Raw genomic sequence first — 72,089 nt, forward strand, 5'->3', positions numbered from 1 at the left:
AACCACAAGGAAGAAGACGTCGATATACGATCATTTAGAGGACATAAACGCGTGTGTATCAGCGGGGAAAAATTTGATAGTGATGGGGGATTGGAATGCGACGGTAGGAGAAGGAAGAGATGGTGATGAAGTCGGGGACTAGGGTTTAGGCACGAGGAATGACCGCGGGGAGAAAGCAGTTGAGTACTGAAGGAGACAAATGTTAGTCATCACCAACACTTAGTTTAGGCACCACAAAAGACGCAGATATCCATGGAAAATGCCAGGTGACTCAGAAAGGTATCAGCTAGATTATATCATGGATAGACACAGGTTTATGAACAGTGTGATAAATTCGCACAGCTTCCCGGGAGCGGATGCGGACTCTGACCACAATTTAGTTGTTATGAAATGTAGCGCCCGTTTCAAAAAGATAAGGCAGGGGCGGCGAGTTAGAAAATGGAATGTAGAAGCATTAAATGGTTTGAAAAATAAGGAATACAAACAGGCGGTAGAGGATACCATGAAGGATGGTAAAGAGCCAAGCGCTATCGAAGAAAAATGGGAAATTATCAAGAAAGGGTTGTCCAAAGCGTCGAAAAACACTATTGGAACCGTTAACGCTAACAGGACTAGGAAACAATGGATCAAGGATGAGATGATTACAAAGATAGATGAGCGGCGAAAATGGAAGAATGTAACTATATAACTAGGCAAAATGAAGTACAAAGAATTAAACAATAAATTGAGGCGGGCAACAAATAAAGCAAAAGAAGCATGGTGGAAGACGCAGTGCGAGGATATGGAAAGTATGCAGAGGAAGGGGGAAATCGGTGCGCTGTACAGCAAAGTTAAATCTTTATCGGGAAGTAAGAACGGGAGATCAACGATATCAATTAGAGATAAGGCGGGTAAGCTATTAGTTGACGCAGGGAAGATCGAAGAGAGATGGAAGGAATATATAGAAGAACTGTATAGTAAAGACCTTAGACCAACAAAGTTAGACATAGAAAAGGAACATAACGTAGAGGAAGATAGCTTAGGTCCAGGCATACTAGACGAAGAGATAGAAAGGGCATTAAGGGAGATGAAACTAAATAAGGCCGTGGGGGTGGATAGCATTCCCGCGGAACTTTTAAAAGGCTTAGGAAAATGTGGGAGGAAGAGGCTATATGGGCTGATCCGTAGTATTTATGAGGAGGGAATCTGGCCGGACGACTTTGTGAGATCAGTTTTAGTTCCTATTCCGAAAAAGGTAAAGGCTACATCATGTGAGGACTAGAGGACGATAAGTTTGATATCCCACGCAGCTAAAGCTGTTCACAGGATCAGAAACAAAAGGATAGAGAGTAGGGCAAATGATTACTTTGGGGATGATCAGTTTGGGTTTAGGAAGGGGAGAGGTACGCGTGATGCCATTGCAGTAATGAGATTATAAATCGAGAGGAATATAGAACACAACCAGGAGGTATTTGCCTGTTTCGTAGATTTCGAAAAAGCGTTTGATAGGGTGAATTGGGAAAAACTAATGTGTATATTGCAGAAAATGGGAATAGATTGGAGGGAAAGGAGGCTAATCCGCAACCTCTACATGTCTCAGACTGCTCAGGTACGAGTGGGGAACGGGGAGTCCGGTTGGGGAGTGTTAGGAAGAGGTGTAAGAAAGGGGTGCCCCTTTATCACCGCTGCTTTTCAACCTGTATGCAGAGGAAATGATTAAAGAGGCATGGGAAGAGCTGGAGGTAGGAATGAAGGTGGGCCGGGAATTCGTAAAATCAGGTTTGCTGATGACCAAGCTTTAGCTTGCCAGTCAGCCAAGGGGTTACAAGCATTGCTTATTAAATTGGAAATTCAGTGCCACAGGTATGGGACGAGAATCAATATTAATAAAACAATGGTTAATTAAACAAGGGTTATGCGATTTTCTAGAAATAAAAAGGCTAAGCTTAACATTAAAATAGGAGGACAAAAACTAGAGCAGGTAGAACAGCTTACATATCTCGGTAGTGTTTTGGACCAACTCGGTCGTAGTCGTAGGGACGCAAGGAGAAGAATTGCGCTAGGCAAAGAGGCTTTCACAAGGAGGAGGGAGTTGCGTAAATTCATCTCGGGTCCTCCACCTGGTTATATCGTCCATATTGGCCGACGTTTCGATGTCCGACTCGATCATCGTCTTCAGGGCTTCTGAATGGCGTTCCCCTCTTTTTTGCTCTATATACGAGGGTCATCCGGAAAGTAGTACCCGTTCGTGCCGCATGAAGTGCTGACGACGCGAGTAGCCGCTGGACGAGGTCAGATAGCTTCAGTGGCTTGTCTGCCTTCTCTGAGCCAAGTTGCGTGACGCTAGCATTGCCTGTGTTGTTTCTGTGATTGTTTACAATGTTTAAAAAAATTGAGAACGCCGCCAGTTGTGAAGTGAGGGCAGTGATTAAATTCCTCAATGCAAGAAACGTTCGCCCATGTGATATTCATCTCCAATTAAAGGAGGTGTATGGAGACAATGTAATGGACGAGTCGTCTGTTCGGCGGTGGTGTCGCAACTTCAACATGGGGAGGGGGAACACACACGACGATGAGCGTTCGGGGAGACCGTCTGTCATTACAGACCAACTGGTGAGCTCAGTTGACGAATTCGTGAGGAACGATCGGCGCGTCACAATTGATGACATCTGTGAGCATTTTCCCAATGTTTCTCGAACAATTGTTCATGAAATTGTTAAACACCATCTGCATTATGCAAAAATTTGTGCAAGATGGGTCCCTCGCGTATCTCAATGAGCTGGCGGCGAAGGACTATGCAGCAGGAATACAGAAACTTGTCACACGTTATGACAAATGCCGTAATTTGCTTGGAGATTATGTTGAGAAGTAGTTTAAAGTATCCTCTTTCAAATAAAATTTTTTATGTTTGTTAATATTTACTTTTGTGTCTTTATTTCACGAACGGGTACTACTTTCCGGATGACCCTCGTATATTGTTTCCCCCAATCAGGTGTCATTTGATTGGTCCGTATCAGGGCGCCTTCCCATTGGCCGCCCATGGTTCCTGGTTTCACCCATTACTCTAAGGATCGGTTTCCACGTATTGATCAGGAAAAATCCCGAGTCCCTGTTGAAATTATGTTTTTGGAGGTGGATCTCGATGGCCTCCTTAGTGAGCCGGTCCCAGTGTCTGTTGGGTCGGCATAAGATTTTGGTCCCCTCCCACCTTATCTTATGGTCCTTAGTAAATCAATATTCCGCCACTGCTGATTTCTCCAGTTGCCCCAATCTATGATGTCTCTGATATTCTTTCAGCCTTTTTTCTATTGTGCGGCTCGTCTCACCCACGTAGACTTCACTGCACTCACAGGGGATCTGGTACACTCCTGAAGAGGGAGTTGATGAGAGGGACGTTGAGCAAGGATATTAAGAAAAGACTCGTAAAAACTTTGATATGGAGCGTAGCTATGTACGGCGCGGAAACGTGGTCATTGAAGCAGGAGGATAGACGTAGACTGGAGGGCTTTCAAATGTGGGTGTGGAGAAGAATGGAGAAGGTGAAATGGACAGAGAGGAATAAAAACGAGAAGGTACTTGGTATGGTAGGCGAAGAGGGGGTTTGTTGGGAGAAATCCCAAGGAGGCTGGAAAATGGATTAAGGGCGTATTGATCGGCAGTGGGATGCTGAAAATTGTAATAGAAAGGATTATTGCAGTCAAACGAGGAAAGGGTAAGAACAGGATAGGGATGCTTGACGGGATGAAGGGAGGAAGAAAGTACTCAGAGCTGAAGAGGGACCTGATGTAGAGTAGGATGTTGTGTTTTGCTAGGGGCCACAAATTATTGAATCAGTAATTACGTCCATCCAAAAACCTACCTTAACCGGTAGATTACCTAATAATAATAATATATATACAAATATATACATACATATATATATATATATATATATATATATATATATATATATATATATATAGTAGTTTCCCATTTTTTTAAAATTCCCACCATTAACCGCCATCTTTATTTCTCCTCCCAGCATTCCCTGCACCTTCCACCCCCCCCGTAGACCCCCTAGAAAAGAAAATTTTCAGTCTTACTTGCAGAAGGCCGCGGAGAAGGCCGAAAGCTCAAACAAAGGACAATGGGAGTGTCCTCTATGTGCTATGTGGTACCTGTATTATTATTAGGTAATCTACCGGTTAAGATAGGTTTTTCTTTTGCATAGAAATGGGGAGCCCCGCGGACGGGGAGGAGGGATTGCACGATTATATATATACATATATATGCATATATATATATATATATATATATATATATATATATATATATATATATATATATATATATATATATATATATATATATATATATGTGTGTGTGTGTGTGTGTGTGTGTGTGTGTATATACATATATAATAATGTTTAGGAAACATTAATAAAAGTGGAAGTAATTCACTTTAATATTTTGGTGATCCCAGCCACCTCCATTAGGTCAGCCACTCCTATTCTGATGATGGTTCTGGATCATTGAAATATTTAAGTGAGCTATTTTCAGTTTCATTAATCTTTTCCAAAAACATGTCAATGTATATATTTATATATATGTATATTCATATACTATCATATACATATCATACTATGTATATACATATATTTTCATACATACATATATTTATAGCTGCCAAAGCGTTATATAATTTGGGTCCTTATTGCTTGGCTTATTTCTTTATAAGAATTAATATTTATTTCTCTGTCACCGAATCCCACTGACAAAATTTACTCCCGGAAATTTTACCAATGCTTCGTGGCGTGCCGGTGTCAGGGTGGTCTGGGTGGGGGGGGTTGAACGGGTGACCGCATATGAAATTCGGCTTCATCCAACCTCTCCCCACGTCCGTTCGCCGCCCTGTCGCACCCGCTCCGCGGCAAACGACAGCGTCGACTATCGATGTGATCGGCTCTGTTTAGTGGAGATCCAGCGGGAGACCAATTGACTAATTGGTCCAGTCCCTAATTAGAGCCGCAGAGAGCCTTCTCCCGGTTCGGGCCGCGAGGGTGCGCATCACAAAGACCACCCGACGCGACGTGCCCTCCGCCGTGGAGCCACAGTCCCCCGATGACTTGCGGGGGGAGGGGTGCAGGGGTGTAGGGTGGGTGTCGAAGGTGTTTTTGCTGGGGGCCGCGGTGGGAGTCGGAGCGAGGAGATAGCAAATTCTTCGTAACTCTACCTTTGGAATCACTCTTCAAGCGGAGAAGTGACCGCGGGGGTTTATGGGCCTTTTTGATAGAGTCATTCGAGCTGGTTGGCCTCGTATGTTATTTGGAACTGTGGGTTGCGACCGAGACAGACGCAAGAAATTCCAACACATAAAATAAGCAGTGATGCTGGAAGGATTTAGTATTGGTGATTGGCATAATTTGCCCGCAATATCCATGGGGGTTGGCATCGCCCGAAAGGGGAAATATCAGAAGTGCAGGAAGGGTACAGAGTAAAATCATAACAAGCTCTCCTATTCGTATGGAGGAAAGGAAACCGGCCGGCCAAATTCCCCTCCCTTCAATCATCTCTTCTACCTCTTCATTGCCCATTATTGCTCTCCAAGGAAGCATTATTCCCTACTCACGTGCGCAGGAGGCCCCCTCCGAGTCGGCCGGCTTATCCTGAACACACTATAGTTAAGTCGCCTTCTTCGCCGAAGAAGTGAGACTTAAGTGACGGCGGACTTTATAGATAAATTCTGAACCCAAAATGGGCACCATGAGCAAATCTTCTCGTACAGTATCCCGTGCAATGCACGGTGCGTCGTGTCTCCATCTCAGCGAAATTTGACGAAACTATGACAAACCGTCCCTCCATAATTTTCCTGCCTTACGAAAAACCTAAATTGCCAATCATTTTCATAACCGGTGGTTGAAGCTTCAGGCCTCAGCCGCTTGTAAATCCTTCATAAAAGAGAAGTATTTGTTGGATATAGCAGCAATAACAACAAAATTAGTCGTATCGTAATTCAGATTTTTTTATATTTAAAGTTAAAATTAATACGTATATTTTACGGAACACAAATTCCAGGGGGCACGCCAGCCTAGTAGGTACTGTGTTATACTTACTTCTATGGTCTGTGGTCCAACGGTATGACTACTTGACTGCAAGGTTTGTATAAAAAGTATCGGTAGCAATTTTGTCCTGACGCTCGCGTGAAGTGCTGAATTCAGGCCGTCGGTTACATGTGCGCTTGATCGCAGATAGTTTTGGTATTGATAATATGACAGTGCAAAGTATTAACACTGAAAATTTGGGGACACGGAAGATCTGCGCTAAACTTATCCCGTTGCTCTTCATGGACGACCGAGAGCTGAGTCGAGTCTCTGCTTGCGAAGACCTCCTGCAACGACATCGTGAAGATTTCCCATTCCCCTCGCTTCCCAACCCCCTTAACCTGCCACCCGAAGACTGTTTCCTATTCCCAACATTGAAATCCTCCCTCAAAGGACACCACCAAGAGCCTTCAAAGCTTGCACGCGCACCTCGAAGGACCTTCCGGAATCCGCCCCCCGTGGAGCCTTCGAGTCGCGGAAAATCGCTGCCAAAAGTGTGTCGTCGCTCAAGGGATGTACTTTGAGGAATTTGGAGACATTGTAGCAATATCTAATATAAATCTATTCTTACGACATTTTTCCCAATACCTTTTATGCAAACAATGTGCAGTCGTAGAGCTAATTTGCTGCTGAGTCAGGCCGCGGTGGGGTATCCACAGGAACCGGCTTTCAAACCAAACTCGGTGGAACTCAAAATTCCGACACCGAATCACACATTTAAGTTTTGAATGCGGTCTCTAGATGAAAAATAACCCTTGTAAGTTTTGACGCCGTCGGTGATCCCCTGCCTGAGACGATCCCGTGCCCAGAGGTGCACGGCAGAGAGCCAGTGGGTGGAAAACATCTGGCGGGCAGAGTGGTCCCGGCGTCGAATCCGACGGGCAGCGAACCGAGAGGAAGGGGCCCTTCGAGGCCAATCGTATCCTTCGCGGAGGCGAGCGGAGTCGGCGAGGGAGGATATTGGAAATAAAAGAAAATCCAAGGATGAAACCTCCTGCGTCGGTCGAGGGCACCGGTCCACGCGCGTCGCCGCCCGCTCCCCCGGGGACCGCGGTGGCCGGGGGAATAGGGGAATTTGGTGGGGGGACGGATGTGCGGCCGGCGGCACTCGCTTGATTCACGTCCCGGGCTCTTAATAGAAATGGGAAGAGAGGCAAAGGCCCGAGACGGGGCCATAACTCGAGATAAATGAGTTCGGAGCGTCGCGCCCCCGCGAGCTCTTCCGTGGGACGATAAACCTTTGCACCCCATTCGTTTACGTTTCGTTATTGCCATTTCCTTTGAAAGGCGAAGGTGTTGCGGCGGGAAAGAAATCCGATTAATAACGGCGGCATTTCTTATCCGTATGTGCACGTACGAACGTATGTGGTGGGACGACGAGAAGTGGCGAGGGAAGGATTTTTGGGTCGTGTCCAAAGGAGCGGTCGGGAAAGATGCCCGCGAGCGATAGGAAAACCCGGTGCCAACCCCCTCCGCACCTTCCCCTCGAAGCGTACTCGGGAGGCGGGTGGGATGTTCCATCGACGGGGAGAATGACGAACACGGAGTGGAGGTCGAACCCTTAAACGCTCACGCCGGCGTCGTTAATGTGTTCGGAATTGATTGGCATAGCAACTGGACGAGCGGTGATATTTAATGATTAGCTCGCAAGACATTTGATTTATAGTACTTGCGTCCTCCCGCTGTATTTACCCCCCGCGCGGTAAATATAGCTGAACATTCCTCGGAAAACGATTTTTGCGCTCTCTAGATATTAATTTAGTTTTAGAATGGGAGCAGATGTAAATTTCGGATTCTTGCATACTGTCAAATCCTTTGATAAAACCTGATCAAAATTACAATGCAATAAGTTTCCGCTAAAATCCGGGTTGTAGCAATATAAGATCGCTAAATTTCACGCTTTCCGATATTGCTCATTTGCTACCTTAATTGCGGAAGTGGTAGTCGGGAAATTATTGAGAAAATGTATACGGCGATTTTATTTCTTTGAAGGGATCGTTTTTTATTAGGTTTAAAGTTTAAATGTGTCACAACTATAAACAATTAATTTACTGAGGAAAAGTGAAAATAAATTTAAGGAAGTAAATTTCTATATATTTAACGCAGAATGTAAACCACAATAAATATTTTTAGTGGAGATGACAACGTTACACACACTCACATTTTTAATTATTGATACCAGCCAATGACACGTGTCATAAATATGTAAATTATTTTCATGCTTACTCTGTATTCAGAAAATCGTCAAAAAATACCAAAAAACCTGTTTCAAGGTGGCGAAACAGGTTTTCCGAACGTTAGAATTTCTACATAAATATCTGAAAAAAACACTTGGCTGTTTTCTACAGGTATTTATAAAAAACTATTTTTTTCCAAATTCAGCTACAATTCTCGCGAGATACTAACGGTTACACCGATTATGATATATTTTTATTTATTTTCTCTACATGTGCAATCTTACAATTACACCGATGAGGATATATTTTTTATTATTTTCTGTACATGTGCAATCGTGGTACCATCCTTTACGAACAAATCATGAAAGATTCCAACAAATAATAAATTCCCAATAGCCATAAAGATATATTGGTTGGCAAAATAAATAACATGTTTTTTCTTAACAGCTGACTTCATTCTTTATCGGGGCATTAATCACAACTCGATGGTGCTCTTCATGGATGTGTGTTAGCCAAAGTGAATCCAAATCATCTGTTTGTTCGTTAGGATGAATAGACTGACGATATTTTTAAATAGTCTGATATAAATCTATGACACATTTCATATGTTTCCACTGGAGGCAACATCTTCAATTACGAATGGTACTTGTCCGTTTAAAACGGATCGGCTAATTTCGGCATTTAGGACTATGCTTTTCCACAGCAGAATCGTGATACTACATTTCCCATACTCCTGCTGCCACTGTGGATCACATAGCTACGAGCCAACAAAATTAAATGACGAGGAAGTGATTATGAGAAGAGGATACTATGGTAATGTCAATTGCACGCATAGAATATTTAATCATTTTTGATTTTGTTCTTCTATTCAATGTGTCAAATGTTATTAGGAATAATTCCAAGTTACATAAAATAAAGATGATAAACAAAATACGTGATTACAACTTAGTTTAGCGGCTGATACGGGTAATGTAAGGCGTCATAATACGATGTTACATTTCATATGTTTCCACTGGAGGCAACATCTTCAATTTCGAATGGTACTTGTCCGTTTAAAACGGATCGGCTAATTTCGGCATTTAGGACTATGCTTTTCCACAGCAGAATCGTGATACTACATTTCCCATACTCCTGCTGCCACTGTGGATCACATAGCTACGAGCCAACAAAATTAAATGACGAGGAAGTGATTATGAGAAGAGGATACTATGGTAATGTCAATTGCACGCATAGAATATTTAATCATTTTTGATTTTGTTCTTCTATTCAATGTGTCAAATGTTATTAGGAATAATTCCAAGTTACATAAAATAAAGATGATAAACAAAATACGTGATTACAACTTAGTTTAGCGGCTGATACGGGTAATGTAAGGCGTCATAATACGATGTTACGTCCTTGAAGGCCTCTAAACTCTTCTCAGAAAATATTCATGTCCCGGAGAAGTGGCACTTTTTAAATATGCTAAATACGTTGTTACACGAGTGGGTTACGTAATTGCTACGTATGGTTACGTAATTGCTACGCACGCTCATTTAATATTCATTACTCTATGCGCTAAATTACCGTCACAGCTTTTCAAAGAAAGATGTTAAATGATTGGCTTCATTCACTGTTTAACTTCTAACAAAAGCAAAAGAATATCGCTCTAGATAAATTCACCAGACTGGTGGGTTCCATGCTGACGAGACGTACAGGGCAGGCAGCCATCGAGGGAATCTCGATAAGAGCCAAGGGGAGTAACTAGCTATGTCTACCCCAGCCACGGAATGCGAAGTTTCTTTAAAAGAAGGGATAATTTATCTCACCTGAATACACATCTCTGCGTTGAATAAATGGTGACCATTCCCAAAATATTCCGGAACCATAAAAAAATCTGGAGGTAACACGAAGCCGTTGGTAATATAGTAAACATTTTTTGATAACATTAGATAACATGATTATTTCAAGTAAATATTTTCCAGAGGAAAGGTACAGTATATGTAAAGTACGGTAAGAAAATGTTTAAACAAAAACTAGCTTCACTCATCTGCAAAGGTTGTAGATGTGGACGACTTGGATACGAAGGAGATTTGGAAAAAAGGGTGGAAGAAGACGGGCGCCTTCTCGATGAGGATTGGGACGATGAGGAGGCGTAGGTTGATTGTTAAAGAAGACGAACAGGTGTGATTGGTTGGATTGAGGGAGGAGATGGGAAGGCTCGAAAGTAAAACTATGGGAATGAATGAGAAGTGAATTTGAGAGATAAAAACTTATGCATGTATTCTCAAGTTCGTCGTTAAATAGAGATAATTAAACAAACAAAGAAATTGAACGGATAGATGAGGGATTTTATGCTATGTATAACGTATTTCGGGAAAATCAACAGGTGACCAGGGTAGCGACAAAAGGAGACCAGCTAGGATGGAGAGAGTATCACAGTAAAATACGATTAAAAGATAAGGATGGAAATCAGGAATGTGCGACCACTTCAGCAGAAATGCTTTCTGGAAATAAAGTTAACTTATAATGCAAGTCGAACCTCGAATCGGTAGAACTCATAATCGGAAAAATACATCAATTGTGAATCAAAACAGCGATGAATCTGCAGCGCTATGCGGTGTCGAGGTGAAATTGAGGAGTGGGGGCGAGGGAGTGACACGGCAAAGGGTTGGGGTAGGTGGGTCCGGTGGGGCATTGTTGGGGCACGCGGCTATGGTGCTCATCACGGGGACGATCGGGGCAGAGAGGAAAGGTCAAGGGTAGGGCTCAGCGAAGAAGATGAGAGACAAGGTCAAAGGGACGGAGAGCGCGTGGGGTCAGGGAGGCGACACCTAAGGGACCTCGATAAGAGCCAAGGGGAGTGACTAGCTATGTCGACCCCAGGCACGGAACGCGAAGTTTCACGGAAACGAAAGCGGATTTCTTTCAATCTCATCATATTTTGGTTATCGGGATCGGGGAAACATTCAAATTAAAGCCCGTTAGTCTTCCTGTTATTCAGATTCTAAAATTTCCCTCCCATCTCAAGGAATAATAACGAATTATGAAAAATCCGATATTAACAAACGATATTGTAATACCGGTGTGGCATCTCGATGATATCAGAAAGTTCTCCGGCTGTAGAGAGGATAGCAGAAAAGCGTGATAAATAGTTTAGGATGGAACGTATTTCGGACGTGCGGAAGATTGGGGAGGCTGGAATGGAAATGTAAATTATGGACATAGGTGATTGTAAGCCAGTGAAATAACATGGCATTAAGACGAAGATATCAGGAGAGAATGCAACAGCATTATACAAATACGGTCATGCATGGAAATTTAGGAGTGGCCATATCGTATAAAAATATTACTGAGGTCTTTTGAAGAGATTCCTGCGTTTCATCGAAATTCCTGTTATTTGCGAGGCCCAAGCACGATACGGGTTTCCTCGTCGATAACGATGAAGATGACTAAGCAGAAACAAGTACAAAACGATCACATAAAAACATATACAACAGAATGTTAAAAGGAAAATACATTAGTCCTATGACATTTGAACTCCATCCTACAGAAGTTATAAACGGATAAGCTAATCGTAAATAAAAAAACCATTACAACAGTAATCAACCCGAAGATCGGTTTGGAAGGTGATGGTAGAGATCACCCAGTACTAATCCCTGCAAGGCGTGTGAAAAATTCACACATCAGGGTAGGGGGGCCAGTTCCTTTGCCTGTGCCGATAATGGTTTCCCAAATGCCCGAAAAATCAAATAGCTTTGGTGGACCTGTGGGTGCCCAGAGTTCCTTGCCCGGGAATCGAACCCGGGCCTCTCTAGTCAGCAGTTCAACGCCCTACCCCCTGGACTACCGCGACCCTAATCGTAAAGATAGATTGGGACAAGAGAACATTAGAGGAAAGGTCTAATGGAATACTTGTATTACCAGGGGCCAATGCCCTTTTCAAAATCCACCGCAAAGAAGATTGACATGGAAAATTCCATGGGACCAAAATATCAACCACCAATTACGCTCTGCCCCCCCTTAGGAACTTTACTTCAAACCCACCTCTCGCACTGAGATTTAAACTCAATCGTCGCTTTCGTTATGCACTAATGCAAACACATATGTATATATAATCATTGCTACTGTTTACGGCTATTGGAGTTGTACTTTCATTCAATATTACTAGCCGTAAGAGCTCATTTCTATCAATATGGGTGAGTAATAATAATTGTCCATCCGCATCGTAAGACCTTGACTCTATATGGGTTCCACTAATTTTAGAAAAAAATTTATTGCTCTCCACGTGTTAGGTACCGTAATTTTTTAATCTAAAATTAAGACTCTGCTATTGCAAAAGAAGAATGATCACAAATATTCACTCCTTGTTTCACACGACTCCAAGGATCAACCAGGCTCATTAATAGAAATATAACCGTTGGTAAATACAGGTCCTAAATTTTTCGCTTAGGTGAGTTACTACAGGAAAATTTTGATGTAGCTTTGACGCTTCTTATCATTACTCCCCTAATCTGTAAAATGGAGGAATTCATAAAGGAACAAGTTTGGTATTGCGGAATTTAAGGTCAAAAGAGGAGACATCTTTGCCTTGAGATAATTGCATACAAGCTAAAGGGAAAAGGCTAAAAGGCAGTAATTTATTTTATAAATCTATAAAATCAGCAAACTCTGCCAATTAAAGTACATGCATTGCCACTCTGAACAACTTAGGCGCCTCACATAATGATATTAGAATATTTGATCTGAAAAAGTCTCGCTCTCCATTGTTTGACGCTAATATATCCTTCATTTTCACGCTCCTCGTCATTATACCGCTTGAAACTCACAGAAGGGGGTTGTTTTATCCTAGCGCCATTGATCCCCTGGTTTTTATCGCTCCTCATGTTCACCTCAGAGCTATCCCCTCAGTCCCCACCGGCTGTCACGCTCCCACTTGACCTGCGACAGAGAACAGCCATCGCCACACCCCTTCCACCTCCCCCTTGTTTACCTACCTTGCGGCCACCACCCGCTTCTTGCTCTCCTAATTTGTCCACCACCGCGGACCACTTGATGAAAACCAATTAGGCCTTCTAGCTCATTACTCGAGACCCGCCTCCGAATCTCACTCCCTCTCCTCGGATCGGAATCCTTCCCCGCCCACTTCCACATCACGGGCATTAGCATCCGTCGTCGCTGACTTGCTCCACTACCGACCGGCCACAGGAAGGAAGATGGATACATGATTGTCTTTTATTTGGGGCGAGATCGAGACTATTTAATTCCTCTTTTACTTATCATCTCGTCAAGACAAGGAACATATGAACATTAATTACAATTAATGCGTAATAAACTAATATATTTAAAAGGATAATGATATGACCGTTAAAAGAACTGCATATGAAAAAAATTAATTAACCAAATGGGATTCAAAAAACAACTTGTTTTAAATATTAGGAAGCGGAAGATTAAACAGAATTGTGAATTATGAAATATTCGGAAATATTGGAATGAATTACGAAATATGTATTTATATTATTATTAGGTAATCTAGCGGTTATGAGTGGTTTTTCGGATGGACACAGCTGCTAAATAAATATTTTGTGACTCCCAACAATATAAAAAATCCATTATCCTACTTATGCATGCATATATATATATATATATATATATATATATATATATATATATATATATATATATATATATATATATATATATATATATATATATATACATATGGAAGGTGTTAAAAGCGGAATGGGGAAGAAAATATGTGAAGATAGGGGTAATTAATGTCCAATATTAACACCTGGGTAATTACATGTATCCAGGAGCCAGATAAACGCCTGTTCTATTGATTGGGTTTGAGTAGGGGGTCAGACGGTGGAAGGGATGCGAACATGTGTATACCATAGAATTTATCAAAGGGAGAGTTGCGTTCGGAGGTGTATTCTGGGATTGGGAGCATCCCAATCAGGGATGAATTCTTAGATGAGGCCCGGTGGTTATTGATTCTAATATTTAGGGGTGTGTTACACTGTCCATTTTAATAGGCAGGGCATCGCTGGAACTTCAGAAGGTAAAATACAATGCTTGAAGTACATAAGGAGTAGGAAATTGGTGAGAAAAATAAAAAGCGGGTGGGAGAGGGATGGGATCCGGGTTTTAAAAATAGGACTTTTTCATTTAGGTTTATTGCTGGACATGGGAGTGACTTAGGGACGGGGTGGGGGCTTATTGAGTTGATTTGTTTAGATCTGATTGATAAGTTGTCGGAGCGTTTAAAAGTTATAAAGGGACATTTGGGAAAAGGTTGGGCTTTTGAGGACACGGTAGAGGTCGTTTATGATTAATCGAAGAGATTCTAGGCCAGGGAAGATATTATTATTAGGTAATCTACCGGTTAAGGTAGGTTTTTGGATGGACACAGCTGCTAAATAAATATTTTGTGACTCCTAACAAAACAAAATTCAGCATCCTTCTCTACATCAGGGCCATCTTCATCTCTGGGTTCCTTCTTCCACCCTTCATCCCGTCAAACATCCCTATCCTGTTCCTGCCCTTTCCTCATTTGCCCAACAATCTCCCCTCTATTACGGTCTTCAACATCCCATTGCAGTGAAGTAGTAGTAAGTAGAGTATTCATTGCAGTAAAGTCACCAAGTTAGTAGCCAACGATATGAATGCGACGTAGATGACATAGAAAGCGTTTGGTGCAACATTAAGGACTACAACGGCAGAAGCCTATTCGTGTGTTCATTTTATAGATCCCCAGATTCTAACACAGATGTCCTACACAAGCTCGACGAACATATATCCACTATCAGCAGCAGACAAAGCAACAGTATTATTATAATCGCTGGGGACACAAATCTACCGTGAATTGACTGGGACAACTACTGCGTAGGAAAATCTGCCAAAATCAGAGACACATGCCAAAAACTCCATATATTCACAAAACACTCCTTAGAAAAAATTGTTAAATCACACACGGGGCCAAAGCATACTAAATATCTTTGCGACTTCTCTGCCCGAAATCATTACTAACATTGAAATAATAGACGGAATCAGTGACCATAAGGCTATTCTTGTGGAGTTAAAAACTAAGTTCGTCAAAATAAACAAAGAAAAGCGTAAAATATACCTATACAACAAGGCAAATTTTAACGGACTAAGAGAATATTTAAAGATAAAATTACCAGAATACAAGACAAAAACACTGACAACAAATACAGAGAACACTTGGAATTATTTCTTAAATATTTTACGTGAAGGAATGAAGACGTACATCCCGTCCAAACTCAAATGCGACAGTAAGGAACCTAGATGGTACAACGGGGAAGTCAGATCGGCATTAAGAAGGCAAAGAAAGCTACAGTCAAATTTCAAAAAGAGTTTAAAAAGTGACGATATAGTTTATATGAATACAACCAAACAGCAACTAAAAGAATGTCGTAGTAAGACGAAAAGTATTATGCGCACAGCACTACACTCTTTTAAATCTAAAATGCTTAGCGAATATCTTGAGGAAAATCCAAAGTCATTCTGGTCCTATGTTAGGGAAATACAGGGTAAACGTCCCACTTTTCACTCTTTGAAGACGGAAAATGGAGAAATCATTACAGATAGCGTGAAAAAGGCAAATATTTTAAACCATTTTTTCCAGATCGTCTACAATAAAAACACAAACGCACCAAACGATCCTCCACACCCACTCGCGGAACACATGAGCGATCTTACACTGACCAAGCAGGGAATAGTACATCTGCTCCGTAGTATCAAAGCACACAAAGCACCTGGTCTGGAAGAAATTCCTGCTAGAATATTAAAGGAATTAGCTGAAGACATTGCTCCATTTTTACATATTGTTTTTATAAAATCGATAGAAGAAGGCTCAGTGCCTCGCGACTGGAAGCTAGCCCATATAACTCCCATCTATAAAGGCGGCGATTGGGATAAACCAACCAATTACCGACCCATTTCTTTAACATCGATCTCTTGTAAAATATCGGAACACATTATTTTCACTAACATTATGAGATTTCTTGATAGTAGGAAAATACTAATCCACAACCAGCACGGATTTAGGAAAAGCAGATCTTGCGAAACACAACTTGGTCTCTTCATTCACGATATACTTAGATCGGGGGAAAACAACATACCAGTCGATGCAGTATTCCTGGATTTCAAAAAAGCCTTCGACAAAGTCCCACACAATAAATTGTTACATAAAATTAAATACTATGGGATCAACGAGAAAATAATTAATTGGATTAGAGACTGCTTGTCAAACCGCAAACAAATAGTAGTCATAGATGGGTTGTGCTCAACGGATAGAGATGTAACTTCGGGCGTCCCCCAGGGAAGTGTAATAGGGCCTCTTCTGTTCTTAATATACATTAATGACTTAAGCACACACGTTGGTTGCAATCTGAGGTTATTCGCCGACGACACGGTGGTGTAAAGGGAAATAAGGAGCCAACTAGATCGCGAGCTACTCTCTAGAGACTTACAGGTAGACAATATCTCGGAATGGTGCAATAAATGGGGATTAACACTTAATATAGATAAATGCGCAGTTTTGAAATTTTGGAATAAAGGAAGCGAGAAACAGGATATAAACTACAAGATAGAGGGTTCAGTATTGACCACGGCAAATCAAGTTAAATATTTGGGGGTTGATCTAACACCACGCCTTTCATGGGGAGCACATATCAGGACAATATGCGGATTAGCTTTAAAGAAACTTGGCTTCATCAAACGGGTGGTGGGGAAACGTAACCAAAAAGTTAATAAGAGGTGTTATTTTGCTCTAGTTAGACCTCATTTGGAATATGCCGCAAGTATTTGGGATCCTTGGGAGAAAATTTGGCAAAAAGAATTAGATAAAGTCCAGAGAAAATCCGCTAGATTCGTTAAAAATTGTTATGATAAGAACACAAGTGTGACAGGTCTCTTAGGGGATTTAGGCTGGGAACCACTTGAAGTGCGGAGAGAACAAGCGAGACTTAGACTTTTAGAAAGGGGCAGAACAAACGAGTTTAACTATGACACTGAAGGAATTATAATGGCCCCACACTACTTAGGTAGATCAGACCACAAAGATAAAATTAGGGAGATAGATTTCAGGACAGATAGGTACAAATACTCATTCTTTCCCTGAACAATCAGAAATCATAATAGTAAGAAACCGAAGTCACTTTAGAAATATTGAAAACATTGAATTTACAAGTCGGAGCAAAGTTAAACACTGCAGAGCTGTTAGGTATACTTTCAGGTGCATGTGTATGTAAGATGTAGATTGAGTGTTTTCATGTGTGTGGGGTGTAAGTGTTCCTGCATGAATGTATGCCATGTTTTTTTATGGATGTATGAAATTGTGGTTCTGGCATGCGGTTTTTTTTTCTTTTTCTTTTCTAAATTACGGGCGGTGTCCTAACCCCCCCGCCACACGCCCTTGCGGCGGCTTGCGGGGAATTAAGTAGATGTCGATGTAGATGATTGCCGGTCAATACCCCTTCATCCACTTTTCCTGCCTCCATAGGATTTCTCCCAACTAACCCCTGTCCTCGCCCACCAATCGAAGTTCTTCCTCATTTTTTTTTTCTCGGTCCATTTCACGCTCTCCATTGTTCTCCAAACCTACATTTCAAAAGCCTCCAGTCTACGTCTATCCTCCTGCTTCAATGACCACGTTTCCGCGCCGTTCAAAGCTACGCTCCATATCAACGTTTTGACGCGTCTTTTCCTAATACCCTTACTTAACTTCCCTCTCATCAACTCCCTCCTACATTCCATTTTCTTACTGGCCGTCCCTGCCTTATCTTTTTGAAACGGACACTACATTTCATAACAACTAAAATGTGGTCAGAGTCCGCATCCGCTCCCGGGAAACTGCGAATTTATCACACCAGTCCTAAACCTGTGTTAACCAGAATATAATCTATATGATACCTTTCTGAGTCACCTGGCATTTTCCATGTATACCTGCGTGTTTTTTGTGTCTAAACCAAGTGTTGGTGATGACTAACCCCTGTCTCCTGCAGAACTCGACTGCTTTCTCCCCGCGGTCATTCCTCGTGCCTAAACCGAAGTCCCGGACCTCATCACCATCTCTTCCTTCGCCTACCGTCGCATTCCAATCTCCCTTCACTATCAAATGTTTCCCTGCGGGAATACGCGCGATTATGTCTTCTAACTGATCGTATATCCTATCGACGTCTTCTTTCTTATGGTTGCTAGGTGGCATGTATACCTGAATAATAACCAAGTTCGTCGGTTCTGCTTTTATCTCTACTGGTAATAATCTATTCGTCATCTGATCTATGTTGACTACGCTTCTTCCTACCTCTTCATTTAATACTATGGCAACCCCTCGTTGGCTCGAGTCCCCGCAGCTGTATATTATTCTACACTGATCACTCCAGTAATCCCCGCTATCCTTCCACCTCACCGCGCATAGACCTAAAATATCTATGCTTCCCCTTTCCATCTCTCGCTTGGTATTCTCCAGTTTAGCTGTCCTCATCATTGTCCTTACATTCCACGTTCCTATTCTAACTAATTTGGTCTTCTCCTCCTGCGTCTTCTGTCCTGCTGTTGCCGGTTTTCTCTTGCAAGTGTTTCGTGGGATGACGACCGCGGAAGCCTTGCCTCCTCCGCTGCCGGGCACGACACACGGCCGATTGGGCCGAGCCTTTGTATATATATATATATATATATATATATATATATATAGTCTTGGGTTCGATTCCCGGGATACGCAGCTGCAGCTCCACCCAAGCTAAAGAGGTTTTTTGGGTACCAGATCACCCTGGGAAGCCATAACCGGCACAGGGACAGGAACTGGCGCCCTACCCTGATGTGTGAATTTCACACGCCGTATAGGGCCTATTGCTGGGTGGACTCTACCATCACCTACTAAACCGACCTTCGGGTTGATTACTGTGTTTATGGTTTCATAGCTGGATTGACTTACGAGACCGTGAATGCTTCAAACTCAAATGTCGTGCGAGTTTACACCGCTCCCAACATCGTACCCGAAACAATAATTTCATCTCCCGGAAAAAAGAAGAAAAAAGCACCTCTTAACCCTCCTCTCATTCCTTCGCAAGAAGTTTGGCCCCGACTCCCTTTCAAACGAAATCCTCACTTCCCCCCAGCCTCGCTGACCCCTCCCCCAGTATCCTCCGAAGCACAACCCCGCGCCGAATGCCTGAGACGCCGCCCGTCGGCACCCTGGCGATCCGGATAAATCATTAGCGCCGGCGGTTATCAATTCGTGCGATTTCCCGGGGAGTAGGGAAAGGGCACTGCGGCACGGTTTGAGCGCAGGCTGGGAGGACACGGGGTCCTCGGGGTTCGGGTCGGTGGGAGGAGTGGTAAAAAACGGAACCCCACTCTCTTCGCGTGCGGAAACCCAGAGCAAAAGAGTTAGAGTGAGGGAGAAGGAGAAAGAGAGGGAGTCCTGCTCAACTTGCTAACGGAAGTCGCTTCGAAAAATGCAATGCTATGGGAGCGCTTGTTGGGAGTGGGCGAGGAGTGGTTGGCGTCCGTCGTGGATACTCCGAAGGGTTGGCCGTGTGGTGTGCCGGAAAGGGAGGGGGGTGCGGGCTTCACGGCGACGAGTGAGTCCCGACGCAAAAAAATACAAGAGAGGAAAGCAGGGTCCACCCTCGCACACTCTCCCTCTCGCATCCCCTCCGTCCTCTCCGGGTGGGTTGAGAGAAGAAAGACGGAAGAAGATAAATTGAGAGCGCCTGGGGGAATGAGAACAAACAAGGAGGCCTGGGGGGGAGACACGTGGGTGGGGGTGGAGGGAGTATCGCGAGACCGTGGGGGGAGCAAGGAGGGAGGCCGACAAGTGAATAAATCCACGAAATGAATTGCGCTAAGCAACTAACATTATCCCGTCCCCTCCCTCGTCTCCCCCCCCCCTTGCCCCTCCCCCTCTCGCCAGGAAGTTCTCTTAAAAGGAGTGAAGCCGAAGTTATTGATTAAGTGATTAGTCTCTCCCCTTGGGGGAGGTCACAACCTCCTTTCGAGTGACTCTGCCGGTGAGGTGGGGGCGGTTATTGTGTCCGGGGCGGCGTGCACAGCAGCGCACCAATGAATGGGAACACGGTAGCTCGAGGATTTGCCTGGGATAATGCCCCGGCCACCGCTTATTTATCCAGGGGGGCATTTATTTTTCTTCTTAACAACCTCTCTCCTTGCAATATGCATTCTCTCTCGAAAAAAGGAAAACGCAGTTGCTCGTAAGGTTAGGGAAAACATCACAAGGGTATAAATATGGATGGTACACTCCGCCTTGAATGCGAGACAAGGTAAGAGGTGACAGCAAACAGAATTGGAAGATATGGAAATATTCTCACACGTCTAATGCACGAATTGAGTACCTAATGTGTAGTATATATAAGTGTGTAGGTTAAATAGGAAATATAATAAAAGAAGACCTCATAGATGAAACTTCAAACTGCAACGAAAGAGAGTAAACTTAAGAAATGTGATGTTTTAAGACTTTGGCATGACCAGAACCATGTGAACCATAGAACCATGTGAAAGCTTGCGTAGAACGAATCCTCAAAAATTATTATTATTAATAATGATGAAATTTGTCTCCACGAGTTAACAATTGAATTTTACCAAAACTATTGCTATGAATGACTAAAGTTTTGTTGTTTCTCAGTAAATAACAATAGAGTGACTTTTTTGCATTGATAATGTTTTACCTTTAACAAGGTGAGACCACTTCATCGTGTCGTTCGAAAGATATGGAATTTGAAAACGACTAAGAATTTAGGTGAATTCAAGCCAAAATGGTTAGAGGAAAGATATGTTTTAATTGAGTAAAAGACAGCTACCGTTATTTACAGGGTACAAGTGGGCACAGTGAGTGTCTATATATCTTAGAAGGGTAAGCCTAGTACTACACAAGTAGCTGAAAACAAGTTGGAATAGAATTAATAAGAGAAAGAGTAAAGAGATAAAAAAGTGAATGATCACGAAGACTGACTAACACAGTGAAAGCACAAAATAGTATATAAAATACTATGCAAGTGTAACTCGAGAACCCTGTAGGGTTAAGGCAGTGTGACTAGCAGAAGGGTAATGAATTTGTGAAGAGAATTTTGGCGATGTGCTCTTTAAAAGGAAGACAGAATTGTCAGGAGATAAAAATGAAGCAGTTGGTATCAATCGAAAATAGGACTGAACATTACTGTGAAATCCAAGATAGGCGCATTTAAGAGGAGAACAAATTAGAACTTAGAGGCGTAAATATGAGATCGCAGTAACAATACATAAGTTACATTTATTAAGATATTTACCCGTACATCTATTATGTTACGAAGATTACAAAGGGAAATGGATAAAGAAAGAGCTTCCTTCCTTTCAAGAGTTTGAAGATGGGTTGTGTGAACAAAATTAGTCAGATTTAGCTATATTATGGTATTATATTATCGGAATAGATGGAATTTGGAATTCTCACCATGAATTGAAAAGAAAAAGATTTCAATACGGAAGAGAGCGTTGGGATTGATATAAGTTTGAAATGCACAGGATTTTCTTAAGTCATTTGAAAATGAAATAAATTAGATGCATGCCGTATTTAGGATGAAAATTTACGCAAGCTAGAGAGTTCCAGTAGCGTAATAAGGTCATTTGAAGTTAAGGAACATGATCATAAGGCTATTAAATGATAATAAGCGTATAGTTTGGAAACTTGGTTTTATAAAGTTAGAAGCCGCGGTGAGTATCACATAATAAGAACTATTATGAACGGATATTATTTATGTTCAACACACAAATTCGAGTTTAACTACATGTTTGAGAAAACACCATTCTCTTCACCCAAGATTAAAATTTAAAAATAATTGCCTTCGGGAGGAATGCACAAATTTGAAAGAGTAAAAATATTGCATGAATAAATGAAAATGTAAAAATTATTTCATAAAATACATTGAAACAGTGAGAGATGGGTGCGTCATTCCTATCGGGGGAAATCGGTGACCGCGGCTCCGATGGTTGGTTCTCATGATCAACTGACACGGCATCGCCCCTGCTTTCCCGGGCTCGTTGGGGTTGGTCTCCAACTTCGCGGGTATCTGACCGCGCCAACCCTCACGACAGGAACCAATGATAACTCTGACTCAAGAATTCTCTCTCCCCGGCTAATCCCTTTCCCGTGAGGGGCCTAGGTGGGGAGGCTCTCAGGGTAAAGGATCGGGACCAGCCAGGGTAAACCTGTCGGATCTGTCTAATTCGAGGACTCCATCAGGCGCCGAGGCTAAGGAAATGGGCGCGGGCTTGAAAATGGGACAGTCCCGAATACCTTCCCGAATGCCGAATTAGAAGTCAGCTCACATTTCAGTGACTTCGGCCCGTTAAAATAAAGTAAATCGGCCGTGTGTCGTGCCCGGCAGCGGGGGAAGCAAGGCTTCCGCGGTCGTCATCCCACGAAACCCTTGCAAGGGAAAACCAGCAGCAGCAGAACAGAAGACGCAGGAGAAGAAGACCATATTATTTAGAATAAGGACATGGAATGTTAGGGCAATGATGAGGACAGGTAAACTTGAGAATACCAAGCGAGAAATGGAAAGGGGAAATATAGATATTTTAGGTCTATGCGAGGTGAGATGGAAAGATAGCGGGGATTACTGGAGTGATAGAATAATATACAGCGGCGGGGACGAGAGCCAACGAGGGGTTGCCATAGTATTAAATGAAAAGGTAGGAAGAAGCGTAGTCAACTTAGATCCGGTAATGGATAGAATACTACTGGTAGAGATAAAAGCAGAACCGACGAACTTGGTTATTATTCAGGTATACATGCCACCGAGCACCCATAAGGAAGAAGAGTTCGATAGGATATACGATCAGTTAGAGGACATAATCTTGTGTGTTGCTGCAGAGAAATATTTGATACTGATGGGGGATTGGAATGCAACGGTAGGCGAAGGAAGAAATGGTGACGAGGTCGGGGACTACGGTTTAAGCACGAGAAATGAACGCGGGGAGAAAGTAGTTGAGTTCTGCAGGAGGAAGGGGTTAGTCATCACCAACAATTGGTTTAGACACCACAAAACACGCAGGTATACATGGAAAATGCCAGGTGACTCAGAGAGGTATCATATAGATTACATTCTGGTTAGACACATGTTTAGGAACAGTGTGATAAATTCGCACAGCTTCCCGGGAGCGGATGCGGACTCTGACCACAATTTAGTTGTTATGAAATGTAGCATCCATTTCAAAAAGATAAGGCAGGAGCGGCGAGTCAGAAAATGGAATGTAGAAGCATTCAATGGTTTGAAAAGGAAGGAATGCAAACAGGCGGTAGAGGAAATCATGGAGGATGGTAAAGAGCTAAGTACTATCGAATAATAATGGGAAGCTATCAAGGAAGGGTTGTCTGAAACCGAAAAAGAAACTTTTGGAACCGTTAACTCGAAAAGGACTAGGAAACAATGGAGCACGGAAGAAATGAGAGGAGAAAATGGAAGAATGTACACACGGAGTTAGGCAAAATGAAGAACAAAGAATTAAACAATAAATTGAGGCGGGCAACAAATAAAGGAAAAGAAGCTTGGTGGAAGACACAGTTTGAGGATATGGAAAGTCGGCAGAGGAAGGGGGAAATCGGTGCGCTGTACAGCAAAGTTAAATCTTTATCGGGAGGTAAGAAAGGGAGATCAACGATAGCAGTTCGAGATAAGGCGGGTAAGTTATTAGTTGACGCAGGGAAGATCGAAGAGAGATGGAAGAAGTATATAGAAGAACTGTATTCTAAAGAACTCAGACCAACAAAGTTAGACATAGAAAAGGAACATGACGTAGAGGAAGATAGCTTAGGTCCAGGCATACTAGACGAAGAGATAGAAAGGGCATTAAGGGAGATGAAACTAAATAAGGCCGTGGGGTGGATAACATTCCTGTGGAACTTTTAAAAGGCTTAGGAAAATGTGGGAGGAAGAGGCTATATGGGCTGATCCGTAGTATTTATGAGGAGGGAATCTGGCCAGACGACTTTGTGAGATCAGTTTTAGTTCCTATTCCGAAAAAGGTAAAGGCTATATCATGTGAGGACTAGAGGACGATAAGTTTGATATCCCACGCAGCTAAAGTTGTTCTCAGGATCATAAACAAAAGGATTGAGAGTAGGGCAAATGATTACTTAGGGGATGATCAGTTCAGGTTTAGGAAGGGGAGAGGTAGGCGTGATGCCATTGCAGTAATGAGATTATAAATCGAGAGGAATATAGAACACAACCAGGAGGTATTTGCCTGTTTCGTAGATTTCGAAAAAGCGTTTGATAGTGTGAATTGGGAAAAACTAATGAGTATATTGCAGAAAATAGGAATAGATTGGAGGGAAAGGAGGCTAATCCGCAACCTGTACATGTCTCAGACTGCTCAGGTGAGGGTGGGAAACGGGGAGTCAGGATGGGCAGTGTTAGGAAGGGGTGTAAGGCAGGGTTGCCCATTATCACCGTTGCTGTTCAACCTGTACGCAGAAGAAATGATCAAAGAGGCATGGGAAGAACTCGAGGTAGGAAAGTGGGCGGGGAATTCGTAAAATCAGTTTGGTTTGCTGATGACCAAGCTTTAGTTTGTCAGTCAGCCAAGGGGCTGCAAGCATTGCTGAGTGAATTGGAAATTCAGTGCGACAGGTATGGGATGAGAATCAATATTAATAAAACAAAGGTTATGCGATTTTCTAGAAAGAAAAAAGCCAAGCTTAACATTAAAATAGGAGGGCAAAAACTAGAGCAGGTAGAACAGTGTACGTATCTCTGTAGTGTTTTGGACCAACACGGTCAAAGTAGTAGGGACGTAAGGAGAAGAATTGCGCCAGGCAAAGAGGCTTTCACAAGGAGGAGGGAGTTGATGACAGGGACTTTGAGTAAGGATGTTAAGAAAAGACTCGTAAAAACTTTGATATGGAGCGTAGCTATGTACAGTGCGGAAACGTGGTCATTGAAGCAGGATGATGGACGTAGACTGGAGGGTTTGAAAATGCGGGTGTGGAGAAGAATAGAGAAGGTGAAATGGACCGAGAGAAAACAAATGAGGAAGTACTTGGTATGGTGGGCAAAGAGAGGGGTTTGTTGGGAGAAATCCTATGGAGGCAGGAAAAGTGGATGAAGGGGGTGTTAAGCGGCAGTGGGATGTTGAAGACTGATAGAGGGGAGAATGTTAGGCAAACGAGGAATGGAAAGTTACAGGATAGGGATGTTGGACAGGATGAAGGGTGGAAGAAGGTACTCGTAGATGTGGAGGGATCTGATGTAGAGTTTGATGCTAGATGTTGTTTTGCTAGGAATCACAAAATAATTATTTAGGAGCTGTGTCCATCCAAAAACCTACCTTAACCGGTAGATTAGCTTATAATATATGTATATATATATATATATATAAACACAGATGTAGATTTTTAGAATATAGAGACACAAAGAAAGGACACTCACAATTTGTTATTTTACGTTTCGACAGCACGGCTGTCGTCTTCTGAAGAAATAACAAATTATGAGTTTGTGTCTCTATATTCTAAAAATCTACATCTGTGTTTTTATATATTTGTGTGTCGCCGAAGAGCGTTCCATTTCGAAGATATTATATATCTATATATATATATATATATATATATATATATATATGTGTGTGTGTGTGTGTGTGTGTATAAAAATATATATATGTATATATATATATATATATGTATACAAATATATGTATATATATTTTATGTGTATATATATATATATATACACATATATATATATATATGTGTATATATATATATATATATATAGCCGACCCCGGTGGCGGCGGGGTAACGTCCTCGTCTGCCATTCCAAGGGTCGCGGGTTCGATTCCCGCCTGGGTGAGTTTTTCTCCTGGGGCTTGGGTGTTTGTAAATGTTATAATTGTTATCGTTGTTAATAGTTCGATGTAAAGGCCAGAATGCGCTGTTTTCGGACTTATACTGAATAAATAAATAAATAAATATATATATACCCAATTAATATACATACTAATAACATATTTACTCGGTCACTCGAAGTTGTGATGATGATCAACATTTTTATTCTCGGAAACTTTCCTCGTTGAACTGCGTCATTAGGTTTTAGCACTTTAGCCTCCGAGCGTGAACTTTATGAAAAAATACCCAGGTCACGTTTGGATGGTTAACACGCTGCAGGGAAATAAAAGAGCGCAAAAAAATATGGTGAGTAAAAAAATGGAAGAGAGGCGGTGCATAAATCCATGGTGACCGGGAAGCGGGGAGGGAGATCTGGATGAAGAGAGGAAGGGGAGGGTCCATTGTGCAGCATTGTTTTTTTCGGATCGGAAAATTAAATAACCCGGAAATTTCTCTCTTCCCGTAAAAATTAAACGTTTTTAAGGAAACAATGGCGGAATGTTTTTGTTTTACATATCACAATGTGGTCGCCTTATTCATAAGAATACTTGTCAAAAAACTGCGCAAAGAGTAAAATTAAGGAATTTGTACCATATTTTGCACATTTTAAAAGTTACTTTTTATTACGCCAATGAAATATACTCCTGGAGGCCGCAGTGAAGACGGGAAGGCAGTAGGTTAGTAGCGGCGAGGAATTCATCCGGGGAGCAAGGGTGTTTGCCGTTGAGTGGCGGTGGGTCTTTTCAACGGCAGAGGGTCCTTTCATGAGAATGCGTATGCGATTGTTTTTGCATCACGGCAGAAAGATCTGTCTGGGTGAAGGTTACCTACAATTACGAAAGTACCATTCCCGACATCGAGCTAATTCTCGTGCTAGGTCAAAAGTGGGATATTAACTCAAAAACTTGCTTCGGAAAACCAGAGAAATATTAACACAAAGAACATCCCTGGCAAAATAATATCCAAATTACACTTCATATTCTCGTAAATTAATAAATTTCTTGAATTTCACTTTTCTGAAAAATTTTTAGAGCGTAACGCATTAATCATAGTGTCCATACGCTATTACGAACGATTGAGGAAATGAAATCGCCTTATTCCATCTCCTTTTCCTAATCTGCACTGTAATAAATTTTTCATAAAATATTTAACCGAAAATGAATTTCCAGTAGTTTAACGTCATATGACTCGCAATGGTTGTATCTTCGTACTAGCGACTCTCCCAGCAAAATATACACAAATTTAGTTATATTCACTTGTCAGCCTCCTATGTGCTTGGGATAATCCTGAAATTATATAAGGATACCAGGTGTGGTGATCTCTCTTCGAATTTTATGTAGCAGACACTTTGGGAGGAAATAATTTGACAACAAGGAACGATAAGGAGAAGGGATTGAAATTATTGGCGAAGAATAAGGATGAATGACGAGAAGCAGGCAGAGTAGGGTATAAGTAAAATTAGGTATGAATGGATTGGGCGCGAGTACGATAGCTTTGAGTGCTGCTGCAAATCAATCTCCTCACTGATTGGCGCCCCACAATTGCTATCAACCATGTCAAAGTGCAATTTGCCATCAAGGGCTATAATGATCTCATCAGGTATAATTTTATCAGCTTAACATTACTTAAACCCTTGTTTTTGATGGTAAGACTGAACTTACTCCTACACTGCTCCCACAAACAAGGAATGGTTTACAGGGAAATAAAACTATAAACCCGGTTATCAATCCGAAGGTCTTTTTGATGGGTGAGGGTAGAGTTCACCCAAAACTAAGCCCAAAGGCGAGTGAAGTTCACACGCCAGAGAGGTGCGCGCGGGAATTGAACCCTAGGCCTCCGGTCTGTAGTCCAACGGTCTAACCCTGGACTACCACGTCCACGTTTAATAGGATAATCTTGCTGGAGCCTGCATCACTTGACCCTTACGTTAATGGCTTCTTATGATGAAATTAATATAGCGCAATACTATCTCTTATCTGGAACGTGGTAGTCCATCGGGTAGAACGTTGGACTACTGATTGGAGGGCCCGGGTTCTATTCTCGGGATGCCCTTAAGCACCCTCAACTTCACTCCTGCACAAAATTTCGGTACCAGAGCATCCTGAGAAATCCCCCCCCCCTGTTCATAGCGTTTTCACCCCACTCCGACCAATTGGAGCGGCGCGGGAAATTCAATTGCATCGCTTTCGGACCGCACCCAGTAAAAATGCTCCATATTAAGTCTTAACGAGTCTTTTCTAAACACTCTTACGCAACGCCCCTGTCATCAATTGCCTCCTCTTTGTTAAAACTTCTTTACCAAGTGCAACTGTTCTCCTTACGTCCTTACTACTTTGATCATTTTGGTCCAAAATCCACCCACTTGCGAAATATTCACACTGTTCCACCTGCTCTTATTTTTTAATTTTTAGCTTAAACATTAACAGCTGTTCTTTCTGGAATACCGCCAAAACTTTGTTTTATTTATATTGATTATCATCCCCTATCCATCGTACTGAACTTCCGTTTCACTCAGCAATCCTTGCAACCCCTTGGCTGATTGACAATTAAAAGCTTGGCCATCAGCAAATCTAACTGATTGTATGAGTTCCTTGCCGACATTCAGTCCTACCTCCAGCCCTTTAATGCCTCGTTAATCATTTTCTCCGCATTAACGTTGAATAGCAAGTATGATAATAGACAACCCTGCCTTACTCCTCTTCCTGAGACTTGCCCTAGGCATGTAATGGTTGCGGATTAGTCTCCTATCCCTCCAAACAATTCCTTTTTTCTACAATACATTTATTAATTTTTCCGAATTCACTTTATAAAACGCCTATTCGAAATCTATGAAACAGACAATTACGTTCGGATTGTATTCTACGTTCCTCTCCACAATGATCTCATTATTGCAATGGCATCATGTGTGACTCTCCCCTTTGATCATTTTCCTTGCTTTCTATCCTTTTGTTGATCATCATGAGAACCACTTCAGTTGCGAGCAAAATCAAAAAAATAATTTTTATTTTGCACGCAGTTCTGCGCACCTCACATAATGTAAACTTTACCGTTATAGGAATAGGAACTAACACTGATCTCACAATGTCTGCCGGCCAGATTTCTTCGTCATAGATGCTACAAATCAATCTGCAGTACTTTCCGTCATCCTCCCATATTTTCCTAAATCTTTTAGTAGTCCAGAAGGAATATTGCCTACCCACACGGCCTTATTTGATTTAATTTCCCTTAATTCCCATTCTATATCACCGATGCGGATGCCTGGAGCTAAGCTATTTTTATCTACGTTATATATTCTTTCTCTTTCTAACCTTGTTGTCCATAGTTCTTTACTATATCGTTCTTCTATACATTCCTCCCATCTCTCTTTGAAATTTCCGGGTTCAACTAGTATTATTACCGACTTATATCTAATTGCTAACACAGATCGTCCCTTCTTACTTCCCAGTAGTGCTCCTGCATAGCGCACCAATTACAGCCTTTCTCTGCAAACATTCCATATCCTCGCACTGCGTCTTTCACCGAGCTTCTGCTGCTCTATTTTCCACCCGTCTCAATTTATTATTTGACTCTTTGTACTACGTTTTGCCTAACTCTGTTTCCATTCTTCCATTTCCAATTCTTCTCTTCCGTTCTAATCATCTCATCCGTAATCCTTGGTTTCCTTGTCCTTTTGCCAGTAACAGCTCCTATAGTTTCTCTTGTGGGTTTTGATATCCCTATTTTGGTACATTCCCACTTTTCCTAGATGGTACTCAGCTACTTTCCCTCACTCATGATTTCAGCCTCCCAATACGCCTTATTTGTCAATCTAGTTAATGCTTCTACATTCCATTTATTTAACCATCTCCCCTGTCTTAGCTTTTTGAATTGGTTGCTAAACTTGATAACTACTAAATTGTGATCAGAGTCCACATCAGTTTCCGGGAAATTGTGCGAATTGATCTCACTATTCTTAAACCTGTGCGTAACCATAATATACTACCTTGATCAAAACGTTCCCGGAATAACCACCGTGTGGCGCTCCCATCGTTCCGATTTGAGTTCTGTTTTTTTTGTTAAATTGGTACATCTGTTGTTGATATTCCCTTTAAATCTTAGTGTCATAACTTGACATTTGCAAAAGTTACGTAGCCAAGAGTACATCTATCTCTGTGTGTGTTGGCGATTTTTTACAATTTCAGAAATGGATTTAAATTTGCAACAACGAACTTGTATTAAATTTTGCGTAAAAAACGGATTTAGTGGCGCGCGGACATTGGAAATGTTGGAAAAGTGTTTCGGCAACGATTCTCTAAAAAAAAACGGTCGTTTACCAGTGGCACGAGCGGTTCAGAAGTGGTCGTGAGTCAATCGAAGATGATGAACGCAGTGGCAGACCATCGACATCGAAAGTCGGTGAAAAAATTGATAAAGTAAAAGAAATGTTGGTCAATAACCGTAAATTAACCATCAGAGAAATAGCGGAGGACTTGAACATTGCCTATGGATCCGCCCAAGACATTGTGGTTAATGATTTGGGTTTCCGTCGTGTAGCAGCAAAGTTGGTTCCAAAAGACCTCAATTTCATGCAAAAAAGAGACCGTGTTGACGTCGCAAAAGACATGATTTGCGAGGCTGAATCCGATCCCACATTCATCAAAAGGATCATTACTGGAGACGAGACGTGGGTTTATGAGTACGACACGCAATCCAGACATCAGGCAAGTGAATGGCGTTCACCAAATGAGCCGAGACCAAAAAAACCACGTCGTTTTCAGTCAAAAAAGAAGGCAATGCTGACGGTTTTCATGGATTACAACGGTGTAGTGCATCATGAATTTTTGCCAGAAGGCCAGACAGTAAACAAAGAGTATTATTTGGGCGTTATGAGACGTTTGCGTGAAGCAATTCGCCGAAAGAGACCAGAAATGTGGGCAGAAAACGCGTGGATTTTGCACCATGATAACGCACCGTCGCACAGTGCTATCATTATTCGTAATTTTTTTACGAAAAATGCAACAAATACCATCCAACAGCCACCGAATTCACCTGATTTGGCTCCCTGTGACTTCTTTCTGTTCAATCGAGTTAAAAAACCATTACGGGGAACGCGTTTTAGCAGCCGAGAGGAAGTAATGGAAAAATCGCAGGAAGCACTGATGGACATACCGAAAACCGAATATAAAAAATGTTTCGAGGATTGGATCAAGCGCTGGCATAAGTGTGTTGCAGTCGATGGGGATTACTTTGAAGGGGACAATATAGATTTAGATGAATAAACTTGTATTTTTAATTTTCTGAATAAATTCCGGGAAATTTTTGATCAAGGTAGTAATCTAACTGATGCCTTTCTGAGTCACCTGCCATATTACCTGTGGGCCTACACTTTTTGTGGTGTGTCCATTCCAAGTGGTGGTGATGATTATCCCCTGCCTCCCACCTCTTTATCATCTTCATTTTCGTCTGGCATTTTAATCCCGTGCCACTATCAAAGATGATGTCTGTCACTGTCAAATATGATGCCAATCGAATTTCAAAAAATAAGATGTAATCGTGGAAGGAAGTTCTTAGATGTCCATTAAGGTACGTTTCAGTGGTTATCAACTAAAGAAAACCTACCTTTAATCCTTATGTTGAAAATAAAATTCAAAATATTTAAAGATGAAGCATAAACGTTTATTTTTCGCACCAATCGTTATTGGCATTCAAAAATTTCCTTCTCTATTTGAATTGTGGAAAATTAAACTATTTTCAACTGTAGAAAATTAGCATCCGAGAAGTATTATAGCGTGCCAATCTTAAACGTGGTTAAAGAAAATTATTAACAGTAGCTATGTTGAGGTCGACCACTATTACATTAAATGAGGTCCCCACAAAGTTTCAGTACTACAATAGGAATTGATTGTTATACCCAACATATAAGCATAATTACTTATCCCATTTCGTTTAAAGAGGTACCAGCTAGAAGTATGAATTAAACCATCTACAAGTATCAGATATATTATAATGAAAAAGACGTTAATGAAAAGAAAATTTAGCATATTTTTCTCAAAAAAGTAAAACCTTTATCTTCACTTAGATTAACAAAGTCAAGGAGACAATAGTTAATCTGATTTGTGCTAAGAAATTCGTTAGTTGACGGGAATCTTAAAGTTCATCCATTTACTTAATTTGCAATATTTCGTTCACTTTGCGCGAGACGACTTGCTCAGCTCCCAAGCTCACCCGCACGACGAAATAACGTAAAACGCATGGCCCGCATTTTCAATCGTGTGCATACGTGCTATACTTTTTTCTAAGTCGGAAATTTTTATGGACAGTCTTAGAGTGACCGAATATCAAAACGATTTCGATATTAACTTTTCCATTAATACCATCTTAATCTCGAGTGAAGATATTACAAATAAAGTGAAGCACAGGTAAGTGCTAAATCGCCTGCACACTTGGATGTCAGTCGTTAGAGCTTCGAATAATGAGTATTGAACGGATTATTTCACCGCAAGAAGCAGTGGGAGTCGTTATTACTGAAGTGATCAGATCGTGACAACAACCTTAATGCTTCTCGAATCATGACGAACAAAGCGCACGGGTGACTGCGGAGACTCGAGCCCGGATTCCGATCCTCTCCGTGAAGAAAAATGAAACAATTGAAGCGGGGGTGTGGGCGGAGGCTCATGGCGAGTGGGCGACCGGGGATATTTTTATTTCCCCCTGCTCTGAATATGACGCCCGATATGAATTAGTTTTCCCCCTTTTATGTCCCTTTTCCCTCGCTCTCAAGAAAATACCCGGCGCGAGAGAAGGCGTTTTGATTCACTGCGGCGAAAAGCAATGAGCGCACATAGAGAAGGAAACTCCGGGGGTGGATGAATGGGGTCGGAGATGGGGCGAACGGTTGAATGGAGCAAGGGACGGCAGTGGAGGAGATCGGGGGAGGAGAGAGGTTTGTCGTGGCGAGGTGGGTGGGAGAGAAATCCCTAGGGAAAAGACCTTATGTGGCGAAGACTGCGATTTCTATGAGACGAGGGGGGAGGGGGAGGAGAAGCGAGTAGAAGGGGGGGCAAAAAAATATCATTACACCCCATTAACCTTATATATGTGAATGTGTGGGGAGGCGTCGGCTTGGGAGGGAGGGGGGGGGCAGGGGAGGGGGGGGCAGGGGAGGGGGCAGAGGCTGAGAAGTCTCATGTAGGAGCGTCTGGTACGCTATATTGAGCGTGGGGGAGGAGGCTGGGTGGGGGGACTGGTGCGCCACGAAAGAGTGGGATTTGGAGGCGGGGTGTGAGGTGGTGAGGTCGGAGGAAGCGTTCCCGTCCGGGGGGGGGGGGTGTCGCCGGAGCATGGGTGTGAGGTTGAAGGAGGTATTTGTGTGGGGGAGCGGGAGAAATGGGAGTGGGTGGGTGGGGATGGTGGAATGTGACCTTAACGCTACACAATGGCCTCGTGGCACCGCTATGTCGCTCGTGTCACAATGAGTCGGCACCGCGCCCCACCCGTCTCACGCCCCACCCCCCGCCATACACCCCATTCCCGAGTCCACCGCCCACGCCACCCTCCCCCCTCTCTCCCCACCCATCTCCTCGCGTGCCATCCCCCCCTTCGCACCCCCCCTAATATATGAATGCCATACATTCTCACCTGGGACGGAAAAAATGGGCGATGCCCACCATCCTTCCCGTAATTTCTCGGTGGACGAGAGCAGGCGTGGGGAGCGACAGGGGCGGCTGGGGGTCGATTGGTGGGAGGGTGGCCCGGTTGGCCGCGGGGGACTCGAGTCTCGCGGGTGGCGGAGCGGAGTGAGGCTAATCGCCGCTGCAAAGTGAAATGAGCGCGGTGGATGGTGCCGAGGAAGCATTGGTGCGCCCCTCCTTCGGGTCCGGATTGGGGTGTGCTGCCCGTTGCCATTTTGACGAAGCTCCCCGCCCCTGGCACGAGCGCCAGTTTTGGGTCTCGAACGCGCGAGAGTGTGGTGAGCGCTCAATTCTCTCGCGTCCTCTCTCTCGCCTCTTCTCAACGGTCGACTCTTTTGCGGGCAAGTGAGCCGTGGAGTACTCATCAGGAAGGCTCACCTTGGCCTCCTTCGTAAATGCTCATCGTCCCTCGCACCGGAGCGGGGTTATGATGGCAGATGACCGACGTCGATTGGGGATGGAAGGGTAATTTCGCAGAGGAGGGATTTTCAGGGAATAGAGATGGATTGAGAGATATTCGGTGTCGGCATCACAATACTGTCAACGAAAGGCACTAAGGGTCTAACCATGATTTAACATCCCATCAGAAAACACGCCACTTGAGGTGCTATCCGCATGGCGGCGCCCTACGCATGGCTTGGAGTGCACATGAAATATTCTCCTGATTCGGGCATAGAATCCATGCCCTCTGGTGGCAAGCCAATACACTAGCCTCTGCGATAATCCGATCCCCATTACTCCCATTGGATGTTCGCATAGGTAGGGAGCATTTTCGCTTGCTAAGGAACGAGATAAAGAAGCCGTTTTCATACAAAACTTTTTAAAAATCAGCTGGATCCAACCATTTCTTTTTTCCATTCTGGGAGTAGATTCAGGAGCGACTTACATCATGGCGAGGAAGATTTTTAGCATTAAATGTGAAATTAGTCACGAAAATGATCAACGTTTTTTTAAAAAAGCTCATCCGACTTATCGCATTCGCTTTGCATCCAGAATTGATTGAGGAGGATATGATTTGGCTTGGAATTCCTCAATTTTCATGCACCAATAGGTTTAAGAGGAGACATTTTACGAAATTTCGGTAGACAGCTGAGTATTTTGGCAAGTATTGCCAAATATATCTGAGGTGAGTATTTGTCGCAACTGCAACGGTGGGCGGGTCGCGGAGTGACTCTCGGAAGAATTGAGGACCGGAAATGAAGAAAGTAAAGAGTGGCTCACTAGACTGGCGGGAAATCAAGAAGAACTGGGTACCGCGGACAAAAATCATGAGTTGCCTTCGCGAGAAATTGGTGATGGGTGGGGTTTCTATGATGGAATGAGAAACACGCACGCCGCCGAGGATTCTAAAACCATATACTTCATTAATGTTACGACGCTCGGTTTAGAACGCTGTGGGACTTAATCAACACAAGTAATGCTTACAAGTACATTATGTATTACTATTGCGATATTTTCCAAAATATACATGTTGTGTTTGAGTGACATCGATGTATTTTGCTAAAGCCTCGGCATTTAAAAATTAGGCCAAAAATATTAGGTACCAATTTTTTGGACCTCACAGTGACACTTAAAATGTCATTAAGTTCAACTGAGATGATGAAGGAGGGCAATTTCTTTATTTATTTTTATATAATAATTACAAATTTTATTTATTTCTATTACTTGAAATAACAGAGTTGACAAGAACTGATTGCATTGATAACTAGAACCGTTCAATTCAGTAGCTAACCTATTTTAAAAACCAGCACTATCGAGGGAAGGAATAATACCTTCAGGTATGCTGGACTCAATGAAATTGTGGCGTCATAACTGGCCTCAACCAACACTCCTCCTACCGCAATCCTATACCGATGAGGATTTTTCTCTTAACAATTAGCCAAAAACATTTTTCATTTCCCTTGCCTGAAAGATGGCAACTGGCTCCAACATAGCATTTCTTCCATTTCCCAGGTCACTTTATAATGGACAAGTCAGGATGAAAGCGAAAGGATAGCCCCTTTCAACGGGGAAGGAAAGCCGGTAGTCGTAGATCCACGATCCGCCGTAAAGTAAGTAGTCGTAGATCCACGATAATCGATCTACAAGGTGTGATAAAAAAAGACGGGGCTGATTTTTTAACTTTTTGTTTATTTCGACGGATATAGCTTAATCGCACTTGTCGCCCTCAAAGTAAATGCCTTGGCTGACGACACACCTTTGCCAACGTTTCTTCCAGACCTCGAACCCAGGGATGGTCTTCAGAACCGCCGTACATTTAGTTTTAATGCCCGCAAGAGAGTGGAATCGGCGACCTTTCGAGGTTGATTTTAACTTTGGAAACAAAAATCGTCTGATGGAGCCACGTCTGGAGAGTAGGGTGGCTGCGGGATCACGGAAGTTCCGGTTCTGGCGAAAAACTCTGTTACGATCAGCGCCTTGTGAGTCGGCGCGTTATCTGTCGCATGTTATCTATCAAAATGTCTATCAAAATCGTCTGACAGGATCCAAAACTAATGTTCACTTCCACGGCTATCTCCCTAACAGTTAAACGGCGATTCGGCCGCACCTAATTGTTCAACAAATTGACATGGTTGTGGTCTGTCGAAGTGGAAGGCTGCCCCATTCGCGAATCTTCTTCTGTCGAGGTTCTGCCCGATTTAAAACGACTGTACCCATCAAAACAACGGCTTCGACTCATAGCTTCATTAACAAAGGCTTGATGAATGATTGCAAATGTCTCGGTAGCACGTTTGCCAAGTTTGAAACAAACTTTCACGCTGTTTCTCTAGCTCCTTCATTGCTGCCGTTGTGCGCGGCTACGAACAGGTTAAGACACGTACCACTGCTGCTGCGTAACAACTCGACGTAAACAAACGCAACACCCCTCGTTTTAGTCGTCAGATCTATCGCTAGATGGCGCACTGTGTCACGGTTCGATCCGTTGAACGTTTTGCGCAGAATAAAATCAGTCCTGTCTTTTTTTGATCACACCTTGTATTCTGAATTTAAACTCTTAAGGTGCTTAAATTTAGAGATATCTTACGTGAGAAAATTTGGGCAAAAACGATCTTACCCTTGACCAGCGAGAAAATAATTTCAAGTCAAAAAATATTGTTACACAAAAGAGACTTTTCCATTCGCCTGCAAGCAAATCCTCCATGGCGATAAACTTGAGACCGAAACACCCAATCTACATTAGGTCTGAAGTATCTCGGATGAATGCCAGAATAAAATACGGGCATTTAAAACGACAAGCAGCCATACATTAAATCGTTCTGGCCTCGGCTTCACTCTATCTATTAAACTTAAATGACACAACTATTCATTTTGTTCATTATCGAATCCACGCGAAGGCGTCTTTCCGTTCAACTGCAGACACTTGCCGTGTTTGATGAAACCAATATCCTCGGAATCATTCGAAGTCCTTGCCATCACTTTGCAATATTTTGTTAGTTTCTACGATGTAGCTAAAATTATTACAGATTGAGAATAAACAAAATAGTTTGAACCAGAATGGTGTAACCCTACATTATGAAGTAATAATTGAAATAGGAAATTAGAAAAATGGGAATTATGTCCATCTTTAGTGGAAATTTAAGCGGAGCATAAAAAAGAATAGGTTACACTTTGAAAAGGATTTGTCAATTTAAATGGAGAGGTTGATGACTGAGGCCGACTCTTTACAAAAATCGGATTGTTTGGGGGTTAATATATGACATCCTCAACGGTATCCTATTTTTCAGTGGGTCATTCTCTGGGGGACACTACCTACCCAGTGTTCCGTTGGTAGCAAGAGATATTTAACTTCTTTTCCGTTTTGTAGTCTTTGCTTAGACAAGTAGTTACATCGCACTTAAAATGTACTGTTTGCAGAATTCTTATCAAACTACAGATCCTAACCGAGAATATCCACCTGCTGACAGCGGTCATATGCACTAAATGGTTCGAACTTGCGCCCAATGAAGTTTGAAATGCCAATGCACCCTCCAGGTTGCCAGCTGAAATTTATTTAAGCCAGCTATAAAATGTTACACTTTATGAAAAACTAGATAGCAAAAATATCAAGTAATGAAAACCTTGCTCTCCATCAACTCTTTGGTTAAAAAATTAGTTTGAAAACTATTCATTGGAAATATTTACTCTGTGTAACTGATGCAGCTTTAATGCTGATAAAAGATCTTTTATGTTATTTAAAATAAATATTCTCGCCAAATAATTACTATCAGTTGGTAGTAATTCTTTGGATATTGGTTGTAACATCATTGCTAATTACCAAATGGGTGACGGGGTGCATAGAACACATTAATTTCTTCCAATCTTTTACTTTATTCGGTGACTTTTTCCCCTCATACTAAAATTAATTCAAAGAGCTATTTACGAAATGGAGTATTTCAAGTGAAATTTGACGAGGGACCTTATTTGAATATCCTCATTATTTGTGTCTTCGCTTCGGCTAAGAATGGGAAGTAAAATTCAGTTGGCCGAATTTTCGATCTTCTCAATATTGCCAATAGTAGCAGTTACGACCCCAAAGGTATCGCGTCAAACTAAGCCGCAGACAATAAAGTTTTGAATAGCAATTAGGAATCTCATGGATCTATGAACGCTAAATGGAGGGAATAAGGGGCGGCAACTTAAAACCCATTTTTGACCTCTTTGGGACTTCTTGAAAGGTCATTGTTAATGCTGCTCTAAGAATAAAATGACAAAGAAACACCGACGAACTTCAAAAAGGCAATGTGGCACCAAGCTACATTGGCAGATGGGGAAAAAAATAAGAAAACGGAAATTATGCCATAGGAACGACATATTTAAATAATATTTCTTCCTTCGCACAATTCCCGATCACGAAATACTAGAATAAACACCAAAAAGTTGTATTTTTCCACCTTCCGGATGAAAAATATTTAACACCTACTGATAAACGTGATAATTTTATTATAAAATACATTAAAATAATCAAAAGCATGTCCTCCATCTTTATTTGGAAAACCGCTTTGATTATTCCATGGTAAAAATACTCCGTGTAAATCCATAAAAATCCACTTCCACAATTATTAAATAATGGCAAACAAGATCTTTCTCACATCTCCGTAAATGTGACGAAGATTTTGTGTAGTCACGCAAGATGTGACACAAATGGCAACGAATGTTCGATTGGTCGTCCATCATGGTACCATCATTACCTTCAGCTTACCATCATTAACTCAACGATAGTGGAGAAAAAACAAGATGTAACCGAACAATTATCCTGTAAGACAAAATACAGGCCATATTTGCCACTTCTGTGTCAATACGATTGCACTTACGCGACAGATACTTTGGGATGAGCCCATTGTATGGCAAGCCTCTGGCTCTGCTGAGATACCACTACTCCGAGTAGCACTGGGCCTAAATAATTGAACTATTTTTAAAGCACGCTTGGATCATAATTTTGCATTTGATAACAAAAATGTTTAACATTATGCGTTGAAGCACTGAGCCAAACGTTTAGTTCAAAAATAATATTTTTTCAGGCTACGTACTCAAAAGAAATCCTAAAAAAACATTAAATTATCCGGCATGAAAGATTTCATTGGTACGAGTACAGCGCACACACAATTTGGAATAGCATTAGGTCACTAAAAGCTCTCCTAGGAATAAGGTGACCACACCCTCACCTCAGTAATTGCAAGGGAACTACTTGAGAACGTAAGGAAGCGCTACACGATCGCTTCTTGCGCACAACCCCAATTTGTTTTCATAAGATGTAAATTATTTGAATTATTAATTAATAATTAATTTTAATCGCTTTCCTTGAATTTGTAACACAGTTCAGTATTGTATTTGGGCGTTTTTTCTGAAAATTAAAGTTTTTCATGCCTAATCCTTTTTTATTGTAATGCCTTCGCTTTGAACCTGGAATGCTCCCGCATTGTGATGCAACATAGCGTTACAATTGTGATGTAAGAGTGAGATCATAATTTCAATTTGTTATTCTTGCCTTGCTTTTTATTTTTTCATTGTGTGAAATGTGTTGCATATAGGTAGGCGTATGCGTTGCGCGTCTCAAGGGCCGTGACGTCCTTCGAGAGTAAGCCTCATTATTATCATGATTATGAAAATAAAAGCCAAACTCATATGCCATTTTAACTTAGAAGGGTATGCATTTCGTCGACTTTAAACAAGAGAAAATATGAAAGCGCGCACGGCGTTCGGGAATAAAGTCCCCACACAGCATCGAAGGCATCGCATCCCCTTCCAGAGCCTGCATTCACAGCTCATGGCAAAAATTCCCTCCGCAAACTCGCCAAAGGCCACTCACTCCCTCTCTCACCGCCTCTCCAAACACCTCGGGCAATATTAATCTCCGCGTGGGAACAAAACACACTCAAATATAATTCGTTATCGAGAGGCACGGAGGGATTCCGGCCATTTCTCATCTCCATCGCGCCTACTTTAAAAAAAGGAAGGAATGGGTCGAGCTGAGTGGGAAAGGGAGCGCGGGCGTCTCCAATCCACACCGATTGATCAAATCCGAGTGGTCTTCTTCCCTCGCCATTACGCAGATGAGGGCGTTGCGGCGATGTGACGCGCACGCCCTCAATCCCCGATGCCCCTTCGGAATAAATTTCTCCAATCAGGTACTCCTCTCTTTGTTTTATTCGTCGTGCGCGGGAAGGGGAAGGGAGAGGGTGAAGGAGGGTCGAGGAAGTATGGGCAAAGTAATCGGCTCCTCCAGAGGTGAAGCATTTGTTTTAGCCGGATTGGAGTGTGAAAGATGGGGTGTGTTTCAATGCGTCGCCCGAAACGGATTTAGTTTTGAGCTCGAATTTGCTGCGGAATACACCAGCGGTTTTTTTAACCAACTCTAACAACCTTGCTGGAAATATTAGTTGAAAACATGTCATTATGTTTTAGTATTTTTAGTCTATGGTATGAATTTCGATTATGGAGCTATATCAAGCTACATAGCTACTACTATTTACGGTCACCATGAAATAACATTAGAATATTCTTAGTTTATAATGTCATTCAAAATATATCATGTAGTTAAACTATTTAATAATTTCAATTATTAAAAATAGTAGATATTTTAAACCAGGTAAAATTCAAATGAAGCATTCAACAAGTTTGACATAATTTTAGCATAATTACATAAATAAGTGTGAAAGAAGCGTGAAGAACACTTGCTTGGTTTTTTTTAATGCCGAGGGAATGGATGACAGAAAATCGGCGAACAGATACGCAAGAGAAGAGTAAGCATCTGGGAGGAACGTGAGCACCGCGCAGAAAGTCTTGGGTGAACGTGGGAATATAAAAATTCCCTGGAACGGAAGTACGTTAAGTGCCACTGCGGAATAAGTGTTCAAGGAGTGAGAGCAGTGCGGAAAAAATATTGAAAGGGAAAAGGAGTGATGTAATTGAAATGGGTTAAAATTAGGCTAGCTGACTTTTGCGTGCTCGGAAAGCAAACGGCGTGAGGGCACTTGTGTAAACGTATGCGAACAAACTTTGTCGAGAGCACCACGGTGTGCTAAGAAACTGTCACTTTGATTTTCAATATTCTCAAAAACACCAAAGGGTTTTGATGGCACTCAAGTTTGTCGAAATTAGGACGCAATTCCTCAGAAGTGCGTCCCAAAGTTCTGGATGGGCTAAGCGAGCCGTGGGCGAAAGGGAAATGTTTTAGCGGAGAGAGGGGACGAAAGCAAGAGACGCAATCGGGGGCGAGGGGAGCGGGGGCGAGGGCTATGCTACGAGGGCTGTGCGGTGGAGCCGACGATGCAAGCAGGAAAGCCATTCGTGTTCCATCGATCCAGTCATCTCGTATCAGATTCCCGCGTTATAAAGCCGGGGGCAAACCCTTCTCAAATCTCCCCAGCCTCCACCCGAACCCATCCCCCCTCCTCGTAGGAAATAAAACCAATGGGAGTGAAGTATTCAAGTGACCGGAAACGCTTTCAGCCCTCCGGGTTGCAAATCATATTTCCTCTTTCTTCCAAGCCCTCGTTTCGTGACGGAGACAGTTTTTTATTGGCCTTGTCCCGGGCAAAATGGTTACTAAGTAATTAACGGGAGTGAGGGGAGGCGCAAGTGGGATGCGGCAGAGGACGGGAGGGAGAGGGGGTGAGTTTTACGGGACGTTTGGAATTCGAAGGAATGAATAACTTGCGATGAAATATGTCAAGACTCCCACTTAACTCACTAAAGTCCGTCGAGCAAGAAGTGAACATGGTCTTGATTGAACGGATGCACCAAATAATCTGAAAAGGAACGCTGGGAACTAGTTGATGCTGATTGGATTCCTTTAATAAACTTTTTTCTTGGCAAACTGTGCCAGATAATGTTTTTATTTTCCATGCAAATAATAATAGCTATTAAAAATACTATAAATTAATAAAATAATATGATTTAAGGAATTTATAGATGCCCCCCATAGATCGTGATGGTTTTTCACTGATTCCCTCGCGTGAACAGCGATAGGATTTGGCCCATCATCCAAACCGAGAAAGGTCATAATGCAATGGGAGGACTCAATTGGGTGAATGAACACGCCTGTGAGCTCCTCATCCAAACCCGCATAGTCCCATCTGCCATTCCGTCTAGCAAGCCTTACTGCCTATGCCACATCTCTATTTCTCCCTCTTCCCTCTTTGACTCAAGATATCTTCTCTATAGCAGTGTTCGGCGCCCCATCGCCAATCAAAATGCTCTGCATCATCATTCCTGCCTCCTGTGGATCGCTCCCAATACTCCCCCTCCTGCCCGAGCATTACTTGCACTTCGTTTTTCCCTTTCTCTCCACTTTACCATTTTCGATCCATTTCCACATTTGCAATCCTCCAATCTACTCTTAACGCCCTGCTAAGATAACCATGTTTCCGCACCATGCAAATTACGCTCATAGTCAATGTTTTGACCATACTTTTCTCGAAATCCTTATTCAAAGTTCCCTGTCATCAATTCCCTCATTGAGAAAGATTCATTGCCGAGGAAAATTTTTCGCCTAATATCTGTACTACTCTGCAGGACAGTACTTGGAAGAATTTTTAGTTTTTGCGCAAATCTGTTAAATAATTTACTTACTTTACATCATTACTAATAAAAATATTTAAATCATTTTCGGAACGCACCCTGTGCATAATGCAATCCATGTATTGATCAGATGCGTATAGCAAACCATGTGCTACTTCACTGTTTATATTTCATATCGGTTTTGATTTGCTAAAACACGCAATATATTTTTCAGAAGTAATTAGAAGCAATATTTGACATAGAAGCAATATTGAACATAACAGCAAAAGCAATGTTCATTAACATCTGTCGCATAATTATCGGAATAATATGATGCGAGTAAAAAGAGAAAATTAATAACTGCAATGCCCAATCTCTTTCCGAGCAGAAATAATCTATAGAAGGTATTTGCAACTTATAATATTGGTCATGCATTCAAAACTTCAACGCTGCACGAACTAAAAGTTTTACAAGCGGATCTAGTATTTTAGTAATTTCCATACATTTTATTCACGAAGCCATTTTATTAATAGCATTTATAAATTATTTATATTTTAGGGTCTTATTCAAAGGTAAACATTAAAGTGCAAGGCTAAAAATATTTCCCCTTCTAAATGTTATCAAAAATTAGGGATGGTGTGAATGAATTAACGTTTATTTAGTAAATACGAATTTTTATTTTTCGAAATGCCTGGGGTTTTTCCCAAAAAAAGTTTTTTTTAAGTCTGTATTTCATTCATGGAGTCACAAATGTACGCTTCAGGGTTTTCGCTATGAACGATATTCTGAACCGAGTGAAGCGATTATGTTAGTTCATCGTAGGATTTGCAAGGTACCGCTCAATACTGATTTTAAAGTTCAGTATTGAATCTTTCGGGCTCAGTAGCACAGTATCTTAAACTTCAATACTTTTCATTTGCCATGCTTGCAGACGGATCCTCCAGAGTGCTTGGGGTCGTTTGTTCCCTGTCAAGGAATTGGCAGTGGCGCATTTTCTCATTCGCAATGTCATGAAAATCGATCTTCCAAAGGAAAAAAATATTATTTTTTAATTCGAATTCTAAGTAAGGACGATGAGATCAGTTTACAGGGAAAAAATAAAACCGGAAGAAGGGACTGACAAAAGAAGTCTTTGCATAGGAGAAACTGTAAATACGAACCCTTTTTTATCCGTTATAGAATATTCCAGGATAAAAATGAATCGTTTGAAGGTCATTTCAATAGTCTTCGGGAAATAATTCCACTCAGGATTTTTTCAAAATTCGAAGCAGGAAGAAAAAGGCCTGGAGGACTGCAATTTAAGAACTCCACTTCAGAATTTTCTCGACGCATTCACCCAGATTGCAAACTTTCCTGCAAACGAACCTGGTTCTCCACGCTGGGCTTCATGCTGGGGACCCACGCAAAAATGTTTAGCAGAAAGATCCGAAGGAATGATAATGGATTAGCTGCACTTAAAGTTACTTCCTGCCTCCCCGTCCCCTGCATAAACTGAAGGTTAAACATATTTCTCTTTCTGGGCATCTCCGATATCATAATTTACACGCCATATTCAATCATCTAGTAAAAAACATGAATGCAAATTTTAATTAGGTACAAAAATCGCGATTACCTAATCCGGGGATAACTTAGCTGTTGGAATAAAAATTATTTTTAAGGTACCCTCAATAGAAAGGAATCCACACCGTTGACTTTAAATTCGTATAAGGAAATATGGTCAGTGTAATAAAAATAAGTGAATGGAGAAAATTGGCTAAGCGTCTCTGCTGTTTTGCTCCCCAAGAAATCGAAACTCAGTATGCGTCATTGGACTTAATGTGTTTCAATGAATTCTTAGAAATCTCAGCGTTCCAGCTGGAGAAGGGTCAAAGGACACTAATAAACGTTTCTCATTCAATGTACGTAAATGTGCGAAATAGATAAGGCACGGCCGAAATGTCATTCTGCATATACCGTATAAAAGGTCTGTCCAAAAGGAAGTAGGGCTCCTTTTTGCCCGGATAGACGGACGGACGTGCGGCGGTTTCCCGGGATGGGTTCGAGGGATGGGAGTATACGTAAAGGCTTGAGGCCGGCGGCTGTTGGCTCCCAGCCTTAACTGAGTTTGAATCGCTCGTTTGTGAAAGCTCTTTAACGTGACCTCATTAGGCTCCGTCATGAACCGGCTATTAGAAATTAATATAGCATATGAGCTACGCCATCAGATTTGGCGTAAAAATAGGAATACCTGGGTAAGTGACTCATGACTCATACTCAAGGCAGCTTTTGGTCATAATTCCATGAGTAGGTCGGGGGTTTCTGATTGGCAAAAGTGGTTTCGTAGGGGCAGAGGAGATGTTGAAGACACCGAACGTTCAGGACGACCATCGGCCTGAAAAGTGACAAATACCTTGCAGGAGTGAACGTTTTGTTGGACAGGGATCGCAGATTAAGAATTCGCATTGTTTCCGACGAACTAAGGGTGATGTGTGTCGACTTACGACCGAAAAGATGAGAAAAATGTGAGCGAAGTTGGTACCGCAAGTGCTCTTGGACGAACAAAATAAAACTCACACGCGGACCTGCCAAGAGCTTCTCGACCATGTGAGTGAGAATCCATATTTGTGACCCTGCTCCACTTCTTTCTCTTCCCCCGCCTCAAAGCCGGGCTTAAAAGACGTCACCACGGATCGGGGGAACCGTTACAAGAGGACATCACGACGGAGCATAGCAGCATTCCGGGCGCCATCGAAGGCGTACGAGGAGTGGAAAATCCGCTGACAGCGGTGCGTGGACGCAAAAGGGTACTATTTCGAATTATTTTGAGTGAATGCATCAATTTTGGCAATAAATATTTCTTTATCAACTCAGTCCTGCTACAATTGGGACATACTTGGTACATATATATAGACATGTATGGATATCTATATATATATATATATATATATATATATATATATATATATAAACATTTATTCAATTATATATATATTTTTTTAAGGTAATCTACCGGTTAAAGTAGGTTTTTGTATGGACACAACTACCAAACAAACATTTTATTACTCTTAACAAAACACAACATCCATCATCCTACTCTATATCAGGTCCCTCTTCATCTCTGAGTATTTTCTTCCTCCCTTCATCCCGTCCAACATCCCTATCCTGTTCCTTCCCTTTCCTCTTTTGCCTAACATTCTCCCCTATATCACAGTCTTATAAATCCCACTGCCGGTCAACACCCCCTTCATCCACTTTTCCTGCCTCCAGAGGATTGCTCCCAACAAACCCCTCTCTTCGCCCACCATACCAAGTACTTCCTCATTTGTTTTCTTCTGAGTCCATTTCACCTTCTCCATTCTTCTCCACACCCACATTTCAAAACCCTCCAATCTACGTCTATCCTCCTGCTTCAGTGACCACGTTTCCGCGCCGTACATAGCTGCGCTCCATATCAAAGATTTTACGAGTCTTTTCTTAACATCCTTACTCAACGTCCCCGTCATCAACTCCCTCCTCCTTATGAAAGCCTCATTGCCTAGCGCAATTCTTCTCCTTACGTCCCTACTACTTTGACCGTGTTGGTACAAAACACTACCGAGATACGTTAGCTGTTCTACCTGATCTAGTTTTTTTTGCCCACCTATTTTAATGTTTAGCTTAGCCTTCTTCTTTCTAGAAAATCGCATAACCTTTGCTTTATTAATATTGATTCTCATCCCATACCTGTCGCTCTGAATTTCCAATTCACTCAGCAATGCTTGCAACCCCTTGGCTGACTGACAAACTAAAGCTTGGTCATCAGCAAACCTAACTGATTTAAGGAATTCCTCGCCCACTTTCATCCCCCTACCTCGAGTTCTTCCCATGCCTCTTTGATCATATCCTCTGCATACAGGTTGAACAGCCACGGTGATAATGGGCAACCCTGCCTTAAACCCCTTCCTAACACTGCCCATCCTGACTCCCCATTTCCCACCCGCACCTGAGCAGTCTGAGACATGTAAATGTTGCGGATTAGCCTCCTTTCCCTCCAATCTATTCCTATATTCTGCAATATACTCATTAGTTTTTCCCAATTCACTCTATCAAACGCTTTTTCGAAATTTACGAAACAGGCAAATACCTCCTGGTTGTGTTCTATATTCCTCTCGATTAATAATCTCATAACTGCAATGGCACCACGCGTACCTCTCCCCTTATTAAACCCAAACTGATCATGCCCTAAGTAATCATTTGCCCTACTCTCTATTCTTTTGTTTATGATCCTGAGAACAACTTTAGCTGCGTGGGATATATATAAAATGTATAACACTTAGCACTAGTGGACACAAAACACAAAGAAAAGACTCACTTTTTTTCGAATTTCCGGTGGTCGTGGACACCTTTATCAAGGAAGAGAAGGACAGAAGAGAAGTGACAAAACAGTTCTGTCCCTCTCTTACTTGATAAAGGTGGCCACGACCACCGAAAATTCGAAAAAAAGACTAGAATAGAAGTGCTAAGTGTTATACATTATTATTCACGTCCGTGAGACTTTTAACAAGTGTTATATAAATATATATATATATATATATATATATATATATATATATATATATATATATATATATATATATATATATATATATATAACCCTCCCCTGGACTAAAACCTTGACGTGGTGGAAGGGCTTACGCGTTTCGATGACCCCTAGAGCTGTGCTGGCGGGAGTAATAATAATTGTTCCTGTTAGGGTCACCCATTCCAGATAGGTCGAAGGTTAGGAGCCGGACGGAGGGTAGTCCACGCAGCGCCTGCTCCTCGGTGAGGCGGCTGCAATGGCGTCTGACCCCAGAGGGGCGGCCAATAAGTGATGGTGTCACGTTAAAAACACTATTGAGGAAGGCAACAGGAAACCACCTCAATTATAATTCTCAAGATTTAAATGACGGACAATTCAGAGATTTTGACTCCTGACAATTACGGGGCTCGGCAAAATCGGCCGTGTGTCGTGACCGGCAGCGAGGGAGGCAAGGCTTCCGTCGTCGTCATCCCACGAAACCCTTGCAAGGGAAAACCGGCAGCAGTTGCGCAGAGGACGGAGGAGAAGAATACCAAATTAGTTAAAATAGGAACGTGGAATGTTAGGACAGTGATGATGAAAGGGAAATTGGAGAATATTAAGCGTAAGATGGAATGGGGAAATATCGATATTTTAGGTCTATGCGAGGTGAGATGGAAAGATAGCGGGGATTACTGGAGTGATAAGTTTCGAAAACTCAACTATCATTCCCAAGATGTAAATGATGGACTATAAAGGGATTTTGAGTCCTAGCAACTACGTGGTTCGGCCCAATCGGCCATGTGCCGTACCCGGCAGTCGGGGAGGCAATCGTCGTCATCCAACGCAACCCTTGCAAGTGAAAACCGGCAGAAGCAGGACAGAAGACACAGGAGAAGAAGACCAATTTAGTTAAAATGGGAACGCGGAATGTTAGGAAAATGATGAGGACACGGTAATTGGAGAATATTAAGCGAGATATGGAAAGGGGAAATATAGATATTTTAGATCCATGCGAGGTGAGATGGAAGGATAGTGGGGATTACTGGAGTGAATATTATAGAAAATTATACAGCGGCGGGGATGAGAGCCTACGAGGGGTTGCCATAATGTTAAATAAAGAGGTAGGAAAAAGCGTAATCAACCTAGAACAGGTAACGGATAGAATATTACTAGTAGAGATAAAAGCAGACCGGAAGAACTTGGCTATTATTCAAGTATACATGCCGCCGAGCAACCATACGGAGAAAGAGGTCGATAGGATAGACGATCATTTAGAGGAAATAGTCCCGTGTATTCCTTAAATGAAACATTTGATAGTGATGGGGGATTGGAATACGACGGAGGGGTGAAGGAAGTGATGGTGATGAGGTCGGGGACTACGGTTTAGGCACGAGGAATGACCGCGGAGAGAAAGCAGTTGAGTTCTGCAGGAGAAAGGTGTTAGTCATCACCGACACAATTGGTTTCGATACCACAAAAGACGCAGGTATACATGGAAAATGCCAGGTGACTCAGCAAGGTATCAGCTAAATGATATCCTAGTTAGACACAGGTTTAGGAACAGCGTGCTAAATTTGCACAGCTTCCCGGGAGCTGATGCGGACTTTGATCACAATTTAGTTGCTATGAATGATGCGTCCGTTTCAAAACGATAAAGCAGGGGTACCGGGTTAGAAAATGGAATGTAGAAGCATTAAATGGATTGGAAACGAAGGAGTAACAACAGGTTGTAGAAAAAACCTTGGAGAATGGTAAAGAGCTAAGTTCTGTCGAGTAAAATGGGAAAGTATCAAGGAAGGGTTATCTAAAGCCGCAAAAGGCACTATTGGAACCTTTAACATCAAAAGGACTAGGAAACCATGGATCACGTATGAGATGAGAGGAGAAAATGGAATAATGTATACACGGATTTAGGTAAAATGAAGTACAAAGAATTAAACAATAAATTGAGGCGAGCAACAAATAAAGCAAAAGATGCATGGTTGAAGGCGCAGTGTGAGGATATGGAAAAGTTACAGAGGAAGGGTGAAATAGGTGCGCTGTACAGCCAAGGAAAATCTTTATCGGGAAGTAAGAAAGGTAGATCTATGCTAACAGTTAGAGATAAGTCGGGTAAGATAACAGGGTATGCAGGAAAGATCCAAGAGATATGGAAGGAATGTAGAGAAGAACTGTATAGTGAAGGACTTCGACCAACAAAGTTTGACATAGGAATATGAGGTAGAGGAAGATAGCTTAGGTAGTGGCATACTCGACGAGGAGATGGAAAGGGCATTTAGAAAGATGAAGCAAAATAAGCCCATGGGGATGGATAACATTCCCGTGGAACTATTGAAATAATGCTAAATGCGGGAGGAAGAGGCTATATGGGCTGATTCGCAGTATCTATGAGGAAGGAATCTGGCCGGAAGACTTTGGGAGATCGGTGGTAGTTCCTTTTCCAAAAAAGGTAAAGGCTACGTCATGTAATTACTACAAGACAATAAGTTTGATAACCCACGCAGCTCAACTTGTTCTCAGGATCATAAATAAAATGATAGAGAGTAGGGCAAATGATTACTAAGGGGATGATCAGTTTGGATTTAGGAAGTGGAGAGGTACGCGTGATGCCATTGCAGTAATGCGATTATTAATCCAGATGAATATAGGACACAACCAGGAGGTATTTGTCTGTTACCGTAGATTTCGAAAAATTGTTTGATAGAGTGAATTTGGAAAAACTAATGAGTATATTGCAGAAAATGGGAATAGATTGAAGGGAAAGGAGGCTAATCCGCAACATTTACATGTCTTAGACTGCTCAGGTGCGAGTGGGGAACTGGGAGTCCGGATGGGCAGTGTTAGGAAAAGGTGTAAGACAGGGTTGCCCATTATCACCGTTCCTGTTCAACCTGTATGCAGAGGAAATGATCAAAGAGGCATGGGAAGAACTGAAGGTAGGAATGAAAGTGGGCGGGGAATTCGTAAAATCAGTTAGGTTTGCTGATGACCAAGCTTTCGTTTGTCAGTCAGCCAAGGGGTTGCAAGCGTTGTTGAGTGAATTGGAAATTCAGTGCGACAGGTATGGGATGAGAATCAATATTAATAAAACAAAGGTTATGCGATTTACTAAAAAGAAAAAGGCTAAGCTAAACATTAAAATAGGAGGGCAAAAACTAGAGCAGGTAGAACAGTTTACGTATCTCGGAAGTTAAAACTTTGATATGGAGCGTAGCTATGTACGGCGCGGAAACGTGGTCATTGAAGCAGGAGGATAGACATAGACTGGAGGCCCTTGAAATGTGGGTGTGGAGAAGAATGGAGAAGGTGAAATGGACAGAGAAGAAAACAAATGAGGAAGTACTTGGTATGGTGGGCGAGGAGAGGGGGTTTGTTGGGAGAAATCCTATGGAGGCAGGAAAAGTGGCTTAAGGGGGTATTGACCGGCAGTGGAATGTTGAAGACTGTAATATAGGGTAGAATTTAGGCAAGCGAGGAAAGGGAAGGAACAGGATAGGGATATTGGACGGGATGAAGGGAGGAAGAAAGTACTCAGATATGAAGAGGGACCTGATGTAGAGTCGGATTTTGTGTTTTGCCAGGAGTCACAAAATATTTATTTAGTAGCTGTGTCCATCCAAAAACCTACCTTAACCGGTAGTTTACCTAATAAAAAAAATGATTTACACATATATTTATATAATTATATTATATATGCATATGTATATATTATATATAAATATGTATGTAATTATATATGCATATGTATATATGCATGTAATTATATATGCATATGCGTATGTAATTTATATATATATATATATATATATATATATATATATATATATATATATATATATATATATAACACTTTTTGAAAGACTCACGGACGTGAATAATAATGTATAACACTTAGCACTAGTGGACACAGACAAAAACACAGAAACACACAAAAAAAGAGACTCACTATTTTTCGAATTTTCGGTGGTCGTTGCCACCTTTATCAAGGAGGAGAGGGACAGAACTGAAGGGAATACGAGGGCTGGAGCGATGGATGGAAGGGGAAGGTGGGGAGGGAATTCCGAAGGGACGGGTTTGGAGGGGCAGCGTTAGAAGGGTGGGGAAAATGTAGAAGGTGATGGGGGTGGAAGGGGGATGAAAATATAATTAGAACAGGGTAATTAGTGCCTAATATTGATTCCTGGCCAGTTCCAGGACTCCAAAAGCCAGATGAAGGATTGCTCTAGTGTTTTCAGTTTCAGAGGAGGATCAGAGGGTGGGAGGGATGCTATGATTGATACACTATAGCATTTATCAAAGGGAGTGTTGTGTTCGGAGGCGTGTTTGGGGATAGGGAGCATGTCAATGAAGGAAGAGTTTTTGCATGAGGCTCGGTGGTTGTTGATTCTGATATTGAGGGGTGTGGTGGTTTGCCCAATATAATAGGCAGGGCACAGTTGGCACTTCAGAAGGTACACTACATTGCTAGAAGTGCAAGTAGAGGAGGGAATTGGTGGGAGAGAGTTAAAAAGCGGGTGGGAGAGGGATGGGATTTTGGTTTTGAAAATAGGGCATGTTTTACATCTGGGTTTATTGCAAGGCGTTGGAGTGGTTTTAGGACGGGTTGGGGATTTAAGGGTTGGGGATTTAATTTAATACTCCCTATATTGGGCAAACCACCACACCCCTCAATATCAGAATCAACAACCACCGAGCCTCATGCAAAAACTCTTCCTTCATTGACATGCTCCCTATCCCCAAACACGCCTCCGAACACAACACTCCCTTTGATAAATGCTATAGTGTATCAATCATAGCATCCCTCCCACCCTCTGATCCTCCTCTGAAACTGAAAACACTAGAGCAATCCTTCATCTGGCTTTTGGAGTCCTGGAACTGGCCAGGAATCAATATTAGGCACTAATTACCCTGTTCTAATTATATTTTCATCCCCCTTCCACCCCCATCACCTTCTACATTTTCCCCACCCTTCTAACGCTGCCCCTCCAAACCCGTCCCTTCGGAATTCCCTCCCCACCTTCCCCTTCCATCCATCGCTCCAGCCCTCGTATTCCCTTCAGTTCTGTCCCTCTCCTCCTTGATAAAGGTGGCAACGACCACCGAAAATTCGAAAAATAGTGAGTCTCTTTTTTTGTGTGTTTCTGTGTTTTTGTCTGTGTCCACTAGTGCTAAGTGTTATACATTATATATATATATATATATATATATATATATATATATATATATATATATATATATATATATAAGTTATATTAATATTTATGCATATATATGTATGTATATATATATATATATAATGTATATACATATTAAAAAATATCTATTTATTTTTTATATTGAGAGGTTTCACAGCTGTTACTTCTAACAGGTGCAGCAGTGAAAAGTTGTCTTCACAGAATTCAAGTTATGATGGGTAGATTGTGAAAAATAATCTCTGAAATAATTGGAAAATATTGCCTTAATTGTTTTCATTTTAGCCAAATATGAGTCGGAAATAGTCTTTAAATTTGAGTAATTTTCCAGGCAATTGTAAAAGTAATCCAAAGTTTTTTATTAGTTTTTAAATGAAAGCAGCTCATTTACAATGCAGGACGAGAGGTTTTGCATACTTTGACAGTATAATATTCTTCAAAAGAATTTTTCAATAATGGAGTCCTTCCATTCTATCTGCAAACCATGAAATTCAATTATTTTAAATGTCAGTTACTCTTACGGAAATATCTTCCAAGAGTTATATTTATTCAAAATTGTCACTGGAAGGCAAAAAACTTTTTAAAAGTCTTGAAGTCCGTCAAGGTTCAATACAAACTCGCAAAGACAATAAATAGGTGAAAGAATTATCTTCCTCTCCCTATTGATAGATCAGGCACCGTATTCTAACTCTGTCCCCTGGGCATTCCGATTTAAATGTCCACTTGAACTTTTTTTTCTCTAGTCACTGCCCTAGTACCATTTCAAGCTCGAAATCTATTTTGTCCCTCGAGAAAGCTAAAAAGCACTGCACGCAGATAATGTCAAGGAATTGATAGTCGTCTTCCAAACAAAATCCCTTCCATTTCACCACGATTGAAAGCACAAACCAGCGTCTGGAAAAAACGCTGACCAAAGTGGCCTCGACACAGAATAGATTTTTCTACCAAGTCTCTTCCTTAATAACAATTTTCAAAAAATATTCTTGTCATGTTCAGGTTTATCTATGATGCTCAAGTGGTTATTTTAGCATTCCTTATCAAACGATCCACTAACTCGCAGGGTGATATCCAGATGATGATGCACCGATCGTAAAATGCTCTAGCGTAAAAATCTCAATCCTGAGTGATTAATTCAAATGATTACTGCTCACAAATTAATTAAGTCTGGGCTGAGCGATGACAATGCATGCACCCAATACCGAGGCACCGAAGAGAAAACTCGAGAGGAAGCCATAAGCGTACGAGCGAGAGAAAATTGCCTTAATGGACTGAATGGAGCAGCCAGGCTTAGGATTGTTGATGTGTGAAGGTAAGTTGGAATTAGTCACGAGAGTTAGTATTGGATTAAATTACTGGGCTACGCTAAAATAAATTTGTCTTCGTCAGTTTTTAGGCTATCATTTGTAAAGCCTGATCGTGAAACGTTATCCAAGCGGAATGCAAAATTTAGCGCGTGGGGTTACCTGTGTTGTGATTACCTGACGGTCGAACAGCTGACAAAATGTCTATCATATTTTAACACATTTATTCTTCTCGTCGTGTGCGTTCATATCTTTTAAGCTCTAATTCATCCCATAATTTTTAGACACAGACATTTTACTAATATTATATAAAATCCCCAATCATTTTGTTAAATAGTTGTCGGGAACCATGCGAAACCTACCACTAGATAGGTGGAATACTTTGAATGAATCATCGGCATTCCTGAAAAGATACAGGACGATCGGTTGCAGTGGTATGAAATATGGAGGCGAGTGTGGAGTGCCTCTTCCATCTGCGTCCATATCTAACTCCGCATGTCAGCGCGAACACCTGTGGCAGGGTGTGTTAGTTCACCAGCCATTAGAGTATTTACTTATTGATAATCCATGGCTTTAGGGAAGTTCAAATTGTCGTGGGTCAAGGCACGCTCCTGGGAAGGAATGGGTTGAATGACGGGGACACTTGAACGCAGTGACTGCCGTGTGGGTGTTGAAGAAGCCATCGAAGCGGCTGAGATGCATCGGGCGAGCGGGCCCGGGCCTCGGCCGACGTAATGGCTTCATCTCCTTCCTCCTGCCCTCTCACCCTTCCCTCTGGGTGTGTGGGAGGGTGGTGGGGGTCCAATGGGCGTCGAAAGGCGGGGACGGGCGACCGAGTCGAACGCGGTCCCGCACTCCTTTTGGGAGAGCCCATCTTTTATCTTTGCGCTTCGAGAAGTCACGAGGCTTAATAACGTCTCCCTCCCGACCCCCGGAGGCACGGGACGGGAGGCTACGGCTACCCTCGTCCTCTACCACCGGGATCATTTGCTTCTAATTTATAAGCCCTGTCACCCCCACGTTAGGTGCACGATAATTGATTCGGAATCTGGTCCTTTATCGGATTGATTAAGGCCACGCCCACGACGTCCCCCGAAACGAAGTCGTAAAAATATATGTGCGAGTGAAGCGGAACGTTTGCGGTGGGATGGATCGCCTCCACCTGAAGGCCCCGGGGGAAGGGGAATCATGGGTTAGGGGGATTTTCGGCAGGGTTTTTCGAAACCGTGCCGCGCGAAACATTTCGAGTCGTTTGGTCGGTCCCTTTCCCCGGGAATGGCCGACCGCGACTTCCAGGGCAACTGGCTGAGTGCGAACCCGCTTTCCCCCTCGGCCCCACGGGGACGTGCGCGAACCGCGGAAAGCCCGTCCTCCCGAAGCGAGAACTTCCCTCCAAGCAACCCCTCCTTCGCCTGAGTTATCGCTCCTTAAAAAAAATAAAAACTATCAGTGGTCATAAAAATGCGCGCGGACGGTGGAGGAAAATAAAAAAGGTCTAGGCTTTGGCGACTGGAAGCCGACAGGCGTCTCTCTCTCTCGGCGAGTCATGTATTTGCCTACGTAGCTGACGCTTTTAACGGCCCGACGTCTTCGAGCTTGTTGCTGGGGGCTCGGCGGGGGCGAACGGAGTGACGGTGGTGCGGCCGGGGATATAATAAACCCTCCGAGGGCGCTGGGGTGCGAGCGAGCCTCTTGGTCGACCTATTCCCACGCTCTGACGTCATAAACATTCGCATTTTACGCCGCGCATCGAAAGGCTCTCGATGAAATATTTATTAAGTCACGCCGAAGGTGATATCAATGGTGCGGGGTGTGATGATTTCTTAGTTTCCCAATCGAGTTCTATTCCCGGTCTTGATTGGATTCTACTCTCATTGTGATTTCAGTCTCCAGTCATGGATCATACAGGTATATTCAGAATATTCAAAAGGCAGCGTTTCCTCAACGAGAGGTGAAACTGTTGACCACCTGTTCTGAGTACATATAGCATTTAAATTGATAATTATTATGATATCATCAACTGTCCGACTTCACATTATGAAATCAAGGAATAAACTAATCGCTCTCATGCAAATTAACTTTTCAACGAATACTATTATGAGCAAAGTGTTTTATCTCGGATCTCTAAGGATGTCCTCGTGTTATTCTTGTAGTGATGGTGGGCGTTGAAATCTACATTCAACTTTAACTCCAATAATGGTTAATTCTCCGAAAGAACTCAGAAAGATATATTCTCCCATTCCTTTACACATTTTGTTTCGGCAACACATCACAGTAACACATCACCGGCATTTAAACCTGGTATGGGAAATCAGTGCAATTTCACGACTATGATAATTCATTCAACTCATATTATTATCATTAAAAGAATCTACACATGTATAATTATTAATGAGTATACAAATGATTCTGATGGGGTATACAATTGATTCTGATGACATTTGGTGCAATTCTTAAATTATCTTGAATCCAATTCCATCACTCAGTTGAACTGAGTAAGAAGCCAAGTATAATCGTAAACAATGGGCAAAATGCATATTTTATAACTTTTGTTCTAAATTTCGTGAACAAACACTTCTAAAATGAGAGCTGCGTTTCTTCGATATCTCAAAAGGAAAATTTGTAGACTGTTGTTTTCAAATCGATCCTTGCAAATGTTGAAACATTTTCATCCTATTTGGGTCTAAGTCTAACATCCCTCGTTACCATCTGGGGCCTTTTTCCCTTATCCTTAGTCCCTCTCCTGCCTTTCCTCAAGTTATGTACTGCATACTCCTTCTCCTGTTTCGTTGATTGATTTTATGTTTAGGATCCGCCTCTTGCACCAGGTTCTGAAAGTTAACGTTCCTCTCCACTTCGCTTTTCATATGGTTTATGGGGTACCACTATCCATATGAATGCGTATTGCTTCCTTACGCCTGGTCTTAGCTTCGGGGAACAAAGTAGACACCGCTTCATGGTTAACATCTACTTACCTAGAGCGAGCCTGTGGAATATTTGCATGGAGCTCCTTCCGCCCATGACATGCTGCGTTTGAGGCTGTCGAAAAATTCTACTTAGATTTCTTTACTCTTACAAAAACAGCTTCTTATCGTATATCTTCCCTCTTCGGCATACTAGTCGTACTTTGGTTTTCATTGCTTGGTTTCATTTTATGTCGCTAAAGGACTTGGTTCGTTGTTTTCAATGATTCCTCAAGTTCTCGATTATCTGCCATCATTTTGATTCCTTATAAGAAATGGTGCATGTTAATTTTATCCAGTTCATGCTAATTGTTTTGATGTCTATTCCATGAGTTTCTTCTTTATGTATCTTATCACTACATCGTAAATAGTGTCAGTGGGAGACAACACCCTTGTCCCAACTCTTTTTATTTATGATCCCTCCTATTCTTCTTCTGGCCAGGAAAAATTAAAAAATGATTCTTTTCAAAGGATGGATTGATTGAAAAGAATTGGTTTCCTTTCAGGATTACGTTGACAGGACGGCAGTGCGATGCAAGCAGTCCAGTGGATAAAGTTTGGGGCTAATAACCGGAGGGCCTGGGTTAGATTTCGAATGACTCCTCTGGGCTTCCTCAGCTTCACACAAGCCGTGAGATTTTTCGTGTACCAGGTATTTTGGGGAAACCAAAGGCAGTGCACGGAAATGAAACTCCCCCGCCTTGATTGGTGAATTTCACTCGCCGTAGGGGTTACAATTAGGTGATATCCATCGCCATCCTTAAAACCAACTTTCGGGTTTATTACTGCGGTATAAGAGTGATTATTCATCGCTTACTCCGAGTAAATCCGCTTATTCTTATGCAATTCAAAGAAAAAATCAGAAGGATATGAGGAGGACGATCATACATGGAAATCAAATTACTTTCAGTCGAGGAATTTGGTCATTTGCTCCTTTATAAAATCCAGAAAAAGCTGAGGGAAAATCCTCCGCATTCAAGAAGACATTTTTATTGATTTCTTACGAAGTATTGATTGATTCCCGGAGAACACCTGCAGGATATGATGAAGAATGAAGGTGACGAGATTCGAGGGATTTAAGCGTGCACGGGATTAGAACCCGCGGTCCCAAAGGTTTATTACTTAATTGCGACAAAATACTTCCCAAAAGCTATCCCGGATGGTATTTAACAGTCATGTACACTTTAAATCTCTCTCTGCTAATAGTGTTTAATATCTGACACTGAGAAAGCGTTTCGCAAGTCTTTGAAAAGGATAGTCAAATGCTATAACCTAGACTACTGGATGTGCGGCCGCGCAGCTAAACTCAGATCACGCCCTGCTATGCAGCGGCCAGGATTGGGCGAAATCCGCGGCAAAAAGTTACCTCAGGGAAGTGAACGAACTGAATCACTTGGGCGAAGCTGGTATGTATGGATGCGATTTCAATGAGTTTGTAAAGCAAAAGGAATAATCACAGCGCCATGCATCTCCTTGTCGCGGTCCTGAGACTTGTGCGTCGCTCTGCTTGCATACAGACCTAATAGGTCGTGTGCTACAGGAACAGTCCGGCAGGACTAAAGAGAATTTTAGATATCCGGGAACTCTTCTGCCCGCTAAGCATCTTCACATGTTTGACTGGACAGGGTTTTTCTCGACCAAATGGATGGCCAGGTTTCGTCCGGCGGACCATATGGTTCTTTCGGGCTCTGGGGTCACTCCGTCGGTCGCCATGGCCATTTGTAGGCGGAAAACTAAAGTCGCGTTCTTGAAGTCCAGTGTCTTAAGAGTCTTTTCAGCGCCTCGTGGTGGTTAAAGAGAACCAAGGCCATGGAAGCCGTTTCTGCCTACGACGTGAGTAATGACAGAGTTCGTTCCAGCGAGCCCACTTGGATGGTGGGCTCCGCATATCGAGGTGGACTCAAAGCCTTGACAATCGTGTAAGCTTTGAAGGATAGTTCGAAGCAGGAAAACAGAGCAGAATAGTGGGAAGCAGACGAAACACTGAGGAATGATTTGAAGTGATGCCTGGCCCACTGACAGCTCCAGATAGTCCGTCACCTTTCTAGACTTTCTTGTCATATACCTCCCATCGTGCTGGGATACCACAGCTTGCAGGAAAGTTCACTGAATCGAGGAAAGTTTACAACCCGATCTAGTTCTCCAATGATGACTAAAGTAGGGCTCTCATTACAGACATAAATTTCCCGTTAAAAACCTTTTGTTAGGCATCCTACTTACGGGTGCGGCGAAGATAGATAAATATAAGAAGGATCAACCCGAAGCCTAATGGATCGCCAGTAGCTACCGACAGAAAGCAAGCCGGATAGCGATCAATGTGGAGCCATGGGATCTTGGGAAAGGGTGAAACGCCACATTTAATCAAATTAGAATTATCCCTAGAAGACGAGCCGAAAGGACATTTGTTCCGATGGGAAGCGGTGGTCAACTAGCATTTACCGAACAATTTTGAAGATTAAATACATTGATATTTCACGGTACAACATTTTTTTAATAATGCTTCTAATTTTTACTGCCCACTGTGGAATCATATGTGAAACTTGCTTTGCTGATGTATAGTTGAATTCCTTTTAGGGACCCTTCCTCTCAGGGAACGGGATATCATCACCGTGAAGCGGCCAAAATGAAATGTTGTGTATTTTATATCAATTTTAGCTTGATAATTGAAAGGCCAAGTCAGTCGATATGCAGAGACCATTCCCTATGACGTGCGGGAGAGGTCCGAAGGGTTTTTCCTTGATGCAACTGGCCCTGTAAGTGATTGGAATGTATTCGATGGTGCGTTGCCGAATGGGGGCGTTCACGACATGGAATCAATCAGAAGACGACATGGAATCAGTATTCGATATTTCGGCGGGGGCCTGAGTTGAGAGAAGGGGAGGGATTTCGAGGGGCTCGCCAGGGCTCCCATGAGATACGGAGCCTCAGCCAATTTCAGACGGCAGCCCCGTCGCCTCGGGGATCCGAGCCGTCATCGGTGAGGGTGGCGGGCCGCGTTCCAACCGGACCTTCTGGTTCGGGAATGGATGGGCAGTCTCCTCGACTCGTCCCTTCGAATCTTCGATTGCCCCGGGTAGCGGCTATGATCAGGACCCACTCATCCCAACATATTATTTATATGGAATTTAGTATCGTTTCCCGACACTGGGAACAAATAATACCGGTGTTAGCACGGGTTTACGTAATGCAGATCATGAAGAACGCAATTGGATCTCTTTATTCAAGATATTTCGAAATCGGAGGGAGGCAATAGATAAGTTGATACAGCATTTTTAGATATCAACAAAGCCTTTGACAAGGTCCCTCAAATGACATTGATATAAAAATTAAGATAGTATGGTATTTACGAGAAGGTCGTGAACAAGCTTAGGGGAATCTTACCTAAAAAATGGTATTTGTCAATGGATTGAGTTCTTTCGAGATAAAGGTAACTTCTGGAGTGCCACAGAAGGCCCTCGAATTCATAGGACCCCTATTATCTTTGAAACATATATTTCGCTTATTTTCCCGCGATAGCAGCAACAGTAGATATTTGCAGAAGACTCACTGATTTAGAGGAACATGGACACCGGAGGATTGCGAGCTCCCACCTTTATAGACAATATATCGGAATGATGTAAGGAATAAGGGTTAAAATTAAGCAAAAAATATTGCACATTGATGGAATATAGAAATAAAATAAAACATGGAAAATATATAAAATACAAGGTAGATAGGATTGAATGTCAGCAACTCAAAACCTGTAAGATACTTGGATGTTACAAAAGCATCAAACTACTCATGGGGCAAAAACATTACCAGGATATGCGGGTTAGCCTTAAAGAAAATAGCCTTCATAAGATGGGCTCCAGCTAAATGTTATTAAAAAGGTTAAAGATTGCTTTTACTTAGCTTGAGTTTAGCCACAATTTGAATACATGGCAAGTACTCGTCTTTTGGATCAATATGAGAAAATATTAATAAAGTAATTAGGATAATTTCCGGAGAAATTTTGAAATAAATAGTCGGTAGCGTGCGCTGGATACACGTAAATGCTGAGCAGGCCATCCCAGCAGCAACTTGAGACAAATGATGGGAACCCTGAGGGGAAATTGAAATCTGAAACGAACTGAAGGAGCAAGAAATTTCCATTAGGGTGAGCCAGTGGAATAAAAACCAATATCTATGTTTACAATTCGTATATTTGAGCGATATGCGAAGTAGATTTTCTTTCCAAGCGAGGATAAAATAGGGAATAGTTTCTTGGTGTTTCTGTTGCAATAAGGATATTGCCACGGAATTTTTTTCAGTTCTTCTATGAATACTTCCGGTGCAACTGAAACGCAGGACTATTGATAAAGAAACCTCGTGAACAAAACGCTCTCTGGCCACAACTACAATTCCAACTTCCTTTCGAGATGCTTAGTTTCCATTTGGCTTGATGGACAGCCGTTGCGCGACAAAAACACAAATCGAGTTCTCCCTTTACATTATAAAGCTAATTGTAAGCTTATGGATAATTCATGGGGTTCGATTCCCGGGCAAGCCTCTCTGGGCACCTGCAGCTCCGCCCAATCTATGTGATAATTCCGGTACCAGATCTTCCTGGGAAGCCATAGCCGGCACAGGGAAAGGAGCTGCCCCCCCTACCCTGACGTGTGAATTTCACACACCGTCGGGCTTAGTACTGGGTGAACTCTACCGTCACCTACCAAACCGACCTTCGGATTGATTATTGCGTTTATGGTGTATGGATAATTCGCAGGAATGCTTGCAAGAATCTTCTTTCATCTTTTTCAAATATCCTCTCGGTCCCAAATGGGTGCCATTACTTATAATTTTCATTGAATTTGTTATACGACGTTTACTGGTGGGGCGAGAAAGTTAAAAGAGATTAATTGAGAACTCTTTCACATAGGCTCGGGTTAGAATGGGGACATCCTACCTGTCGGGTCCGGGTTCCAATCCCGGCAGTGGTAGGATGTTTGCTGGTATATCAGTCCCCACTTGGTTCTCATATACTCGTAGTGAGAAGTATGAGTACGCCGCCTGTGGGATGGGACGCCGAATTATGGACCCCTCGTTGCCTTTCAACGAGCAGGCTAATGCACACGCTCAGTTTCGCGCCCCCCTCCCCCGGGAAAGAGCCGAGCGATATTGACACACCGGTTCCCGTTCGAAACACCGAAACTGGGCAGTGTCGGGTCCGGATTGAAGTTGAAAGGGTAGCCTCAACGCCTTCACCTTCTCGCCCCCCTTGTGCATGCGGTGCGTTGGTTACACGTGGTTTGGCACCATGGACTAAGTAGTCCGAGTGCCCGAGGCTCCCGTCGAAAACCACACATACCAACAATTCCCTGAAAACCTTGCCCATTATCTGTTTGCCTCTAATAGTGTCAATGCGAATAAATATCAGCCGTCTGTCGCCTCATATCCAACATTATTCTTAAGACGTGGAGAAGATGAAATGGACAGAGAAGAAAACAAATGAGGAAGTACTCGGTATGGTGGGCGAAGAGAGGGGTTTGTTGGGTGAAATCCTATGGAGGCAGGAAAGATGAATGAGGGGTGCATTGACCGGCAATGGGATGTTGGAGACTGTAATAGAGGGTAGAATGTTAGGCAAACGAGTAAAAGGGGAGGAACAGGATAGGGACATTGGACGGGATGAAGGGAGGAAGAAAGTACTCAGAGATGAAGAGGGACCTGATATAGAGTAGGATGATGGATTTTGTTTTGTTAGGAGTCACAAAATATTTATTTTTTTATTAGCTGTGTCCATCCAAAAACCTACCTTAACCGGTAGATTACCTAATAATAATAATATGTATCAAATTCGAACTGATTGCTCTCCATTGCAGAATAAATAAAACTCTCATCATTCTAGAATACTGATTAGGGGAATAAATTCCCTCACAAATAACGGAAAATAATGTATTCATAATATCAAGTTTTCCCGCATTTTCTATTAAGCTCATTTATTCGAGAAATGGCCGAAGCGATGCCATTTTCAAATCATGAGCTTGACGGAAGGTTATATAGTGACGGGAATTTAGGGATGTTGGACGGGATGAAAGGAGGAAGGAAGTACTCAGAGATAAAGAGGGGCCTGATGTAGAGTAGGTTGCTGGATTTTGTGTTTTGTTCGGAGTTACAAAATATTTATTTGGTAGTAGTGTCCATCCAAAAACCTACCCTAACCGGTGGATTAACTTATTATAATATAATCTCTAGGACTCTCTCCAAATATATTCCTCATTCGTCAAATTCTAACTCTAATTTAAAATTGGAAAATAAAGATGATTTGTACATCAAATACATTTTAAACACCCTCATCAGCACCATGCAGTGAAATCACTCGAGTGATTATCGGATCCAATCGCGAAGTACTGCAAGCGGGCGAAGTGCAGAGGACGCCATTTTCTCCTCTCGTGTCAAAGTGAGCCGCGGAGCGGAGAGGTGGCAAATCGGATGGAGTACAGCATTGCTTATTCCAAGAGAGGGGAACTGAGAGAGGCGTGCCAATCCGAGTGCCAACATCCAGCCTCGTGCCGGCGGGTCGGGAGCACATCGGGCCGCTCCGCAAGCCTCTCCCCTCCACTCCCCAACTAAAACACATATTACACAGACGTGTGCGATTTCATTTTCTCGGAAAGTGCATCGCCAGCTCCTTCAATCCATCCCATCTGCCAACACCACCTCTAAGTCTTAACGAAGTTTACTTTGGATTCAAATGCCTCCTACACTCTCCGACCCCCTCGAGCTCCTTCTGCGGGGGTGGGCAGAAATCACCGACCTGCGTGGTGGGAATGCCTACCGGAACTCCTAGGGCGCCCGCCTTTCCCGTTCCCTACCACGCTCTGGGGGCGAGGGAGGTGAAAAGCCGAAGGTCTCTCTGCGTGGAAGGGGAGGGAAGCTTCGGAGGAGTGTCACGTGAGACATGCGTTAGAATGAGACCACGCCATCGCTAGTGATTTCGGATCGGTTCGAAGGGCCTTCGAAGGGTGAGGGGGCGTCGGCCCGAGAGCTAAGGAATTTCAAGACGAACTTTCGCCCGTTCTGGAAAATACTCACTCGCTCATAACGCGAGGGTGGGTTTCGAAAGACGTCGCGGGAGCATTATCACAATTCATGTTATTTGCGGGTTTAGGCTATAATTACAAAGGAAAAAAACAATCGATTTGTCATGATCCTAATTCCGCAGTCTTGTTTTTACGTTCAAAATGATAACATTGAAAATTTTTCGAGCATCAAGCTTTTGAGTGGAGCCTTCCGCCATCTTTAATTAATCAGCGGACTCGGAAATGTGGGCCTTTACTCATGGAGAAATGATTCGGCCATTTATTTTAAATTTATGCAAACCTTTTCACTTTTTAAGAATGGTCAACTTTTGAACCGAAGTTTACTCATCTTACCTACCGGTCAATCGGGCGAGTACGTACACTGCAGTTGAAACAGAAAAAATGGAAAAATACAAAATTTAGCAAAGAAAACCATTTTAATTTCCATTTCTGTGCCCAGTAATGGTAAACCCGTACATGCTGTAAGGAGAGATAAGGAATTTTTATGGCAAAGGTGTGATATCGATTAATTCACCCAAAATAGTTAAATTTCCTCAAAATTTGATGATGCATAGAAAAACATTATTTTTATCACCCTTGCGCACTCGACAAGAATCTGTCTCACTCCGAATGATTCGCGGTTATCTCTCATTACTACCCAGCAGGTATTCTCAAAGCTGTTTTATAAAGACAAATGAAACAGAACGAATGTTAGTTTTATATATGATTTCCTAGTACCCGGGTAAATTCTCGTGCCACTTCAGGTAAAATATGTGGATGGGTTTAGCCGGCCGGCTAGCCCGGTGTCTGGATACTCCAAAAAGGGCGCATGCCCTTGGGCGCTCGAACCTTGGGTTTGATCACCGATCTACGACGGCTCGTCATGAGCTCTTTCTTTCTCTCTCTTTTGAATCAATTTAAGTGCCATTTCATCTCAATCAATTTATCATGTTAATACAAAAAATCTCTTTGATTTGAAATGCACTGTTGATTACGTATTCCAATACGACTACGTTTCCCTCTATACCATTGATGCGAATTCGCCAACAGTCTTAAATTCTTCCCCGCGACGCAGAGCCGCCAGTTTATAATGCCATTCCGAGGATTGTTTCCTTTGAGGTAACTTGAGAGCAAGTTACAGCATGCAATCCTAAAAATATTTCTTCATTTCATGAAAACATACTGTTAACATATGCAACCAATATCTTCTTAATAAATCTTATAACTTCATGACTTTCATATTTTTTCAAATTTTATCACCTCGTGTAAATAAAATATATAAAAAAATTCCAGTACCTACTTTATTTTTCCTTTTCATTTTAATTTTATTTCTGTTTAAGTATTAATTCAGTTAGCCTCATGTAATTAAATATTCCCTGAATGTATGAAGGGAATATTTAATTACATGAGGCTAACCTCATTTAATTGCATGAGGATAGCCTGATGTAATTAAATATTCCCTTCATACATTCAGGGTAAATTTGAAATTATATGGTATCCATGACCACTATAAATGTTTGTTCTACGTTAAGCCATGAAATTTGCCGATATTTGCACCACCTGCAACCCTTCACGTTTGCCCTCCTTCCTTCGGTCTCATCCACACGGCAAGCTTCCTTGGGCAGGAGGCTGCGCGTGGAAAATAGATTGCAGTTGAATCAAAGGGTAACTATCGAGCAAGTAAAGCGCTCCTTGGGAAGCAAGAGGTGAATGAATGCTGGAGGTAACCCAAGAATATGCATTCCCTTGGCATCTGACTCTGAGTAATCTTAGTAATTTATTGGTTCTTAGTCAAGAATCGCTCTTTGATCACTCTCCTACCTTTCTAGCAGTTGGAATATTCAGGTTTGGAATAGTATTCTGAGCAAATATATTCTTGAATCAGTGAATCCAGAAAACGTAGAACCTAGAATGACTAGCCATGCAGGCAGGATAAGCGGCCAAAGAAAATGGAATTCGGATTCTAAGCATCCTCGTAACCAACTAATGAAAAAACTGTCACCAACTAGCATCACTCTTTCAGGTAACGATGAGAGGTATTCCCTTTACGACAGTGAAAAACTTACTGTCATATAACGTTGCGATTTTTTTGCATCTCCATATATGTTTTCTTCTATAGCTAGTAAGCAAAACGAAACTCTACGGAAAGCATTTTCTTCCATTATGCCTGCCATCTTAAAAATTTTTTATGACAAAATTCTCTCAATACAGGCTGAAAATAATCTCAAATATTCAATTTCATGCGAAATTTGTTTACAGTTAATTACGGCGTCATTGAAGATTATAATGAAATTATATTCCCTGCCAAGTTTAAGAACAATAAACCCATGAAAATATTGAACCGAAGATAATAATTCAATTTCAAAGCAAAACATTAGACACATTAACGTAATCTCAATACACATTCATAAGCATTCAATAAACTCCCGAGCACTTGTACAAATTACATATTCCACTTGTAAATATAAGAATTGCATGCTAATTAAATAGATAAAAACAATCATTCTTTCATAATTACAGTATTCAGGATAGCCTACACGAATATGCTGGAAAACTGTATTAAACTATCTGGCTTTTAGGACCTGGGAGAATTTTTTCGCCTGATTTTACAAATAATTCTCATGTTAGGAGAGTAAGCGTAACAAGGTCAATCGGTTAATGGGGAATGTGATCAACTATAATGAAAATTATATCAGACCAAACGAAAACATTCATAGAGGTGAAATAGGCTAAGCCTGTCCCTCAGCCCAGAATTAGGTACCACTCCGTTACCAGCAGGTTAGGGTATTTCCTTGATCAGGGAAATGCTCACCGCACCAGAGAGAAAAATAGTTAAACAATCAGCGAAGAGAAATCACTCTGCGCTTAAATACAGCCTACATATTCATTACCCCAGAACAATGGCCAACACTGATTGAGTCGTCGGGCTTCTGAAGTTTACAGAAAAAGAGATTTATCTGCGCCAACGGGAAGTTGGTGTTGCTAATTAAGAGCTCACTTTTCGATCCCACAAATCATCGTCGGAATTGCGTCGTGAAATGGCGCTACAGAAGGAAGGAGCAGAGGAGGAAGTGAAAAGGATTTTTTGAATAGACGACGGGGGGAGGGGAGGGTGGTGGAGTTGCGGGCAGGGCAAGGGGGGAATGAGGAGAAATAGGAGGAGCGATCGTGGACGGATCAATTTAGTGAAAGGGTGTCAGCCAAGCAATTGGTGAACATTTCCAAAGAAAGCTTTGCAAAAACACTCGACTGAGGTTCTTTAAAATTGGACGCGCGGTGCGGCAAGCCTCGACTCGCGTTAACTCGACCATTTAATTAAAATTCTAAGTGATGGAAATCATGGCCGTATTTTGACGCCGGATCCCAACTTTTTCCCACAGCACTCGCAGTTTTATGCTTCCATATCATGTTTTCGCGCAACCGTTATATTCCATGGCTCCGGACTTCAAATAAGGAAGTAACGTTACTCTCATGTTTGAAAAGGGCGAGAAAGGATTCGAATTGGAATGCACCTACTTTTCACCCGGCAGAAAGACAATGAGTGATTCCTCACAGACTAAAAAGAACTCACTTGAAGTCAAAGGAGCACTTTTAACTACTCAAGTCTTCAAGATGCGCCCTAAAAATATCTTGTTTTTTATTTGTTGATCAACTCCATTTTACACCTCCTGTGTTTATTTAGAGTATGACTTAATTAACAATTTCGGAGCATGGAAACGTAAATACGGAACTGCAGGAGATCCCTAAATTATTATTGCCTACTTCAATAACATTCGGAGCATAGACAGATATTTTTTTTAACCATGCGGCTCTTTTATATTTATTCTTTCAGCTCACTATTGGCGTTTCCCTCCCTGGGTGATACTGACCTTAATCAGATATCACTATTTACTTTCATAGAGATGTAGATATTCATAGATAGATATTCATGGAGATAGATATTCATAGAGATATTACTATTTACTTTCCCTCTCTATGCTAACACCGCTAATAGCTTGCTTTTTATACCCATTTCGTGAGGTACTCATGAAATTATTTCCCGTCTTTACTGACGCAACAAAAGTACTTAATTTCCATTTTTATTTCTACACATGCCAACTTTTCAAAATTGACTTAACTCGCTCTAGAGATTTAGTAAAATTAAACCCTATTCTTATCCAAATGAATATAAAAGCCTTTTTAATAACTATTGCTATACGGATTAGGAGACAAAAATTGGACACATATGAAACTTAAAACAAGGTCACCATGTTACGAATTGATGTATTTTTGACCTTATGCAACCATTAATATTTTTTTGGAAGCTAGGTTATCTGAATGAGCTGGGTGGGAAAACTAATGCACCCTTTTGTGGTCAAGGCTTATTGAAATTGAAGTGAATGATTGTTTCGAAATACATTCAAATAGCGGCATATTTTCAATTAATATCGTACACACGTAATAAGCACAACGTTTCATTATCAATCATCTAATTCACTTTCCTGAAATATCATCATCCAAGGAAGAGAGGAAAGGAGGATGTGAAGCATTTTGATCGGAGATGAGATTTTGAAGACTGCGATTGCAGGTTCGCCAAGCGAGGAATGAATGAATGATTGGGGAAGAAAAAGGTGGGCATGTGGGACGGAATGGAGGACGGGAGAAAGCGGAATTAAAGAAAGGTTTATTTTAGTGTTGGATGCCGAGTTTCATTTTGCTTGAAAAAGTAAAGCAGCATATCGTTTTTCAGCATGCCTCCATCCACAGCCTACCTTAATAGGTCGAGTACCCAATAATAATAATGAAATCTCAAATTTATATAAAAAAATTCATTGACAATGCTGATCTCTGTATGAGCAAAGAGCACTCGATGGATTCCGTTCGCCAGAATAACATCTAAAATATAAGATTAAATACATATGTCGTCATAACATCAGTCGTGTATAAAGACTGGTATTTTGATAATGTATAATTTTGAGCAAGGAAATAAAATAAATGGAAATGTCTGATTTAAAGTATGGTTGCACTTGAAACATTAGCTACCATTTGTAGTATTAATGGGAAAGTAAAACAGATAGATAAATGTACGCAAGAAGTTCATTCTTTCCTCAGAGGAACGTGGTTTGGCCACCGAAAAGTTGGAATAAGCATGACTGTAATTTGTACGGGTTTCTCTGTGTTTCTATTGACTAGCCAGATATCGCTCCTCTTTTAATTTATATATATAAATATATTAATATATATGCATATATATATATATATATATATATATATATATATATATATATATATGCACATATATATATAATGTATAACACAGCTTAGAAGAGTTCTGTCCCTCTCTTCCTTGATAAAGGTGGCCACGGCCACTGAAAATTCGAAATATAGTGAGTCTCTTTTTTATGTGTTTCTGTGTGTTTTTGTCTGTGTCCACTAGTGCTAAGTGTTATACATTATTATTCACGTCCGTGAGACTTTCGAAAAGTGTTATATATGTATATATATATGTATATATATATGTATATATATATATATATATATGTATATATATATATATATATATATATATATATATATATATATATATATATATATATATATATATATATATATATGTTCGAGTCCCGGTTGAGGAAATATTTTTACTCTTGTGATCCGTTCGATTCCGCCTTCCCCACCTCTATTGTGTTCGTCCTTTATACGTGTTCCTATCCCTTTTCCTTATATATGTTTCTGTATATATGAGTATTTATTCGCCGTTTGGCGGGATTTCGTGTTTGAATGTGTATTTGGCCAATGTGGCTCATCTCTTTCTTCTGGCTATGCGTGCCACGAAACGCACTGTTATTTTCCTGTATGATGTTGTATGAATTCTAACCACTGTCCTTTCCTCTTGTGTATTGTCTATTTCTCCTTTGGTGGGTGAAACAGCCCCCTGACGCCATCTCTTGGCTAAAGAATCGGGGCGCTTGGCGACATATAAGACCCACGGATCTCAGGGTAAATTACATAAATGACCGGTAAAGGTGGGTATCGCCCACCGGTACGGTTTAATGTGCGCCCGCAAGGGCTGACAATGATACGGGTTGAGGGTAAATTACATATCCTCGATAGCTCAAGTGGTTAAGAGCATCCGCCCGGCAAGTGGAAAGATCCGGTGTTCGAGTCCCGGTTGAGGAAATATTTTTACTCTTGTGATCCGTTCGATTCCGCCTTCCCCACCTCTATTGTGTTCGTCCTTTATACGTGTTCCTATCCCTTTTCCTTATATACTATATGTTTCTGTATATATGAGTATATATATATATATATATAATGGGAAATATATATATATATATATATATATATATATATATATATATATATATATATATTTATATATATATATATATGCCTGTATATGTGTGTATAAATAGCACGCAAGTAGCATTATATTTATTACTCCCACGCAGGATATTTGAGAATTTGGTGACTCCAACAAACAGATTCAGGACTTAAGCAAATATAATCCCATTGTATGAGCATTTACATATTAGGGTCCAAATGATGCCGCCACGATAATGCTTTGGCAATTCTGATTGCAGTATTTAGAGAAACCGAAATCATATATGCATAAACCGCATTCAATGTACAAGGTCATAACAAAATATTCATTAGCTTGAACTGTAAAAGAACAGGCAAGATTCTAGAAACGTTTACGAGTAACGTCGAATTGCATCTGAAATGGAGATTCCTTTGCCTTCCCCATTGATAGGTGTGAGCCCTGATCTCATAAGACTACGCCAATACGAGCGCCCGAGTTGCATGGAGAACCACTAATTCATAACAAGCAACGAGACAGAATTTTTATTCGCCCCCGTATTTTTTCCACAGCATCAATACCTATAACTACTATACCACATGAAAAAGAGTATTCCTGCTTGAAAAGTGACAGGGACGAGAAAGGATGCTAAATCACTCCCGTAAATGCACAATCGTCTTCAAAATAATATGCCTCATTCATGAACATACGTTTTGCCCCTCGAATTTATTGGTGAAAATAGGGAACAGAAATAATTTAATAAAAATTTCTACCTTTACATGTGTTTACATTAGCTGACTGTGGGACGGGACATTTCGAGCGGACGATGGGCGTGCAATTGCGAAAATAGAATTATTTAGCCAAGCGCAGAGCATAGCGAAAGTGCTTCGGCGAAAGGCGGAGCATAGGGAGAGATGGTCGCGACGAGCCATTAATTGATCACGACGAATTTCTGAGGAGCGAGGTGGTTGTAAGAACTCCAACACGTCGGCTCCGTTGGCTCACGGCTCGACATCAAAACAAAAGAGGAATTCGAGGCGGTTGTGACCATTGGTCACAACTGGCTGAAGTGTACAAGGACAGACGATGGCTATCATTTATGAACAGAGCACGAGGAGACAGAAAGAGCAGCATGGCACCCCAGATTTTTCAACGCACGCCTCCTCCTCTCTCCGGGTGCGAGACCATCTCCCGGCCATCGCGGACTCCCTGCATGATAAATAACTCTCCCCGGTGCTCGGCCATTTCAATCCTCGCGGGAGAGGGAAGTGGGCCGACACCATCGCATCGCCCCTCATCAGCAAACGGGAGGGGGAGGGAAGCGGATGGAAGAGGGCTGAGGCCGACGGGTGCAATGCAAACTTTGCCCATTGTCCTGTCATCCGGGCGGGGGTGAGAGAGTGATTTCGAATCCACAGGGGCGGCGGGGAACATAATCGAGGGGGGGTACGAAGCACGCGGGCCACGATTAAATCCGCAGATACACGCACGAGGGGGCGGCGAGAAGATGGGCCCCGAGGGCCACTCAGGGATGGCCCCCGTTCCCCCTCCCGGGGAGGGGGGAGGAGAATGGGGAGAAAGGGGGGGTGAGAGCGAGGCGCCGCCACGTGGTCGGTCGTGATCCCATTGTTGGGAGTCATCGACACTGACGAGGGCGGAAAACAATCGCGAGTCGACGGGGGGGGGGAGGCAGGTACTCGGGGTGAGACGGGGGGGGGGGACGGATGGACGGGATTGACGCCACGGCGATTCCTTGGAGCGCCTCCCTCCGCGCGGCCCCACGAAGCATTGAAGGGGAAGAGCGCGGAGAAGGCCCTCGCTCATCTCTTGGGAGCCCATGCTGGAAATATTGGCGCACATTTTAGCTGCAAAGATAAGATGAAGGCTCGAGTTCAATTAATTCGTCGAAGGATTTCGATGAATAATTCTGACACAAGATGAGATTCGTGATTATACCGCTTATTCTACCGATATGTGGTTACGAGGCCAAGTACATTCGCGTCACTCGACATTTTCGTATCC

This window comes from Hetaerina americana, unplaced genomic scaffold (assembly GCF_022747635.1).
Source record: "Hetaerina americana unplaced genomic scaffold, ioHetAmer1.1.p SCAF_16, whole genome shotgun sequence".
Lineage (NCBI taxonomy): Eukaryota > Metazoa > Arthropoda > Insecta > Odonata > Calopterygidae > Hetaerina > Hetaerina americana.